We start from the raw sequence: 72,089 nt of genomic DNA on the forward strand, positions 1-72,089 counted from the left end.
GCCTTGGCATCCCCACTAGTCGAAACCTCCTGCTTGGGTGTCATCGGTGGCACCTGCATGATACTCACCAGGACATCTACACCGACTGACAACTCCATCTCGAGACCTCTTGGGGAATGCCCATCGATGTCCATCACCTACTACTCGCCCAGCACTAGAGATGCATTGAAGGAAGAATCGAGAAATAGGCCTTATCCTCTCTGAGATCTATGACTAAGGGATCTTCTGGTGATGATCCCCGTGGACCAATCAGGGTGTGGAGAATGGGCATCATCACCCTTGACAAAGATGCTGACACCTTCGCTTCGGTTGTTGTCTTGAAGTATACGACACGCGTGCAACATTGGTGTTGGGGAAGGGAGCTATCGCCTAGGCATCCTCGAGCGGGGTAGTGACGACGCGAGACTCCCTCTGAGTAGGATCAAGGAAGGCCATCCTAAGTTCCTCCTCCCCCCAGCTAAGTATCTTCTTCAGCCCCATGTTGCCAGGCAAGGTAGATAAAGGGAAGTTGGAAGGGCTGAGAATTGCCCACATGACCCGTGGTAGGTCGTTGGTCCCGGATCATGGGATGACTTGCCTGGGGGAGGCATTATGGAGGGTTCGTTGCTGCTGTCGTTGGAACCCGATATCTTTTGCTCCTCCTCGTCCATAGTGCGAGGCTTCTTCTCTTTCCCTTCCAACGAAGGATTTAAGGGCTTTTTCCAGTCCCAAGAAGAAAATGACCCCCCGGGACTCGTCGCCCACTAAAAAGTGACCGATCTGGAGACACTAAGAACCAATCTATGTTGGTTCTGGTCAGCAGAGTGTTGGTATGGACTTCCTTCTGATGCATCTCCACCCAAGCATAGATTGACACCAACCAGGCTCGCTTCTACCTAGTCAAGTCCAAGCATCCTTGCCGTCCAAAATGACTCCCCAAAAGACACGAACGGGAAACTCGTGATGACCAGCCTTTCCAACGAAAAACTCCCAACCATGACTCGACACAAAGTATAACTGTTTGAACCAGTCCTTCACAAGAGAGAAAAGAGTCTCCAAGCAGGCAACCCTATATCCAGGTTGGCAACAAAAGCTGCACAGGTTGCTGTCAAGCTGCTGCACCCCGTGTGTAAAGAGAAACTCCCTGGCGGTGAGGTCTGGGTAATCATCGCCCTTGTTCCTTAGGACCATGCGCCAAACGGTGTAGTAGAACATCAAAATCCTCCACGCGTTAGGATAGAGATACAATGGAGCCAGCTGAAGTAGTCCAAGACTTCATGAACTGGACAACAAAAGTAAAGCCGTAGTTTGTTGGAGAACATCGAAGGGTACAAATTTGTAGGAAATTTTATTAAATTTTAATTTTGATCTCAACTCATCTCATCTTATCTGCGAAAACAAATGTAATTTGTATGAAATTTTATCGGTAAATTTGGTCATAAAAATTTTGTGCTATAGCTCACTTAAGATTAACCTGAGTATGTGCGCTAGCTTTTTAATGAATAACACGAATAACGTACTGTAAATATAATACCTTTTGATATAAATTATTAAGAAATATGACTACTTGAGAGGTTTTGTGTTTGGATGTTGAAGTGAGTTGAGTTGAGTTGAGTTGAAATGATAAAATATTGTTAGAATATTATTTTTTAATATTATTATTATTTTGAGATTTGAAAAAGTTGAATTGTTTATTATATTTTGTATTGAAATTTGAAAAAGTTGTAATGATGAGTTGAGATGAGTTTGGGATCCAAACGAAGCTATTGAAGAAGTCCTCGATTTCCTTATTGCCAAAGTTTGAATTTTTCTTATATTTTGAAGTCTTCTAATTTGTTTTTTTTTTTGTCATGGGAAGCCGAGACATAACCAACTTTGCAATTCAACGTGGAAACGTTGAAACCTTTGTTCTTTAATTGCCATTTCATCCATGTTGTCGAGTGCATCCAATGCATCCCAAACTAATAGTAGTGAAAAAGTAATGAAAAATTAAATGATGTAATATTGAATAATAGTGAATGGTAGTGAAAAGTATGTGAAAATTAATAATCAAATAATAAATAATCAAATATTCTAAGAGAATACCTGATATATTCTTAACACCCAAACTAGGCCTTGAGGCTTTTGATAATTACTCTATCCTCAACATTATTAGAAAACGAGTGGTCCAAGCATAAACTACCAAGTATTAACCTTAATTTTAAAAAAATTCTTTGAAAGAATAAAAAGTAACCATTTTACATTAAAAAAAATTTATTTAAAAAAAACAAGAAGAAGGCCAACTAGTAGTGACCACCAACCACCCTAGCCACCACAGTCCATGAGGGCGGCACAGTTCTAGTTGTTAAGGTCATAAATCACCCCCAAAAACCAGAATGATGTCCATGAGGGTGGTCTGGACCAATGATGTCCGTACGTACAACCACATAAGCAAATAGAAAATAGATGCATCAAATATAAATAAAGAATGTGACATATAGATTTATGTGGTTCGGCATAGGGCTTGCGTCCAAGGGTCGATTGGGGGCAAATCCACTATAATGAAAGTATTTTACAGTCTCGTACCTCACTGTACAAATGAGGCCAGAACCCTTCCATCAAAAGAAGCTAAAATAGAGTTGTATGGAGGTCAAAAGAAGAAGCCCTCTCTCTCTTCTCGTAATAGTCGCCCTGATTCCCCTATTCTTTAGTTGCTCTGATCCATTTTATTGAGCCATTGTCAGTGATAGGTGAAGAATCCGGTTTTATATCACTTCATCCCTTTTGTCCCTACTAACTTGATTGCTTGTTTGACCATTTTCTCTCTTTTCTCATTTTTCATGTCATTTCTCTCTTGTATGTATGAGTTCCCCTCTTATCTTGTCCCCTCCTTGTCTCTTCCTTTCTTACTTTTTTCCTTCCCTCCCTCTTGTATTCTGATGGTAGTCTTCTAATGGATTGGGCCCTCCATCTTGGGCCTGGTATATTTACCCCTTATAGTATGCCTGCGATTCTTATAAGGCCCATTTGTTCAACAAGAAAGTCTTAAGAATCTTCAAGACAAATCGTGATAGAGATAGCTTGTGGAAACTTATAACAAAATCAATTTTGGAAGTTAGACTTGATTTTCTATTTGTTTGTGTTAAGCGATGAAGGTCTCCGAGCTAGGTGCGAGTGCGGGATTCTACTTTGAGAGATATGCGGGAGATGGCTCAACTGCTCTAGGTGCGAGCATGGAGCTTAGCTTGGAAACTTATGTGGGAGATGTACTTGATCGCGTTAAGTGTGAGCACAAAACTTGGCTTGGAGAGCTAGGCTGGAGATGTACTCGACCGCGCTAGATGTGAGCGCGAAACTCGAGAAGATTGATGAAATTTGTAGTAGGGTCCTTCGAGGACGTAACCATCTGAATGTTTATTGTTAACAAAGAGTGTGCATACTTTTGGGATTGTTTTCGCTATTGTTGGTGGTAGTATATTTCTTGCCCCTGATGCAAATCATTGTTTGATGTTTTCATTTTAGTGTTTATGTTAGAGTTTGCTTGTAGTAACTCACGCTTAAGTGGTTAGGGAATCCGTCGACCCCTAGGTCCATCTTTAGGCAGTTGTCAAGCTCGATGACTCGTTCCTAAAGACAAACTGCGTGAGGCGGTTGTGGAGCTTAGAAGCTAATTTCTGAAGGTAACTCGCTGGCGACAGTTATAGCACAAGTGTCACCGTTCAACATTTGCTAGAGAAGTTGCTTGGCTGGAGATGACTTGACAGCGTTGAGGTAAGGAGAGATAAAACACTTAGGAGAGGTGTTCCCTCCATTGTTCACTGGTGCAAAGGCAGAGCATTGACTTAGATAACCAGGCGAGAGATGTGCTTGACCACGTTGGGTAGCGAGAAGAGATGGGACACTTCAGAAATATGGTCCCTCTATTGTTTGCTGGTGTGAGCGCGAAACATCGGCTTAGATAACCAAGTGGGAAATGTGCTCGAATGCACTGGGTGGCAATGAGAGATGAGACACTTAGGATAGGTGTTCTCTCCTTTGTTTGTCGGGTGTGACCGCGGAGCATCGAATTAGTTGCTTTGGCGAGAGATGTGCTTGACCGCGTTGAGGCAAGGAGGGATGCAACACTTAGGAAAGGTGTCCTCTTTGTTGTTTGTCAGTGTAAGCGCGAAGGAGGGATGAGACACTTAAGAGAGGTGATCCCTCTGTTGTTCTTCGGTGTAAGCACAAAGCATTGATTTAGCTGCTTTGGTGGGAGATATGCTCGATCGCATTGAGGCGAGGAAGGATGGGACACTTAGGATAGGTGTTCCCTCCATTGTTCGCCGGTGCAAGCACTAAACATCAACTTAGCAGCTTGGCGAGAGATGTGCTCGACTGCGCTAGTGGGAAAAGACAAAGCTCAACCACGCTACAAAGATGGATCTCGACCGTGTTGCTGGGGTGGGAGACGAAACTCGGCCGCACTACTGGGACAGGGGATAGAGCTCGATCGAGCTATTGCGATAGGAGACAGAGCTCGATTGCACTGAAGGGGCAGGAGACGAAGCTCGACCATGTTGTTGTGTCAGGAAACAGAGCTCGACCACGCTACGAAGGGAGTTAGAGCTCGACCTCGCTTCTGGGGGTTTCCACAGAAAACCAAACGAGTCAGTGTAGATAATTTGAATTATAAGTTTGAGACTTTGCAAACCTGAGCCATTCGTTTAAGTGTGGTGAAGGTCTGAGGTGCCAACACAGAGCGATTGTTGTTTCCAACTTTTGCTTGACTAAGATTGTCCATTGATGTTCTTTTTTGCTTTATTTACAGCTGTTGTAGGTTCGAGGGGCTCGTGGCCTTCAATAATCACTGTGGGCAAATAAAGATATGGAATGTTGTATGGGACATGCAATGTGTGGCCGAGCACATTCAATACCCTATCGTCGTCATGGTCGAGGATCTCCATTCTGAGCAACTCTATCGGTCGAGCCACTTTCTATATGTGGCCAAGGAACTTGGTTGGTCAAGCTGTGGCTGGAGACTCTTTGTGCCTAGAAGTTGTGTCCGAGTGCATTGTTGCTCTTTGACTGGGGGAGGTGGTGGTCTCGGTGGTGCATGTTGCATGGGCCATGCAACGTGCCATGGAGGTTGCCCACTAGAAAGACTTGTATGGGGAGGTACATGTGTCTTGATGGGACAGGCAAAGACTTACCTATTCATGTATGGATGGTTGCCTGCCTGTGCCTGTTGCTCGGTACTAGTGAGTTGACTTCGTGGGCCAGGAATGCTTGATGTGGTTTTAAAGAAAAGATGGTTCTAGGTGCGCGTTCATGGGGCTTTAGGGTTTATGAGATGGGCTTCTGTCCAGTGTAAAACATATATATAGTTTTGAATAAAGATGACCATTGAATATGGTTGTTTGAAAGTTTCTAAACTTGTATGTCTTTCAATGGTCCTTCCTAAAGTCTAATATGAGAATTGAAGATAATAGTAAACCTCCAAAATAGAGATATAAAAAATTTCTATTCAAGGTAGCTCTCCTCCGTTGCACTAAAATGTCAAAGTATTTTTCAAGAAGACCCACACAAGTTATCGGAAAACTACTAGACATTTTGCGGATGACTTGCTACTCTTATCCTCTCACTACATGTCATATAATTAGAATTGTTTATAATGTAAAAATCAATTTATATTGACATGGCATCCTATGATAAGATGTAAGTAGCACCCAATAATTACTTGACAGCATGATAAGTAGCCAATTATTAATATCCAGTCTAATCAGTTAACCAAGCACAAGTAAATCCAAGACTCTGCATGGCCTTAATCAAAACACCCTATTTATCTAGATCTCTCCATCATTCGTCCATTTGACCTATTGATGAGTAAAGTGAACTGGATTTTTTTCTGTTGTCGGTGCATGCAGGAGGGGAGTGCCTTCAAATAATTTGTCGCAAATAGTTACTGTCATGATCATGAGAAAGTTGCTCCTGATCGCGCGCTACATCATAGTTGAGCTTGAGTGTGTTTGGAGTGGGAGCTTGCCAACTTTCTTGGTTAATGGGACTTTTGATGTCAGTGATCATGATGCAGTTCAAATGTCATTGTAAGTCCTTTTGACATAGTTGATCCATAATCCATTCATTGAAGTCTGGAGGAGTTGGGCTGTCATGTAAACATGCATTCTTTCGGATAAACTAAATCAAGTTCATTGATACAACTGTTAATAGAAGGAACGAGTGAGATTCTTCTAGAGGAATCTTAAGATTGCGATTAGATCCAGTCTGAGATGTGGTTCGTAGAGACAAGCTGAACGTTGAGCAGCTAGCCAATAGGATATTGATTTTCTTCAGAGAATTCGGGCATATATACTAGCAGTCCAGGAATAGGTGTTTGATGATCTCTTCTGCTACCTGATTGCAAAAGGAGCACATGACTGTAGATCAGCCTTCGTCAAATCATCTTCGAATGGTCTCTTCATTTTGACATTTGAAGATCGTACGTAGCATCGTCCATGTTATCTTCCAGATCATGATGAGAAGCTTGGTCTCCTGTGCATATAAATGTTTGATGACAAAAAGTGTTGGCCAATGTTTGGGGATAAGGGCCCATGATTGTTAATCGAGATTGTCGGCCTAATAGGTAGGTTGATTTGATTGTTTAGGTGCCCTAACTATCTTGTTGGTGCATATATGATCCATTAATCATCAAGGTCATTTCATTGAGTAGGCAGGTATTCATAATTAACTTTTTTTTATTATTTATTTGTTTTTAATTATTTCTTATCAAAAAATTTTTTTTTTTATCAAAATGAATATATTTTTCTCAATAAATATTTATTTTTTTTATAAATAACTCGTAATAAATACTTATTTATTTATAGTGTAATCTTCTTATCACTAGCGGCGCCATCAACTATAATCTTAACAACAAATATATCAATTGCAATAAAATGATCTATAATGGCATGATGACGACGATCATCATGTACCATGTAGCTTTGCTTTTAAAGCAATAACATATGGATATCATTATTTGTGAAAAGTTAAAATTAGCCACAACAAACTAAATGATGTTGACAATTAATTTGGTTTCTAGTCCAATTATTACAATTATATATTCACCATTTGCTCACATTTTCATAGGCCATATATATATTATCGGGACTTGTTAGGTATAAGCGATTTGGAGCATCAAATTGTGTATTAACACTCACATAGCTTTTTTTATTACAAAAAAAAAAAAAAATGAGAGAAGAATAAAGTTTTTTATCTTATAAAAATCATTTTTTTCTTCAATTCATATTATTTTATTAAACGAATGTCTTATATTTAATATTTGTGTATGGTTTGATACGCAAAATCACTTGTAAGAAGACTTTTCTTATATTATTTGGTTGTGATTTACATCAAACATGCATTAATGATCATGAGACCTAATAAGCGAAATATATAAACTTTATGGATTAATATTTTCATCCTTAATTTGTAATATCTTATAGATTAATGCTTAAGAAAGATCATTTTCGGGTGGTGGAATCCAAGGTTCACCAACTCTCCTAGAATTAAGCAGTACAACAGCTCCTTTTTGAGTCTTCAGTCAATTAATTACCTTGGGATTTACTTTTATGGTAAGTACTTATCACAGTGGATTGTGCTGTCACTGTTATTACTCCTCGTTCCATAGATGACTGGTGTCATGGTAAGTTGTCTAGGGATACTGGGTTAGGTGGTGGGTAACTCCAACTTAAAAGTGTTCCAAGGGATTGCTAAAGATATTTTGTAGTCTTTCGATGTGACTCCTGACGCAGAATTAGGATCTCTCTATTTTATTTGGTATTAATTGAACCTAATATGAGACATTTTGATAGAAAAATTTTATATATCGTATTATCGTCTCATTAAATTAAATATATCGTATTTATTATTATTGAATGCTAATTTAATGGATGTATTTTTATTATCTAATAATAATAAATATGTTATATCTTACTTAGTAAGATGAAAATATGATGAGAATGTAGTATATAACATTACTCATTTTGATATCTTATATTATGTCGAGGATTGAACTTACTAAAATATCCCATATATTTTACTTGAAATGGAGAGGATCATTTTAATATTTAATATAGTTGGGCATGAGATTTGCTGATCAAGAATATGTAAACATTGAAAGAAGAATTATGCTATTTTCTACACTTTTGTCCCACTCTCATCACACTACATATACATATATATATATATATATATATATATAGATGTAATATTACTTACCAATCATTAGGTCTGTTCTTATTTTTATAAAAATTAAAACTCAAGTGTTAATAGATAATATCACATCAACACAATATAATAAGAATGAAAAGTTGTCTCGTTTGGATTTGAAGATGAGTTTAGATGAATTGTGAATAATAGTGAGATGGATTGTGAATAATAATGAGATTTGTGAGTTAAAATTGATGAATAGTAGTGAATAATATTGAAATGAGTTGAGATGGATTACGAATCTAAACCGGACAAGTTGGTTTGAAACAAATTCAGATCCGAATTTTAATATATAATTCAAACCAAAGTGTTGGAATATATATTATAAGATCAAATCGATCTATCCATCCACCCAAACACACCAAAATAATTCAAGTTCAACAAGAAGCTGTTCATGTTCGTTGGATTACAGCTTGAAGTCTATATATTATATGGAGTCTTCGTGCAATTACTAGCCTAGTCAAGTCATGAATGGAGTAAAGTCAAACCCTTCTTGAAAGACAGCTCATAAGTAAAAGAACTCAGCTTCAATTTCGGTTTTACGTATGAGTAAACGGCCATCAAATTAAAGGAAAGGAATTCGTGTTTTCCAGCTTTTTGGTCTAATATTCCAAAGTCTTTTGACTCTTTTAGTTGAAGTCATGTCGTTTGGTCTTCACCTTTGAGGAGTGTTATTTGGTTGCAATATACGTAAGGTCAGGGACTAAGCCATGTACACGAACGGGTCCAAATATTGGAGAAAAAAAATAGTAACTTCTTTTGCCTCAAACATAAAAAAGAAAAACACTTTGTGTTGGGGGTAAATATAGCAGTATCAAAATATACCAGGCTCAGTACATTGGCTGACTCTCATAAAAATTATGATAAAAAAGAAGGCAAAAGAAGACCCGACAAAGTATCAAAACTCATGAAATGAAGTCAGACACGCAAATGAAGATTATAAAGTGACATAAAATTGATATTCCTCACCGACCACTCTCAATGACTCAATAAAGGGAGCTTTCCTATCCAAAGCCGGGGGATTTGATTTGAGACGCTGCTGGGTGGCTTTGGTTGGATCATTGGGATGACTTCTTCTGTTCTTCAACCTCACTATGAGACTCCAGAATTATTATATTTTCTAGGCTAAAGGGGTCATCGACCCCTATTATACTGTGAGATTCAAGCAACTACGAGAGAGTATAAAATACATCCGTTATAGTGAATTTGTCCTCCAAACATCCAATGGACATAGACTCTATGCCGAAATATATAAACCCGTGTGTCTCTCTTATTTACATTTCATTTACTATTTATTACTATGGATGTACGTATGAACACCATACCGATGCCCAAACCACCACGATGGGCTTTCAACCGCATCATTGTCGCTCAAATAACTTATGGGAGTTGGGATGACTCTTTCTCTCTTTTTGACCTGTGGTGCGATTTTGTGCACTAATAGTACTTTGCATTCTTAAACTATCAAATTTTACACTTTTCGTATTAAATTACTAAAAAACATATTTAGTAACTCCCAAATTGAAGTAGATACTTATTTGGTATGCAAAAAAAAAAAAAAAAAAGGATAATAATCTATATTTAAACATACAGGTACTTGTCATGCATGATCATTTTTATTTTGAAATTATTGTTATTTTGGGGGTCTCTTACCGTAAGCTTATATATATATATATATTGAAGATTGCCGATCATAATTAATTGAAATTTAATTTTAGAAATACTCTATATACGAGAGATCTTTTCTATGTTCCTATTAATGTCACAAAAGGGTTACATAATTTTTGTGAATAATCATATTGATCTGTTTCTACACAAGAATTTGTTACACTTGATTTGATTTGTAGGTGTCAAGTAACCCTTTATGTCATTTTCATTCTATTTAATTAGTGAGATTCGGGATCACAAGATGAACATGATGAGTTGGATTGATCTTTTCACTGATTTGGTAAATTAGGTCATGCCTAGATTTTTCTAGCCTTCTTGATAAATAATTGCTTGAATGATTAGCCTGTCGTAGAACCCACTTAATGTATTTTGGGGACCTCTTCTAGATTTTCGAATTAAGATGGGCTCGCTCCAAGCTGAATACCCTTAAAAACAATACTATTAGCTCTTCAGTCAGGTTTTGTTGCTTTCAATAAAAAAATTTCCAATGATTTCTCATAATTAAACTTTCATTTTAAGGATAAGATGTCATAATTAATTAGCAAGTTTTATCTTTGTATAGAAGTTAGCTACAAGAAAATTATTTATTTGTTTGTAGTTATTTCTAACAAAATGACTATTTCTTACCAAAATGAGTTTATTTTTATCACAAATAATCATTATCGTCACAAATAATTCGTCACAAATATTTATTTTTCTTATAAGTATATATATATATATAGCGCTGCATCAAGCAAAGTTGATTTTATTCTCATTTTAATCTTTAATTTAATAAGTGAAATTTGTCTTAATCCTTGTATATAATCCGTGTGATACAAGGCTAAATGATATTATTATATTAAAGTATCATTTATTTCAAAAGTTTAAGCTAATTAAACTAAATGAATTTATTTATTTAATTTATATCCTAATTTAGAGTACTTCTATCCAATCTTGATTATTGTATGTCTGTTAAAAATACGAGTGTACATCTTTTGAAACCATGAAACCTCTTGGAATAACCTAGTCTAACCATATCAACAGTGTCTTAATGATGTCTTTGTTTACACAAAACTAAATTATCTCATCTCATCTCATATATTAATCATTACAATTTTCTCAAATTCTCACACAAAATATAATAAATAATTCAACTTTTTCAAATCTCATACAAAAAAAAATTATATTATAACAATATTTTATTTAACTTTTAACAAAACATCTCATCTTATCTAAACTGTGTAACCAAACGAGGCCTAAAAGGAAGGGACTTGGTCTGCATCCTATTAAATTTGACCGTTCTACTGTATACATGATGATCCAAACTATCTAGTTGAAAAAAATGAACGAACAAGATTTCTTTGCTTTTAATAGAAAAATAAGTAAATTAGTTTTTCACAAATCTTCTAGTGTTCTATCAATTAATTATTTTTCAAATAGATAAATTCAGGATGCATGAAAGCGAAATTCGAATGCAAAATGCAGCTTCAGCACAAACTGCATATATGGTTGGAGTTCATACAAAAAAAAAAGTGTTCTGATCGTTATCTCCCACTAATTGTTTGTTTTGTAGCAGGAAAAAAAAAGGGGAGGGGGATCTCTGATCATGCTGCATATTCATCCACTTATTGAAATATGGTTGACATTCAAAGGGCCACATTTTGTGATCACTCATGAATATCGCTAGCTTTGTCATCCCTAAAGCATATTTTCTTTTCTTTGTGGTTCAAAAGTTCTCCAGAAAAAGAGAAACCTGTACATTTTGCTTTAGGACCATCATATTCTTTCCCAAAGGTGGATGTTGGATGGTGGCTCGACGTTATCTTTTAAGAAGCTGCAATTAACACAGTACGTACCTTTTCTCCATCATGTGGCACTTATTTTTCATGCAGGTTTTAACTCCAAAATGGAATATTTATATATATAGATGAAAGAGCAAATCTATTCTAGCATCTGTTATGATTCTGAAGGTTAAAAGTTTAATCAAATTAGTATTCAACAGTTTTAAGACTTTTAGATCAATAGTTAAGTCTTTAACAATTAGTATCAGAGCAGAGACCACGTCATGAGTTCAAATTATGGAGAGAGCGACCTATAGGCTGGATTAAAATGTCTTGATACTTTGTATGAGTATAATGTTAAATCATTTAATACTGATAAATGAGTGAAGTCGTCAAAAGGAAAAGGGTTACCACCGAAATAGTGTCGATAGAGTAGGCTGCTGTGGATGTCAAATTCGATAACGTGGTGGAATGTTATGATCCTGAGAATTAAAGGTTTAACCAAATTAGTATCTAACAATATTAAAACCTTGCCATTTTTAATAACATGCGTCGATCATTACAATAATAGATGTGATTGAGATAATAAAATTTTCAAATTAAATTCTGGAACAAATGCCTGTAGTACTACTCGTTTTGAAGCTCAGGCAGAATCGTTCTGATCAAACCTGCATTATGAGCTGTACCAATCGATCGATAGCGCATGAAAAGGGCTCGCTCCAACTTTTGCCGTCCAAAGAGATATACATGTTTGGATCTATTAAGATGTGGTTTAGAAAGTTCCAATGTATTCAATCCCATCATTACAAGATAGACAAATATGGATGCTAAGTGGTGTGACAATCAACCACGCAATTTGCAAGGCCTTCTCACGTCATAGAACTATAGAAGTACACTCATTGTTTGGATGTTGAGCTTGTTTCATCTCATCAAATTTCAATATCTAAACACCACTTAGAGCACTTGGATTGGCTTAGCCAAATGGCTGTGTATCTCTAAAATTTGGCTAAATATCAATAAAATGATTTGTATTGAAGTAGTCAAAATGAGGAAGCTCTACATATGAGCTACCGTTTCACCAAAATTTCCTTCAAATTTGGAGATATTTTGTTCATCTTCAAAAGAATTATTTTATTCTAAAAATATATACCAATTGCACAATATTGGGGCATTGCTCATTTTCTTGCTACTTGTTCGAGCCTTTAACATTGGGATGATGGATAAAATATTGGGTTATTAAATTATTAATTAGTATACAGTTATTAATTAGTGTATGCAAAACATGTACTTTTAGTTAAATGTTGGAGATGACTTTAATGAAACTAATATCAATACTCTCAACGATATATTTTTCAATTTCAAAATTTTCATTTACTAATTACTTAATTATTACAACTTTTTTAAAATTCTAAACAAAAGAGAAAACAATTCAACTTTTTCAAATCTCAAAACAAAAATAATATTAAAGAAATTATATTCTAACAATATTTTTTTAATTTTATAATATTTTTATTTAAAATTTTTTCTCTCCTCTCCCAAAACTCTATAAAATATCATACCTCAAACAATTTCACTACTATTCACATATTTATCACTTCATATAATTCCCCAAATATCCCCTAAGCCTACTCGAATTCAATTTTGGTCCTTGCAATTACACACACATATATAGTCCTAAGATTAATGATTAGCCTCTTTAATTAAACTTAGTTTGGTCGTGAGTGAGATTGATAATGGTTTGCAAATTGCTATGGGATACAGTAGTGGGTCCCAACATATGGAGATTGTCTTGTTATGAATGATGATTGATAAATGCGTAATTAGACTCGAGAGGACTCGCTCCTGCTTGTTGAACACGTTTGCGTGAGATCACCTCTAGTATTCACATTTCACACTGAAGAGAAATGCTAGGTATATAGACCGATTCTCTACCGAGCTTTTGCACCGATGAGTGCATTTTTTTTTTTGTTGTTTTTTTTTTAATGTATTGAATTTACTTCTTTTTTTTTTTTTTTTTTTTTTTTTGTGTTTTCTTAAACATTAGAAAACATTAGAAAAATCATTTCTTAATATTTTAAAAAAAATACTACAATCAATCTCATTTAGATATAGAAACACTTTTAAATCATCTCATCTCATCTCATCTCATTTCATCATTACAAAAGAGTAATGTTAGAGAAAAGTCACTATAGCAGTACACACTTTGCACTCACTGCGTGGTTACTTCTAATTGATTGTTCTCAACACTCATTTGAAGAGATGTGTGATCTAAATAATATCATATCATGTGTATAAAATAAATACTTTTAATAATAATTTTTATCTATATTTATTTATATACAAAGAAGCACGTCATTTTATCTTGGTATACCATCGTTTCCGTAAATGATCCTCACACATAAGCTGGCAACTGTACTACTTTTTGTTCTCCATCATCTCTTGCATGGAAAAGTAAAACCATCGATCCGTCTCCGTGGAAAGATTCTCACACAGAATGCAACTGTACCACTTTTTGTTCTCCATCATCTCTTGCTGCATGGAACGTGCAATTATTTTACACAAAGATACCATTCTTTTCAGTATTTTTTTATAATTATATTTTAATTCGAAGACACTTTAATAAAATAATGATATTTTTATAATTTTATTTTATAAAAATGCTGTTAATTTAAAATAGCTAGAGTTGTAAAAAACGGTTCTCTCTATAATAGCTGGAATTAATTCAGGTTTTAGTTTTACATTTCAACAATATATATATATATATATATATCTATTCTCATTTTATCAACAAATAACTTTGTTTTACGTGTAGATATTTTTATAAATAGTAATATATCCTGCATACTCATATTTAACTTATCTCAATAAATGTGAGATTTTCTTCCCCTTTTTAGATATTTTTTATTTTTTTTATTTTTAAATCAAATGTCGATAGACAATGTCACATTATCATAGTGGGATGGGAATGTAAATATGCATAATTGTCTTTTTATAAAATCATAATAATTCTATAACTGTGTTATAGCTTGCTTTATAAAAAGAAAATTTGTTCTCATATGTTACTATTCACCACTTCACACCCCACATCTTATAAAAAATACGCTCACACCTTATGAAAAACACCTCTACATTTTATGAAAAAATTATAAATATTGGGTGTGAAATGTCTACAATAGTTGATATGTAGAATTACTTTTATAAGAATACCTACAATTTAAAACAATAGTTGGTGGCCTATATATATCATTATTCTTTCATATTCCAACAAACTTTACACAAAAAAGAAGACGGAATCACGAATTAAGGAAAAACACATTAAAAATAGAAAAAAATTAAAATTAAAAATAAAATTTTAGAAAATTTTATGATATTTTTCTTGACATATATATATATATATATATATATATTGTTTATTGACTAGTTAATGACTTTTTGGATATGTTAAAATTGTTAAAATTTCCACTTTTAAGAAAGTTTGTTCCCCTCAATGTGATGTCACTATTGTGCACCTTCCACACTTTTAGATTGACACAAACAAATAGGTGCATATATGCAGCATATATGGGGTCCTCTTCAAAGTTCTAATATCTCCTTCTTGCTTTAATTTTCCTTTTCTTTTCATGCCCGTATCTCTTTATCCTGGTCCAATCTAAGATTCACTGTGATGTCAGTCTCAACTTTGTTGCTTATTTTTAAAACATAATAAACTAAGGACAAATTCAAATGCGTAGGTGGGCGTGCCGGAGTGGTTATCGGGCATGACTAGAAATCATGTGGGCTCTGCCCGCGCAGGTTCGAATCCTGCCGCCCACGTTACATCTTTTGCTTTTTATCTTTCATCTACGACAGGTAATTAAGAACTCATATAATGCGTACGGTCATTTTGAAAAAAATAAAATTTATTATTAAAATATTAATATATTATAAGAAAATTATTTATTTATAATAAGTTAATTTTAATAAAATAATTATTTATAATTAAAATTAGTTATGAATAATTTTTCAATTGTACTAAATTAGTTACAAAAGTCATTTTTTTTTAGTGATATTAATTAATTAATTTTTTTTTATGTAAATCTTATATTTATTATTATTTTTTTTTAAAATAATTGCACGATGCTTTCAATTGGTACAGAACATGCTATAAAATAGTAACAAGAATTTTATAATTAAGTATACTTTTCAATTTCTTTCTAATGGGCGACTGCCACGTAGTGTACTGATGCCACGTGCCATTCAATTAATATGAATCATGTCTTTGATTAGCCGATACTGGACATCAATTTCGTAAAAATCGAAAATTTAAATTCACATAAAAATTTGAACTATGATTTTGTAATTAATCCGAGCTTATATAATAGAAAACTCAAGAAAATTTTACCTTTATCAATTAATGCAAAGTATTATACGTAGCATAGTAGACACTTCTATTTCTTTTGATGCCCATATCAATACTTGGCATCAATTTTGTTACTTTTATCAAGAAGATGTAACTTTTATCAATTTTATCATCTGAGCAATGAAGAGCGCGCGCGCACACGCATATATATAATTTGAAAAATACCGTAGTTATAAAGTGATTATATAAAAATAATCTCATAAATTGACGTGATTTGATATGATTCGTCAGATTGTAAAATTACTTTTACTATAAAATAGATCAAACATATCAGATAAAGTCATGCCAGTTTGTGAGATTGTTCTTATGTAATTTTTTTGTAGATGTAGTAATACTCATATAATATATTTATGGTAGATCCAATAAATTATCTTTGGATACATAAACAGGTATCAAAAGAAATAGAAGTGTTTATTGTGCTACGTACGTATAATACCAAAAACAATATTATAGACTTAACTCAAAATACAAAATATTTGCAACACTGACATATATTATAGTGATAAAATATCACCAATTAGAGATCAACTTATATATATAATATGTTTTATGAATGTTAATTAGAAGAGAAAGTATCAAAAGAAACTAGTGATCAATGAGAAATGAACAAAAGTCATACGCAAAATGATAGGGTTCGTAGAAAAGAATAAATAAAAGTCTGAAGGGAAAATAAGAAGAATATGAATATATATATATATATATATATATATATATATATATCTACTCTATTATAATTAGTGGTTATTTAATTGTGAATAGTAATTTTTATTGTTTTTCAGTTAATTTTTCTTGTTTTTCCGTTAAGTCCTGTTTTATTAAAAGGTCTTTAAAATTCTTGATTATTTGACGTGTAGCTCATTATAGAATTTAATGAATGATTATATTTTACCAAAAAGTCCTTAATAGTCCCGCGATTAGATATTTTGTTGAAATTTAAATTTTTTTTAATCTTAATTTTTTAATTTTTTTTAACTTTGTATTTTCTTTTCTTAGACAAATAAACTACTAATTTTTTCACTTTTTTTTTATTTAAATCATTATGTCAAGTGCACTCTGGGGCTAACGCACCCGGAGCCATTCCCTAGTGTGTGTGTGTGTATATATATATATATATATATATATATATATATATATAGATTTAAAAAAAAAAAAAGTATGACACCAAAATTTCCATTTTTCTAAATAATATTTGGGATTAGATTATATATTTTTTATAATGTTATTCTAGTCAACTGATTTGTGCGTGACAAGCCATTTTTTTAATGTTGTTCCACAATCATCATGCATGGTAGCAATCATCCACAAGAACGGGAAGTAGTAGTGCAGCTAACACAATCTAAAGTATTAGTGCGTTGGTATTCAACTACCTACGTACAACGGATAGTGGTCGGCCCATTTCAGATCATCTTTCATATTTCGCCCAATTTGAAAGTCCTGTTTCGTATTAATATGACTTGGTTAATTCCTTGGATGCTTTTCCTTCCCAAATTGATCTTTTGCTACTTTATATATAATATATCCATTTCTATTCGTTTTTAAGTTTAATTATAGGTACGTTTATTATACCGTACGTAAAGGAGGAAAAAAACAAATTTTATATTTACAGTCATTTTTGTATATTAGTTTTTTGAATACAGTTTATTAATATAATTGATCAAAATAATTATTTTATATTAAAAAAAATTGATGCAGTCAATCACATTAGTAAATACATAAATAATATATAAAAATAATTATATATAAAATTTATATATATATATATATATATTTAAGAATCTTTAGGAAACGCCCACAAAAGGTAGATATATAATAGCGAGAGTAATGCTATATATAATTATAGAGTATGTAAGTGCCGTATATTTATTTTAAAAAAGAATGAGATCTATTATTAAAAAATTAATTTATTTTCATGTAATTCTGTATTTATTTATTTTTTTTAAAATGATTGCACAATATTTATATACTCATGATTGTAAGTATCATTTCTCTAATAACTGTTAGTAATGGTACGTACTTGTGAATTAGCCAACCAACTTGTGTGTGTGTGTGTGTGTGTGTGTGTGTGTGTGGAGGCTGGAGCCAATAATCCACGCACAGACATTTTCCCATATTCATAAGCCAAACACAGAATGCTAGTGATGCCTGCAGACCATGTTAATTCGTAGGAGGATTGGGAAATGGGAACCGAAATATATAACCTCTGAGCAGTACTACAGAGATCAGTCTTAATTATTTGACATTGATCATCTTTCTTTCGCGGCGTCAAGCAAATTCTAATTATGATCAGCAGATCAATTTCAAAACAAAACATCTTTATCTAAGATAATTAAGATGGTGATTTCTTTGCACGAGGGTATGAGTAAGGTGGGCGGGGCCGGTGCTTTCGGTAGGTAGGTCATGCATGTGTCGTTTCCACGTTATTGCCATGTGTTTGCATGTAAATGCTTGATCTTCCTCACAAATACAAGTTACCGACGACTTTTATGGCTCTCTTTTCCATCTCTGAGCGGTATTAAACATCCAGCTCATAAAATTCATAAACAGCTTAGCTTAGAAAATTGCACCAATATTCGTGCGAGAGAGAGAGAGAGAACTGAAGAAGAAGAAGAAGAAGAGGAGAGTAGTGAATGCTCACTCCGGATCCTCCAGAATATTCCGTCTCGGTTGGCCACAAATGCCATATCTACAGCCATATCCATGGCACTCTCGTCTATGTACTTTCAATGCTCTGATCTCTACTCTCTTTCTCTCTCATTGAGCTCGTATCTTCATTTGCTATGGCTCTTTAATTCTTAAGGGTTTTCAAATTATACTAAACAAGAGGAAAAACCCATCTAGTGAGGGTAAATTTACAGAGCTAAGTCCCTTTTCAAAGTGCCAAAAAAGTGAGTGGGCTCAACCACCATTATTATGCTATTTTGATAAGGCTCATATATATATAAATATATATATATATATATATATAAATATATATATATATATTTGGTGTTTAATACTATTGTTTTCTTTTTTTATAGCGGCCCAGTAGTACTACTTTGTATTTTAGCGGTCTCCGGAGAGGCTGACTGCAGATGGGGTGAAGAGGAACATATATAAAAAGGACTCGGGATTGCTCAACAGAAGAGAACCAAACCATTCCAATTCTCTCGCTCTCTCTCTCTCTCTCTCTCTCTGATCTCTCCCTAATGGAGCCCAATATTAACGCCGGTAGCATGGACTCCCACTGCTTGGAAATAAGGATGGAACCACACAAAGTCGTCCCACCGCCCCCTAGGAGCACCTTACAAAAGCTCAAGAGCAGGCTCAAGGAAACCTTCTTCCCCGATGACCCTTTGCGCCAATTCAAAGGACAACCATTGAAGACCAAATTCATTCTTGGAGCACAGTATATCTTTCCTATCCTTAACTGGGGTCCTAATTACAGCCTCAAACTCTTTAAGTCCGACATTGTTTCTGGTCTCACTATTGCAAGCTTAGCGATTCCTCAGGTTAATTACTTGATCATCTCGATCGGTTTCTGTGTGTTCATCTTTTTCTATCTTTTCATTTCATTTCATTCTCTTTTATGTCGTCTAAAGTGAACTAGGCGAATTTGAACCTGTTTTCTTTTGTACTAATATATGTGTTGCTTTTATTGTTTCAGGGTATCAGTTATGCTAACCTTGCCAATCTACCTCCTATTGTGGGTCTCTGTGAGTAGTACTCGTTTTTGGTCATGCCTATAATACTTCTTTACCTTTAAAGCTAGCTAGCACACTGTTTTATTATTCATGATTCTTATTTTCTTTTTCTTTTTCTTTTGCCTGGATTTACATAAAGATTCCAGCTTTGTTCCTCCACTTGTGTATGCTGTTCTTGGAAGTTCTAGGGACCTGGCTGTAGGACCTGTTTCTATTGCTTCTCTTGTACTGGGATCCATGCTTATGCAAGAAGTCTCTCCCAACAACGATCCCGTCTTGTTTCTTCAGCTGGCCTTTACTTCAACCTTCTTTGCTGGTCTCTTCCAAGCTTCTTTAGGATTCTTAAGGTCATGAACTTTTCCTTTTTCTTTAGCTCTTAATCTTCCATATCCCTTTTCTCTCTTCCTTTCCTTCCCTATACTCTGAAGAGTACTGAAAACAATATATATTAGCATATATTTTCTGGGTTAATATATAGAAATTGCAGGCTGAAAATTTTGCTGTTTTGGGATGAATTGCAGGCTTGGATTTATTATTGACTTTCTCTCGAAAGCTACTCTGATTGGGTTCATGGCTGGAGCTGCTATTATAGTCTCTCTGCAACAGCTCAAAGGCCTCCTTGGAATCACCCATTTTACCAAACAAATGGGTTTGGTTCCTGTTTTAAGCTCTGTTTTCCACAACATAAAAGAGGTACGTACGTAATAATCTCTTGATTTAGATCTCATTCGCAGGATTTATGACTGGCGCATTGATCATTAAACAGTCGAAAATTAATCCTACGGTTACAAATAAAGTAACGTAGACCGGAGTATATTTATTGCAAGCTAGTAATTAATTTAAAGCCTTTTTTTTTCTTTTTTTGCTAATAGAAAGAAGCATTAATATATAATACTATATATGAATAACAGTATTAATTAACGTAAAACAATTTCCCTAATAATATTACCTAAGTACTATACGACGTAGATGCAGTACTTTAATTCTACAGATCATTTCTTCTTAAATTTATCATCTTTAATCATATATATTCATACGACGTAGATGCAGTACTTTAAATGATTTCTTATAAAAAGTCATATAAAATACGTCAAAAAAAAAAAAAAAACATGATATGATGCTTGATCGGGTGATACATGATCGTATGTGTAATATGATGTTGGTATTTGTTTTTTCTTTTCCTTGTCGTTAACATGATGTTCATGATCATCGACTTTTATGTGCAGTGGTCATGGCAAACCATAGTGATGGGATTTTGCTTCCTCGTCTTACTCTTGGTGGCAAGACACGTTGTATGTTAATATTCGATCGATCTATCCTTTTACTCTATAATATTAATATATTTTTCTGCAAGCACAGCTAGTGTACGTCACTATTAGAAAAATAAGTATTAATGATGGATTATTTATAACAAAAATATATTTATTTTAACAGAAAATAACTGATCACAAATAAATAATTTTCTTATAGTGCGCAATACCCCCCACACACATACATACATACATATATATATATATATATATATCTGTTTAATTAGTTTCTATATACAGATCCAAGACAATTAATACATGGAAAATTTTATACACTACACCACCATCTTACTTTCATCTCACTATATATGATGTGATATATTTATCACCATTAAATGATCATTTATTACATATTTTTTTATTATCTAATAGTGATGAATGTGCTACATATTATTTAATATGATCAAAATGGAATGAAAATATCGTATATAATATTACTCGTGATAAATATATATATCACACTTTATATAGTGGAATGCAAGTAGGATGATGTTGCATGTGGTGTATAAGATTACTCTTAATACATATATACATATATATATATATATATATATATATATATACTTCCATGACATATATAGTACTTCATGTATTAATTATATATGTATGGACGGTTATGATTCACCAGTAATTCCTCACACATGAGCTTGCCGTGCATGGCGGTTAAATGGATTACAACCGTTCGATACGAGTAAACACACGTGGGGTCAACGACAAATAATTTATATAATTAATGATCACTGTCTCATCATGCGTTAATTAATGCATATATAGTACTTGTGGTATATGGTGATTGGCATTAATATTATTGGATGACCTTAATTCGTACGTATATCGATTGCATGGTTGCCTTATAATATCATATAGTGTATGCTAGCTAGTTATTTCAACTACCACTCGATCGTATTTGAGCTGAAAGTTTTGCATGCAAACACGTGTCACTTGTTGTCATGATTAAAGTTGTCGCTCGTCATATACAAAATTATATCAGATATGTTAAATTATAAAATTATTTTATTATAAAATAAATTTAATATATCATATTTTTATTATTTTTTGTTTTAATAGAGAAAAAAAAAGTTTGTCACATGTTTGGTTTAACAAATTATATTTTCATCTATTTTAAAAAATCAAATCAAATGTTTTAAATCTCAGCTTTTTCTAGATCTATCTATTTCAACTTTTTATTCAATTATTATCTCTTATTATTTAAACACAGCAATCGATATAATTTTTATAATTTTTTTTTTTAAAAAGACTCTTGAAAATTATATTTAAATAATTTCTCAACTCTACCTATATATTTACTTTCTAAAAGTTCAATACAACAATAAATTTAAAAAAGGATATTCAAATTTCTCTGTTTAAATTTGAAAGTCATATCGATATATAAATATTAGATAATTTAAAATAGATTTAATTTGGAATACTTTGGTATTCTAATTTCCTACGCTCTGTATTTTTTTTCTATATATATATATCTAATTTTTTATAATTATTAATCGAAGAAATGCGACATTTAATAAACTCCGGAGTGAAGTTAAAAATTACATAATTAATAATCAATAATGTTCTTGGAATCTTGTGAATAGTTTATATTAATTAGTACCTTGGATGCCTCCTTCATTAAAATTAAATATATATTAACATAGGCGGTTCTCAGCCACTCATGATTACCAAAGCTACTTTTCAATTAAGGCTTGATTTAGATATTGAACTATGTTCAGATAAGATGAGTTTTTTATATATAGTAATGAGTTAAGACAGTAAAATAAATTTTGTAGAAATCATTTAAGATGAATTGTTTAAATGTTAAGATGAATTTAAATGTATTTATAGAAAATTAAAAAAAGTTGTGAGTCCCTCGTATAAAGAAGTATTGATCAATTAAAAAAGATTATGAGTTCTATAAATAAAAAGTCTTGAGTTGAGTGATATTATGTGTTTGAATATTGGGTTAGACTTGAATTTAAACTCTATTAAGATGAAATGAGATGATTACACGTTCTAAACGAGGCCTAAGCAGTTTGTAAAAACACCATAGCAAGTCTAAATGGCGCCACTATAACCACAACTTGTACGTACAGTACCATTTTTGGCCTCGAGGATCGATAACGAGTATTTTACTTCTGACCTCAAAAGAAAAATTAGATGCTAATTGAAGATTTTACCAAAACCGTAGTTTTACTTTTCACTTATATATTTACCATATTGTGAAAAAAGGCTCTTGAACACTACTTCTTAGTTCTTATTCATTATTTTGTATTAGTTTTTCATTCCAATTCAACTTAATTCATTTTCCATTGAATAATAACATTTAATTAGTTGCGTGATGATCTTATATATATATATATATATATATATATATATATATATATAATGCAGAGCATGAGAAAACCAAAGCTGTTCTGGGTTTCAGCTGGAGCCCCTCTTGTGTCTGTGATCCTCTCAACCCTTCTAGTCTTTGCATTCAAGGCTGATCATCATGGCATCAGCGTGGTAAATTATTTGCAAGGCCCTACTACTTCCTATTTGGAGACTGATCAAAAGGTTCACTTCTGGCCGGCCAACGTAACAAAAATCCTCATTACTAATTTTTAAGCTGTTTTGATTTGTAGATTGGAAAACTACAAGAAGGATTGAACCCACCTTCATGGCACATGTTGCATTTTCATGGTATCCACCTAGGACTGGTAATGAAGACAGGGCTGGTCACTGGCATCCTATCCCTCACAGTAAGTAGTACTTTTATTTCCCATCATTCAATATTTGTAATCATGTTTTTCTGGTTTTTATAACCACAAAATGCTCATCGATTTTTGTTTTAATTTTGTTTCAAACAGGAAGGCATTGCTGTGGGAAGGACTTTTGCTGCTCTAAAGGACTACCGAGTAGATGGAAACAAGGAAATGATAGCTATTGGGTTAATGAATATGGTTGGCTCCTCCACTTCTTGCTACGTTACTACAGGTGCATGCACACATGATGTCCCGTCCCACCCGTTTGAGTCTTATTCCTGAACTTTCTTGTGAGAAATGTTGTTATTCTTCATTCTGAATTTTATTAATTACTAACAAAAACTTTGAATAAATTCAGGTGCTTTCTCGAGGTCAGCTGTCAATCACAATGCAGGAGCAAAAACAGCAGCGTCTAACATAGTAATGTCTGTGACAGTCATGGTGACACTCCTCTTCCTCATGCCTCTCTTCCAATACACACCTAATGTTGTATTGGGTGCAATCATAGTCTCGGCAGTGGTTGGCCTCATTGATATCCCGTCTGCATATCACATTTGGAAGATCGATAAGTTCGATTTTCTCGTCACTTTATGTGCATTCTTGGGTGTTATATTCATCTCAGTCCAAGAAGGCCTCGCCATTGCGGTAAGTCATGTATGCATTCTTGGGTGTTATTTTCACTAAAAGCTGGGTGTTTTGTTCCATATGAAATTTTCATATTGTGCATGAAATAGAATATTGATGGTGATCATGTTCTTAATCATGAGCAGGTTGGAATATCTGTTTTCAAGATCCTCCTGCAAATTACAAGGCCAAAAACATTGATGTTGGGGAAAATACCTGGGACGGATATATACCGAAATCTTCATCATTACAGGGAAGCTACGACAGTCCCTGGTTTCCTCATTCTAAGCGTTGAATCTCCCATCAATTTTGCTAACATCACGTACCTTAATGAAAGGTATAAGTTAATTGTTCCTGTTTCTTTTTCTTGTTTTTTTGGCAAATGATGTCAGTTTATGCACTAATTTTGGTCCCTTTTTTTTTTTAATATGTTTTTCTATAAATGGCTTCTATTACGAAGGATTTTGAGATGGATAGAAGAATATGAAGCGGAAGAAGATATTAAAAAACAATCAACCTTCCAATATGTGATTTTGGATTTGTCAGGTAAATTCAATTTTTATTTTTATTTTTTTTAGAATATATACCATTTCATGAACACGTACATGTAACATCAATTATATATACACTTTCAGCTGTGAGTTCCATAGACACAAGTGGAATCGTTCTATTCAAGGATTTGAGGAAAGCAATGGAAAAGAAAGGTGTTGAGGTAATGATATGAACTCTCAGTCGATCTTATGATCCGACGTTCATTATATATACGTTCTAATTAAACCAGTAGTAGTGATTTGTTCACTGGATGTATGTATATGTATATATGTCAAAACTCCAATATATAATATATCTGATCATAGTACTTCAAATTAACGGGGTTTCACATGCAGCTTATCTTGGTGAATCCTCTGGGGGAGGTTATGGACAAACTGCAGAAGGCAGACGAAGCTCGGGATCTCATGAGACCGGATAACCTTTACTTGACAATTGGAGAAGCTGTATCTTCACTTTCATTAACAATATTGAAGGGTCAGTCTTCAACCATGTGTGGTGAAGGGACATAAACAATTACTAGTATATATTGCTCATTATCAATTGCATGCTGCATGCTGCATGTAAATGCAGAAGATCAATAAGATCATTAATGAATATTAATGGGTGTAAAGCAAAGTTTAATTCTAATTTCTACATATCTAATGTGCCTTCCAACTTAACTAAAAAAGCTTGTAAATTTTACTTGAGAAAGTTCAATTCCAATATTGTCTAAGAAGCTAGCTTGTAGCTCCAAAAAGAATCAGAGAAAATGAGGCAAGCTGCCTAGCTGCATCATGTTGTTCAACACCTTTTATATATATATATAGGCATTTCTCTTATGATACATATGGATCATCAACCAAGCTTATATATAATCCGGTAGTCCCAAATGGTAAATGTGTAAATAGATATATAAAGAAATTGAAAAAAAAATTAAAAAATAGATTAAAAAAAATTAGATAAACTTTTGAAAACGTGTACTAAAGGGGAAAGATTGGAAAGGAAAGCTAAGAGGACAAGTACTGTTTAAAAAAGCTTAAAAAATAATTAAGAAAAAATATTAAAAAATGTGAAGAAAAAAAATGAAAATTTAAAATATAAAAATCATTTAAAAAATGAGAAGAAAAAAATCGAAAAAATTTAAAACTGAGGTAGACTAAAATCTAAAGACTGATTTTATAATAAAATATTTTCTTAAAGATTGATTTGCTGCCATTTGGACACACTTGACCTGGGACACGTCGCATTTAATGGGAACAGAAATTGACATGCCACGACAGGGAGTCATGCCGCATTTAATGAATTCTGAGGCTAGGCACGTCACAGCATGCCTCCTGGGTTGTCAGTAGTAGCCATGATCGAGCCTGGTAGGTTTGCTGCGCAATAGGAAGATGACAGTGACACCCCCACCATCTCCTTTCGAGGATCGTCCCGACCAGGTATATATATACCCCTTCCCTCAGCGGTTGGGGGGGGCACTCAGACACTTTGACACTTTAATTCATAATTTTCATAAGGAAATCAAATGTTAACTTTAGCATCAAAGGTGTCCCCCACCACCCTGAAGCCTTCATTTCTCTATAGTAGCAGATTGATGAATTGGGCTCCCCCAGAGTTGCTTGGGCTGCGAAACACGACATTAACAGTGGCCTGTCTATGGGATTCGAACCCACGACCACATGGTTCCCTGGATTTGGGACCTGATCTCCTCCAAATACTTGGCATTGGCCACTTGGCTGGACTCCATGGACAAGATCTATGCGTCTCAAGCCAAGATGGTGTTCGTCGCATTCACCAACTTGACTTCGAAGCTACGGGCCAGAGCCTCATTCCACTACAACCCTACCATCTGATGTCGAACTTCCCAAACAAGCGAGAAGTGCTTGGATAGCAGCTTCGAGCGTCGCCTAGCTGCTAAGGCCTGCTCCCGAGCCATCTGATCCTTCTCTTCCCAAAGAGCTAGAACCCCCTTCCGGGTCGACTGTAACTCTTCCTCCCTCATCTTTAAGTCCCTCTGGGCGTCAGCATGCCCATCCTGGAGATGTCTGCACTCCGAGGAGACCCGGGAGAGCTCCTCCTTGACCCCAGCCAGCTCCCGCTTCAATGTGGTCTTCTTCCCCTTCAACTTTTGGCCCTTCTCTCTCAGAAGCCTATGGTGCTCCTTCAAGGTCGTCTTCTATCAGCCCGTCATGCTCCAAGGAGAGGACCTCAACCTCCTGATTTGCCTTGCGAATCTCTAGGCGGGTAAGGAGAGCCAGGGATCAGTGCGCCCTGTTTTCTTCCTCGAGCTACCCGCACTCTTCAACGATCACGCTCGCCAGTTGATCTGCAACCTGCAGTACGAGGAACAATTAGAAGAAGGAAAAGAAATGATTTGCGAGAAAAGTTAGGTAGAAAAGTCACACCTGGGTAAAGACAGGCCTTAGTTTCTAAGCCTCCCACTCGATCGGCCCAGGCCCTCTCAAAACCCAGGCCAGTGGTTTGGCTCACCACCTCTTCGGCGTGGGAGGAAGCTGCGACACCCATCAACTGTCATGAAGGCCCCAACATGTCTTGGACGGACTCTAAGGAAGGGCCCACACCGGAGGCTTCCTGCACATTAGCCTCCACCTCCTCGAGTTGCACAGGTCCAACAAATACAGCAAGACCCGAAGAGGGTTCCTTAGTCATCATGGGAGAGACCCCTCATCGATCATGAGCATGGCTTCCCCCTCGGTTGAGCCCGACTCGCCCGTCGAAGGATTGTGCTAGGACGCCCCCTCCAGAGAGGTGAGGTAGGAGTCCACCTCCGGCTCCGAGGGGGAACGTATGGAAGGCGACGAGATTGAAACCCGATTGTTGCTTAACTCCATGAATAAGGGGGAGCTCAGGCCCACCTCCTCCCAATCATCGGGCCTCGAGATTGCAGATGAGGAGGGAGCCCTTGCCCCAGTACTTGGAGAGATAGAGGGATCACACCCTCCTAGTCAGCAGTAGGAGGGGCCGGAGACCCCTTTGTGGTCAGTGGGGGGACAGGCGGAGTGGCCTCTCGTGCAAAGGCCTCCTTAAAGGAGACAAGAGACTCCGCAACTGGGGCCCCACGAAGAGCTGGTTCGAAGAAGGCGTTGAAGAAGGCGGCCTAGAAAATGTCGTTATCTTCCTCCTCCTCGACGATGAATTCCGGCAGAATGGGCGATGAGGCGAACGTCGAGCGTTGCACCTACGGGAAAGAAGTAGTCCCCTAGGTGGGGGGAACTAGGATATCTGGGTGTTCGGGCCGCTCGCGTTGGGACCCCCAGGCCTTGCCCCTTGACGTTCTACGGGGAGAAGGGGGTCTGGTCCCCCTGGCTTCACTCTGGGACGTGCCCTCTCTGCTTCGGGATCCCTGGCCACTCTTTAAGGAACCCCACTGACTTCATCCTTACCCACCTTTGGCTGCTTCCCCTTGCTACCAGCCGCAGGAAGATTAGAGTGACGCTTCTGACCCTGAGGTGACAAAGGGTCGCTCAAGAAGTCCCAACCAAGCATTTATGAGTGGTCGGGAACAGTTAGGTAACTCTTAATGTTGACATTAGATAGCACTGCATCAGTCTCCGCTTCGTGAGGGTGGGCCAATACCCAAGATAGCACAGTTGCTAGCCTGGCCTCCTCCTTCTTGGACAAGTTAATGGACAGGCTCTTGGACAGAGGGACATACGACCAAATGGCCCGAACAGGAAACTCCTGGTGGATGTCTTCTCTTTCGGGGTACTCCCAGCCTGAGCCTAAGACGAAAAAAAACTTTCAGGACCAATCATTGATGTGCAAGTGGCGCGATTCCAAGCTGGCGATGTGCCTCTCAGCTGTGTGCACTTGGAAACAACACAAACTCTCGTCGAGGCGTAGCGGGCGATACACCAACAGGAACTCCCAAGCCATCAAGTAGGAGTACTCTTCAAAAATGGCATTAAGCAGCCTCCGAAAGATTATGCAACTGGCCACCAGGAGTCACCAGGCGTTCGGGTGGAGTTGTGCAGGGGCCAACCCCAAGAAGTTGAGAACGTCGCGAAAAGGGTGGCAGAACGGGAGGCGAAGTCCATTCGCGAACATGAAACGGTAGAGCACCATGTAGGCCGCCATACTGTTAGAGTCCATAGTGGGTACTCGGCGCCTTGAGACCTCTAAAATTGCCGATGTAGGGATGTTGTACTTTGCCTTAAACACCCGAAGGTCATTGGGGGAGACTGACGACTACCAACTCCTCCCGGTGAAGAACAGAGTCTTGGTTTTGGAAAAACGTTTTGGGGCCATGGAGACGGCTGAAGACAACGGCGAGAGAGAATAAAAGGGGTACCGAATGCTTAAAGGAACAAAGAGGGATGTGACAGGGGAAAGCTTAGAGAAGAGTGAGGCAACAACGGGGAAAAGTGAAGAAGAGGGGCACCGAAAGCTCAAAGCAGCAAAGAGGGTTGCAACAGAGGAAAGCTCAGAGAAGAGTGAGGCAATAACGGGGAAAAGAGAAGGGAGAAGAGGCCTTATATAGGGTTGCGCATACAACGAGGCAATAAAAACTGAGGCGTTGCTGATGACGCGGGCGAGTGGCCTCAAGAAGCGCAACCGACGTGGGACTGCGTAGACGTGGGAAGCCACATTAGACGCATGTGGTGCACGAGCCAATGCACGGCCCGAGATGTGGGGAAATGCCCCCACCAAACTCAACCGTCGAGAAGCTGGAGAGATCATGAAAACCAAGGCAACGCAAACATTAAATGACGTGGACATGTGGCCTTGTGGAACCCAACAGGCGTGGATCTGTGCAGACGTAGGAAGCCACATCAGGTGCGTGTGATGCACGAGCCAATGCATTGCTTGGGACGTGGGGAAACGCCCCCAACAAATCTAATCGTCAGGAAGTTGGAGAGACAATGGAAGCCAATGTGCCCTCAAGCATTAATGACAGAGAGAACGGCGGCAAAGTATGTGCTCGAGGAAGGCACAACAATGATGTTTTGAATTCCCACCACATGTGTGTACTCGGAATTCGTGAAGTACTATGAGGGGAGTAATCCCTAGAACTGGGTCAAGAGGAGTAGGCCCGGCCCACAAGGCCCGAACAGTTCTAGGACGCTAGGACAAGGGCTGGACCGGGCCAGGTCAGCCCAGGAGGCCTGGGAGGGGAAGCAATCGGGCTACATGCGCTGGCCAGAGGATGGAAGGCAGAATTGTCTAACACTACTGCGGGCCGACATCCAGGGACAATCCCTGTCTCTCGACCCCAGTGTCTTGACAGGCCTAAGGGATGGATGTATCTGACCAAGGGCACGTAGCATTTAATGGAGATGGAAATAGGCACACCACGACAGGAAGTCATGCCACATTTAATGAATCCCGAGGCTGGGCACGCCACAATGTGCATCCTGGGTTGTCAACAGTAGCCACAATTGAGCCTAGCAGGTCTGTTGTGCAACAGGAAGATGGCAAGGACACATGACCCCAGTAAGGAGCGACACCCCTACCATCTCCTTCCTGAGGATCACCCCGACCAGGTATATATATACCCCCTCCCTCAGAAAGATGGGAGGTTCAGACACTTTGATACTTCAATTCATAATCTTCATAAGGGAATCACATACTGACTTTAGTATCGGAGGTGTCCCCCACGACCTCGAAGCCCTCATTTCTCTATAGTAGTAGGTGGACGAACTGGGCTCCCACGTAGTTGCACATGTTGCAAAACACGTCATCAACAGAGATATATTGTTTTGTTTATTGTTGTACGACACTATAACAAAGTTGAGCTTTCGCAACGATCAAACTTTTGGCATTGCAAATAGCTCAATTGCAGTGAAATAGCTCAGGGCAGTTAGGTCCACGTACCAACTTAAGATAAAGTTCACAACTGAAGGCAGAGTGGGGGAAGCACGAGGCGAGCAAACCTTAGCACGGGAGTGTTATGTGTAGGAACTGAGGAACGGGGGAGAAGTATGAATTGGGGAGCGTCACAACGTACCACTTGCTCTTTAGGATCTACAATTCAGATTGAGGTTTCCTCACAAAACAAATTTCCTCTTAAGTTGTATTGACTTGTAATCTAATATGTGAGAGGGTTTGGGTATGTATTTCCTAAGCGTAAAAATATGAAAGACGTTATATATCCTGGATATGGTAGGTGGTGGTGCAAGTCAATATGTAACTAGACCAACTTTTACTAAAATTTGAAATGGTCCTACATAACGAGAACCCAATTTGCCATTTTTATCAAAACTCATAACGCCCTTCATTGGTGCGACTCGCAAAAATACTTTATCTCCAATCTCAAACTCCAAAATCTTTCCTTGTTTATTCACATAACTCTTTTGTATGCTTTAAGTTGTTTACAATATCCTTCGAATTAACTCAATTTTCTCACATATCCATTCTACAATTTCGGATCCCAAAATCTCTCTCTCCGACTTCATTCCAATATAGTGGACATCTACGCCTTCCATATAAAGCCTCGTGACATCCCAGTACTCATCTGATAACTATTATTATAGGCAAACTCCACTAAGGATAAGTTATCAATCCAACTATCCTCAAAGTCCATGATACAAGCTCTCAACCAACCACAAGGGTTTGTGAATACCCATGTAGTGAGGTAAATACCCATTTTTTAAGATGATTTTGAAATCATGCATGAGTACCCCCATCCACTCTTCTTATTCACATTCCTAGGTGTAAAGAAAGCACCTTAAATGTGAGACTGTCTGGGAGGAGTCTAGTATATATTGAAATGACCATTTGGTAGTGGCTCTTACCGCATATTTTCATAATGTGGGCCCTAGTGTAAATGTGGGGCTTTTTATACACAAAATCCACTTAACGGCTTATTACAAAAGGCTGAAAGGTGCCATACGGGTCTTCCATATTTTACAGAGATAATAAAAAGGAAATTGGATCACAGATCTCCCTTGGAAAGTAAAAGAAAATAACTTTAACAAAGAGAAAAAGCACCCCACCCCCAAAAAAAAAAGAAAAAAAAAAAACAGAAACATGTTACTTCACAGACTCCTCTCTATGAAGTCCCAAATCCTCTCTTCCATATAAATTCGATCCCGATGTCGGCGAGGCATGTGGCGTTCGTCTGGAAAAATTAATAATTCATAAGGCTTTCCCGCCATAACAAGTGCATTCACCAGCCTCGCAGTGTGCCTGAAGTGTACATTTTCATCAATCATGCCATGCACAAGTAACAACCTCCCTTTCATCTTGTGCACATGGTGCATTACACAACTGTTCTCATAACCCGATGGATTCTCATAAGGCAATCCCATGTATTTCTCAGTGTAAAATGTATCGTACCCATCCCAGGCCGTTACAGGGGCACCAGACACAGCACAACAGAAGACATCAGGAAACCTGGCCAAGGTCATAGCTGAAAGATATCCACCATAACTCCACCCATACAACCCAATATGGCCAACTTTAGCAAGCCCTCGTTTAATAAGCCATTCAGCTCCAGTCAGCTGATCATCAGCATCAATCTGGCCAGCCTTGTATTTTAAAGAGCCTTCAAACTTAAGCCCACGTCGAGCAGTTCCTCTATTGTCCATCTGTACAAATGGTAAGAAAATATAAAAATTCATGAGCCTTACGCCTATCAATTTTTCAAAATAAGTAGTATGATGTTGGATAAGACCTGCTCAAGAAGCAGGCAGAAGATAGCTTTTATCGATATGTTCAACAAAACGAGTGGAGTATCCACTATCCACTCCAGCCTTATGTTTGACACCTCAAAACATGTGGAGGATCAGGATTCCAGACTTGACCAAAAAAGGGGCTGGATTTGGAGTATTTTTTTTGTAAGTGGGTTAGATTTACAATATCTAAGCAACACATCCAGTTTTGGACAGGGAAAGAAACCAGGAACAAAAAAACCTAGTTAGATGAAAATTCATTCTTCTTAGTCTGCCTCTGCATTTTGTATGTAGATGTAGCTACCATGTCTAACAAGTTACCATGAACCCTAGCTAACAGAGAGTGACAAAAAATTTTGGTCGTAGTTCAATCATGTCTCTTATCTAGAAAATGATCATATGCATTCTTAGTTTTACAGCGTTGAATAATCAGAGTATGTTTAAGTGTTGTGACAGTGAGATCAGAAGTTCAACTCTACTCCGGTCAACTAGATCAAAATTAACAGATGGAGGCTCTATATATTCCTTATAACTAATTGAGACCAGCTACATGTTTCTTTCTTTGCCATTCTATCCCTTTTAAGGTCAACAAACTCCATTAGCTTGAACCTTTTAGAAATTTAATAAATGAAAATCAGGTAAGCAACCATATATTTATGCAGAAAATACTGACCTTCCAGACAAGGATGCCTTGGCTTCGTAGATACTGTGCTCTCATGTCAACTGTATTTGCCCAAGAATCACAAACAAGCTGTACACTTGGACCACCATACACACTGACTAAGGTTTTGTAAGGTGGAGGCCCAAATCTTGTTACATCAGGTTTATATAAAGCCCCATACAATGTAGTTCCATCATTTGCTGGTATTTTAAGTATCTCTGGAGGCTCAAGTGGAAGCCCTTTGAGTCTGGGAATGGTACATGGCTGCTCATACAGAGGCATGATTAAGCTTCCATCTTCCAATGAGCAAATTGAAACCCTAGGGGGAGAATCAAGAGAATCATGAATATCAACAAAAGTTCGCATGTGATGATCAAGCACAACCACATGTTTTCCTTTGCTCTGAGTCAATCTCACTGGGGCCTCCAGGGGTCTGATTCCATCTATGAATAGTTTAGCACAGTAAAGGTTAGATTCCAAAGGCCCATCTAATGTCCCAGTGAAATATACAAGCCCTGCAGCCTCGTTTACACCAGCAATTTGCTCAACCATCCAGTCCCCTTCGGTTATAGGTCCTAAGCAAGTCCCATTTGCATCATGCAGGTATATATGTCTAAATCCGGTTTTTTCACTCGCCCAGATAAATCCCCCAGAAAATCTGGTGACTCCTTTGTCTAGAGGTGTGAAGCAGTCATGTAAATTAACCCACGTACCCTGTTCTTCTATCAATATTATTTCCCTTCGGCCTTTCTTGATATCAAACTTAAGCATCTTTAGTTTAGAGTGCGAACGGTTCAAAACCTGAGCTATGAGAATATTCCCATGCATCCAATGGACTCTAGCCAAATATTCCTCCTCGTTGTTTGCTTGATCTGCTCCTCCACAGAGAAGATCCATCCAAGTAATAGGACCACCAGCAGCAGACACTACCCCAAGGCGAACTTTGACATTTGAAGCTCCAGCAAATGGATAAGCATGGTCCTCCTGTGCCTCTGAACCAACTGAGCTTTTACCTTGGTGCATTATTCTGAAAAGAGGTATCTCTGCAGAATCAACTTGGGTAAATGCGATGAATTTGCTGTCTAATGACCACCAGTACCCATTCTTCCGTTCCATCTCCTCCTGCAATAAGGAACATCTTCAACTTTATTTCAAAAAATAAACAATACGAACAAATAAACTTTTTTTTTTTTGCTTCTGAAAGCAAAATATTTTGACACTTGATCGCTCAGAAGCAGGAACTACTGACAAGAGGGAAACCACATAATTGCCTAGCTTTATATATTATAAAATGCAAAAGAAGATCAAATGAAATTCTCACCTGAGCTATATATTCGGCAAGGCCATGAGTCTGCAATACACAAGGATATAGTGTCATAAGCAACAAGGAAAAAGTTTAACAGAACTTCAAGAGACTAGAAGGTTAACTTGTTCCATCCAACACAATTCCAAGGGAAAGTAAAAGTTATACTCTTATGAGTAAAGCAAACAAATCACTAATATAATAGCCAGAAAGACCACTGCACCATTTTGTCAATCTGATAAGTTGTAGTTTGAAAACCTACAAATCACCTTATTATCGCAACCACAAAATCGAAACAATTTGAAATGAGAAGATAAAATGTCAAAATTATACTTTCAGGCACATGAAAGCGTATTTCTTTGATGAGTTTGGACAGACGAGGTACAGCAGGGCCATGGCCAATTCACAGATGTTTCATTTGTTCCCAACCATAACCATGTTGTCTATATAGGGGATAGATATTGAACAAATAATGAACCTGCCATGACTCCAGCTAAATGGGGCAAGGTGTGAATCCATGTTAGCATTTTACATACCAAAGAACTTCCGTTGGCACCATAAGTCAACTGTTTCGATTCATTGCGCAAGAGATTGAGTACATGCAATTCCCAATCCCTCACATAAGCAACCATTGTGCCATCTGGGGATAGATGTGGATCAACAATAGGTGAACACACTGCACTTGGAATCTTAAGCTCTGGTTTTGAAGAAGAAAAATCCTGGAAATAAATCTGTCCATAACAAAAGAACAAATCATCAGTGTAAACCAAACTATTTCAAGCTCATGGTACTAGCAAGAGTTCAACTAGAACATCTGTAGACAAAATGCCAAGATAATAACGAAAAAGGTGAGCTTGGGTAGTACATGATCATTAAGCACTAACTGCATTGATGGGACAAATAATTGCAATTAGAAGAGAAAATGGATTCCCAATAGGCAGACCATGTTGTCATATTTAACTAATGTATGAAATGTGGGTTGAGCTGAGTGCAGATGTGTTCCAACTCCATCAAATGAAGTCATAAGATGTGTAGAAAAGAAAATCCAGGTTAACATGCATACAACAAATCCATCTGCCATCCACAAATTTGTAACAAATCCTAATAGAGCCCCAGTGCTGAAGGTGTCATAAAGCTGAAGATTTCTATATTAGAGGAACCAATAAAGGAACCAGGATGGTGGTGATGGCGAGAAAGTGGATAACAGCAGAGACCATTCAGGCAATGGTGGATATAATTCCAAGAGCAAAGGCAGTTATGGTAGTGGTGTTGAAGGAGGTCATGATAGAGGAGATATTTGTGTTATAAATGGTATCAGCAATGGCAATATTGGTGGCAGCAACAACATTATAGCACATCAAAGTAATGAAATGATGGAGTCCATGAAACCCCACCCCTTCTCCCCTTGGGGAAAAAAAATACAAAAATTAAGATGCTAGTACACATCGCCTTTAGGAAATCAAAAAAATGAACATGGACTTAAAACACATTTTCTTACCTCCATCTAATTTCCAACTTCATTGTTATAAACCAAGCTTAAAACAAGAGAAATAAACCAAAGGGTTTATCCTCTTGAATTTGTGATATCAAAAGTACAACAAACCCATTGCAGACATATATAATATTATCTAAGAAAAAATATAAAAAGCAAATGCTAGGGGAGAGGCAATGATTCAAAAAGGGGAGAGTAGAACTTATCATATAATCCAATTGTGGCATAATACATAATACCGTTAGTGTAAGGGATAATAAAACAAACCCCAGCTGGCAAAGGCACCATGATTGCTTTCTTTGTTAATCCCATCTTCACCCATTCGTACCGAGTTACTCCTAACCCACGCTCCCTCAGTCTTTCCCTCCTCAACTTCTCTTCTGGTGATATATTACTCTCATCCAGTCCACCATCCGGGGGACTAAAAAACAATTCTTGTTTGCGAGTCTTGAGATCGAAAGCAAAAACCTTCCTATTCAAAGTGTGATCAGGACTAAACAAAAAAGTTATTATACTGTCATCGGGACTGAAACTGATTGCAGAAGGCACACCACAACCAGGCAATGGGGATTGGACAATCTCTTCAACGGGGAAGAGAGTACAGCTGTCAAGAGGTGGTGCGACGTTTGAGTCAGTCAAAGGCATATTGCAAAGAGACGATCTTGAACGCTTCAGATTCTTCTTCTTTTCCTTCTTGTCCCTGTCAACTGATTGCATTAGCGGTGCACTAACAAGTGCCAATCAACCTGAAGCAAAATGTGAAATTATTGAGTGACAAATCAATCGATCAAATGTGCTAATAATACACTTCTGTTTGATTCTTAAGAAAATGTAGTTCAACAAAAAGGACAACACTTGGTAAAAATCAATCGATCAAATGTGCTAATAATACACTTCTGTTTGATTCTTAAGAAAATGTAGTTCAACAAAAAGGACAACACTTGGTAAAACTGATTCTAACCAAATGTGATTATAGCCATCAAGGTTAATGAGAAAAGCAACGAAGTGAAATAAATTGAACCTTATATCTTAGTTTTTAAACTGTAGGACAAAGATTCTTCATTAATAAAGCCCAATAAAAACAAAAGATACAAACAAAAATGTGTACTCAACATAGATCGATAGCTCAGTTCATCATGACTTCTAACAGAAAATTAGAGAGCATAAACAGTATTATCTAAGAGTCCCAAGCTCTCGCAAAAAACTAGAGTCAGAACGCATTAAACAAAGAATCTTATTTTTTTTCTTCGCATTTTCCGAACTTGTTTCGCCAACTAAAACAAAATTTAGCAATTCAACAACAAAACCACTCTCAAAGAAGAACGCGATAATCAAATTCTAGGTCTTAATAATTCTACCAAATCTTCTCAACAAGTGAAAGGAGTTTCAAAAAAGGAAAAAGCAATTCCAAAATCATCACTTAGATACACATTTCAACAATACCAACCTCCTAAGAAACTCCACGAATCAGCTCTCTAACAAAGCTCTCGAAGATCATCAACTGGATCCGATCATAGAATATGAACCTGCACCGAACCATAACTTTTCTCCATAAATACCAAAACAATAAAAACTAAAATGGGCAAAATCGACCCAGTACTTATTTTTCTGTTTGTTCTCAAGAAGAATCTTAGAAATTGACTGAAACCAAAACCTTAGAAAGAGCTGAAAAAGATCGTCCATGAAAGCGAGAAAAAAAAAAAGAGAGAGAGATATGTTATAGGATTCTGGATTCCTCGGAAAAAAACGAATCTCTCTATAAATGAGGAATCGGAATAAGCGGAGGAATCGATTCTCCAAGAATCGGAGTTTGGGCAAGATCTCTCTTTACGGGTCTTCTTGGAGTTTTTAATAGAGAACCTGAAACGCGTTGAATCTGAAGGAACTCTCTGGGATGAACTAATTTTTCGATTTATCCGTTGAATTTTTGTAGTACTGTTCTGCTTATATTTACACGCGGCCACTCGCGTTGATCATCAAATTAATAAGGAAAATACTGTTTCCACAGAAATTTCTACCGAAATCTTGTACCGAATTTTATTTTATTATTTTATTATTTAATGATTAAAAAAATATTTTTAAATGAAATTTCGTCCTTATTCTATTTTCAGTGTCCATTAATATTTGAATTTTTCGTAAAATTAATAAAAATGATCAGTTATTATTATTATTATTATTTGACAAAAAAATGATCAGTTATATAATAAGATGAAAGTGATATAATAATGTAGTTTGTAGCATTAAATATTAAAATTTAAACCTCTTAAAAAAATGCAAAGTTACCTAAATTGAGAAATTCTATTTGTAATCTCTGTTTGGAGATTATATATACAGGTCTTTTATTAAATGAGAAAAAATATCATTTTATAAGTGGTATTTTTATAATTTTAAAAAATTTTAAAGATAAAATTATTTAGACTTACATTGCAGTCTCCAAATGAAAACTATATGTAGCATTGTTTAATCAATATATATCATAGCACACGAAGTGTCTTGATCAAAATTTCCTAATAGTTTCAAATATTGCCAACAATATTAATAAAAAATAATTTTTATGATTAGCCTTTTGGGATTTGGATACATTAGTTACATTTAGATGCTGAGCAGATCTCAAATGATCTGTAAATAATAATAAAAAAAGTAATAAATAATTTATAAATAATAATAAATTATTTATGAATAATAGTAAAGCAGCCTGAGACTATTCACTTACTAAATATAGTATAAATTTTACACTATAATTTAAAGTTTATTACTATCAATATTTATAACTTTAAGCAAATCAGATTCAAGTCAAAATATATATTTCTTTATAGATAAAGAGCGAGTTATGAATCCAACTTACTTTCTCATGTTTAAAGGACCACCTCCAATATTGGATGTATTGCACTTACTTAGTTACTGAGTTGTTGAATTCACCCCTTCCATTAACATATCAGATGCCACTAGTTATGAAGATTGATTAAAGGAATGATCCTAAAGCAAGATATGATCCTGATAGAAGCCTTAATGAGATAGTGGGATAGTTGGGTGATAAAAAGAAGAGGAAAAAGTGAGAGATGATTTTTAAGAGGGAGTTGAATAATGTTATATTATATATATATATATATATATATTTTTTTTTTTTCTACTATAATTAATATTTTTGTCAATATTTCAAATTGATTTTTGGATCCATTTTGAACTTCCGCTACTATGAAATGATTTTAGTTGAATTAAGAAAAGAGTCATTTTTAATTAGGTGGACATGCGTATTTTCGGTGTGTTCGTCCAGGTTGGCGAGCACTCTTTGCTCGCTCTAGTGAAATGTGTTTATACTCGCCCTAGTACGAGCAATGTATGCACAGTGATTCATAAAGTATCTTTATATTTCCTTAAAATTAAAAATAAATTATCTGAAAAATAAATAAAAATTGCAATTATCTTCATCTTACTTAGTACGTGAACATGATATTGATCACCCTCCCAACTATAAGGTCTGCTTGGTAGGGAAGAAGCTGGAAATCTAATTAAGGTACATGTAAATTTTCTTTTATAAAAAATATGACATAACTCCATATATGCAATAAAAAATAAAATAAAATATAACTAATTATGCTAATTGAGCTCATCGAATCTTTCAACAATTTTCTTGTCAATATAGATTGTGAAATAATCTCCAAGAAAGTCATCTCCATCTTGTTTCGAAGCCTTGAATTAATGATTAGTCGTTACAAGAAAATAATTTATTTTTTATCATTTATTTTTTGTCAAAAAAATTATTTTTTATTAAAATAAATCTATTTTTTATCTCAAATAGTCATCATTATCGTAAATAATTTGTAATACCCTATTTTTTCGTAGTGAGTTATGAAGCCAACGACTTGTTTAAACAATCCACGTTGAGATGATGATTACAACTTTTCTTTTATCGTTAAGACTTTGTAAATTGTGGCTATACCGATACACGTATTAACAAATGATTTGAGGTGATCCCACGTAAGGCAAACGATTTCACACAAAATATTATTACGTATAGTCAAAAAAAAATTTTAATCAAAATCTCTTGGGGGGCATGACATCATGCATTCCTCTTTCATTTTTCTTATGGAATAATATTGATAGAATTCACGAGTTATTTAATTTTGACAAAATAGATTCTCTATATTATATATTATAACTATAAGAATTTCACCTTTTCTTAACAAAGGTTTGTGGATGAACTTGGGATGGAAATGAAGGTTACAAGTTACAACAATTTTGAAACTTAGGTCTAGTTTGTTTTTACAGATGAGATGAGATGCGTTGAGATGAAAGTTAAAAATTAAATAAAATCTTGTTAAAATATATTTTTTAATATTATTTTTATTTTGATATTTGAAAAAATGGAATTATTTATTTTATTTTGTGTGAGAATTTAAACAAATTATAATGATTAGATATGATGTGATGAGTTGAGTTGAAAAGTTTTGTGAAAACAAACGAGATCTAGTAAAAAGTTAAAATGGTCACTCTGATCCAGTGAAATAATAATTCTACTTATCATTCTCACACATCACACACTACATCTATTTTTTTCTTACAATAAATATATAGTGTATAGATAATAAGTAGAACAACTTAATTAGTTTAACAAGAATAAAATAATATTATAAAATATAAAATGTATAGTATGGAATAATTAGTAGTACTTAACCATCATTTCATGTGCATGCATGATGATCAAATGGAGAATTAATGCTTTTGAAAGAGAATTCAACTTCACTCTCAATATGTTTTGGAGTGAAAGGTTTCCAATGTAGATAAATTGTGACCTTTCAATTATTATCGACTCTTGTTTAAAGTCTTACAATAGAAGTTAATTATATAAGAGTAATGTTATATACAGTTTTAAGATGTACAAGTCACGCGTACTCATTTTATATATATATATATATATATAAATAGAGTTCATTATTAAAAAATTAATTTTTTCATGTAATTTATATATTTGTATGTCTACTTTTTTAAATGGAGTACACGAAACTTACACATTCTAACTCTGTAAATATCATTTCTTATTATATTAACTTAACAAAATTAAATTGGTAAAAGAAAAACTAAACTAAATTGGTAAGTAATACCGATTACTACAATAATTCTTTTTGTCTAATTATTGATTGCTTATCTCATCATGTTTTGTTTTGTTTTTTTTTTAAGATTTATAGCAATGAAGTATTTGGACTAGTGTTTAATCCACAAATTAGAATTTAGGGAGCAAGTCGCGTGCATCTTGCGCTCCTTAGAGTGTTGGTATTGGTTTATATATATGCATATATAAAATTACCTCTTTTGTATATTCACTTTGTCATTCAAGTAAAACTCTCACATTGACTTATGCATATTTGAGACAAAATAATAATAAAATATTATTATTTTATTATTATTAATTTTTTGCCCAAATACAATTTCATAGCATCCAGTACATGTAGTAATACAATTTCATGCATCCAAATTTAGCAATTTCATATATAATAAAATACATCAAATTTATATACACCAAAAATGAATCTCATGTGCTCATAAACAACACATATTAACATGAATTAATAAAATTTATGTGCTCAAAAATAATTTGTAATATCAACTTAATACAAATTCCATGATTGATACAAGTTTCAAAAAGTTAATTTTAATACAAATTCATTACAATACAAATTTCTCCAAGATCATTACAACACAAATTTTCAACAAGGGTATGGAATGAAAAATTTCTAGCAACACAAATTTTCAGCAATAGCAACCACATCCAGCAACCACCAACAAGTCCTCCAGCAGCTCCACCACCAGCAAGCAGCAACAAAAACCAGCAACCACCAACAATTCCTCCAATGGCTCCACTAGCAAGCAGCAACAAAAACCAAACCCCACCAACAACAAAATTCACCCAATCGATTGGTACCCACCCACCACCAACCACCAACAAAATACAGTTTCATATAGAGATACAAAAAATAATTTACATTTCATAGCAACCCATATGAACATTAGCATCAATATTTAACAATAAGTGGGACAAATCATGAATATAACCCATATGACCATTAGCATCAATATTTAAGACTAAGATTTTTAACTACAACCACAAAAGGAAATATGCTCCAAACACGTTAATTGATAATGGATGCAAACAGAGAAATTTGATTCCCTCGACAAAACACAATTCGAAAATCATTTTTCAGCAAGAACAAAGTATGAGTTCAATGGCTAAAATTTACACGTAAGGGTTTTCTTTATTCTATAACTCATCAAAGAACTAAATGATTGGATAACAGCATCATCGAAACTAGAATCTAAAAGCAAGAATAGAAAATCTAGTCCATCAAAACCCTAATCTAAAACCAAGAACAACAAAACCGTGAAGGAATAGCAGCACATCGAAATAGTGAAGAAACAGAGGGAGAAATATTGTTTTTCAACCTAGCGATTTTATACCTAAAATAAAGAGAGCTAACAGAAAACCCAACCTTGATGAGTCTAGAGCCGTCACAAGCTCCGTCGACAGTCGTCGTGAGAGAGAGGTGCACGGGTTTGATCTTCCATTAGGGTTGTTCGAGTCGAGAGAGGAATGGAGAAGAGGAAAGCGTGTGGGGGAGAAGTGAATACTTTCATGATAAAAATAATCCCATTAGGGGGTGTTGTTGAGAGAGAGTGAAAGAAGAGAGAAATAATGAGTAAAATGTGTTTTGTAGAGTGAATAATAAATCTTCAAATTTACATAAATACTATTCATAACTAACTAAATATTTAGAGATGTATAAGTTCATGTAGAGAAATTTAGGCTCATATTATGCAAATATGACTTTGCTGTATGTGCATATGCAAATGCATAGATCAATATGAATGCTCTTAGGCACGTTCGTTTCATGTCAGGTAATTTACTAATTCGAGACAATGAGGCAGGATTCACCATCCGTACGGCAATTGTCCCAAACAAAGTTACAATCATTGTTCTTGTTCGTAGCTTGATTAAATTAGGCCCATTTGAAACTTAAATTAAAATCAATTTAGTTTAGTCTAATTTTAAGTTGTGTCTGATATTTAAATATATAATTCTCAAATTAATAAATTTATCTCAACTCAAAATCTCTTTATATATGAGAGTGTGAGATTCATAAACATATTTAAATTTATCTTAATATTTATATATATTTAAACTCATATTAAATAAAATTATAAAACTAATTTTCTTATTTTAATTTATTATTATTAATAATTTTTTTTTTATTTATCTCAATTCATCTGAACGTATGAACGGAGCGTTAATGCTAGTAGATTGGAATGAATGTTCTTTAGCTTCCTTAATTCTTAATTAAACGCAAGTATAGGAGCTGCCACTTTGCTTTGTTCCTTTCTTAACAACCAATTAGAAGCTGCCAAGTTTTTTGGTTGTTTCACAATAAATTAGTTATTTCACAATAAATTGGTTTAGAATCCCACGATTTTTTCAAGGGCATAAAACATCAATCGGCGGTGTCATTTAGCTAACAGGCAGATAAGAGAAATGATACTTGCAGTCGTGAGCGTGCAGTCGCCGTGCAGTCGTTTTGAAAAAAGTGAATAAATAAGAGACCCACCTGAAAAGAAATTAATTTTTTAATAATGGACCCCACTCTTTTTCAAAGCGACTGCACGGCGTTTGCGCATTCCACGACTGTATGTAGCATTACTCGGCAGATAATTATGAGGCCACTAGTATGTACGTACTTTGGCTCCTACGTTTCTTTTTTATTTATTTTTTTAAATAATGGTCCATTTGTCAATTCATTCCATGGACAATGTTAAAGCCAACGCTCGAAATTCTCGCCGGAAGCTCCGTTGGTTCTAATGTGTTTTTCAAGTGTTTTTTTAAATTATTTTTTTATAAATTTTTTTAATATTTTTTAATATTTTAAAAAATAAAATAAATTTAAAATATTATTAAAAAACACTTTTTTAATCATAAATTGTACTTTTTAATTAAGGTAGTATTTTTTTAATGATGTTATATTTTTTTATTTTTTTAAAATATTTAAAATTATTAAAAAATCTATATAAAAAAAACACATGCTAGAACCCAGCGGGAGCTCACAGTGGTGGCTCTAGCATTATTCTTTCATTCCATACATTTTTTCCTTGTTTATATATTTTTAAATATTTTTATTCTATATTTTTTGGGATTTCATTTCAATTGTTTGTTGTTTCCCACATTTTTATTTTTTCAAATGATTTATGAATTTTTAAAACTAATTTTTCTTTTTCATTTTTCCCATACCACATGAACGAATATACCTATCTACCCCATTAGATTAGTCAAATGCTAGTGTTTACAAATATTTACTTAATTTATTTTAAAAATACCAATACCTACATTAAATTAGCCAAAGAATAATTTTATGGCTAGCTATGGTAATCTCCTCCCATCCATCATATTTGGCCTTATAATGTAGATAGATTAAGTGCTCGTCAAGTTATACAGTTCAGATAAAATGATATGAGATAATTTTATTTGAAAAAATCCTGTCCAACTATCCGTAAGTTATCTGGCCTCGCACTGTAGATAGGCTTGTAGCTCGAGATGGAGGATCGCAACTCAAAAGAGTATGCTCCCCGTTTGTGTGAAAGGAATGGCCCGGTTGATTTTTATTTATTTATTTATTTTGCTTTAAATTGGACCTGGGTGATATTGGTCATTCTAAAATAATTCAAGTTTCTATTTGAAAATTTTCCATAATATTTGGTTGGTTATTAAGATATTTATATAGAACTTTAGATATGTTTAATAAAAAGTTTTAGTTATTAACGTTAAATGACCATTTAAAATATGATTTTTTAAACAATAATTTAATTAAAATATGATTATTAATTAATATATGATCGGTAGATATGTAAAATATGATAAAAAAATATTAAAAAATATCATATTAATAATATTTATTATTGTATAGAGAGTAGATAGTTAATTTAATGTAGGAATATATTTTGAATGTAATAAGTAAAATACAAAAATGTAAAATTAGCTAAATTTTGACTTTACATTTATCTATTCCAATGCCAATACTCTAAAATATTATCAAACATAATAACAAATGAGTCGTTCCTTTTAAACATGAAACTTAGCGATCAAAGCAAGACTTTTACAAACCAAATGATCATTACATTCTAAGGAAAATGCTACTTAGTCTCCTCAATGTTAATGCTCAAAGTTACTGCTCGAATATTTTAATTTTTTTATTTTACTTAGTGATTAAGAAATTGATTATTAGTGAAATTATATCTTTTTTTAATTTTTTTTAATAATTAAGGATTTAAAAAAATTCACAAAAAAAAAACAAATAAACAAATTATACATTTGTACTGGCAGTACGCCCAACGTTGGGCGGCCCGGTAGAACCACCCTACATCCTAATGTTATTCTCTCTCTATTTTGCTATTATTTTTTTTTTTCTATTCATTCAATATATTTGATTTATTTAAATGCATTTGTATACCTCAAGTTAACTTTTGTTATCACACCTAGAGAACTCTATCGTTTTTAAATCATGGTAGAATTATTATTAGTTTAGACAAGGCTAATTCAAATTATCTCAAGCAGAGCGGAATTTATACAAATCTAGATTTTGTTCATTTTACAGCCCATATCAAATTGTTATGATTGAACCTCTGCGTTACTTAAGAGGTTATTAGAATTTTTCAAATAATTTCACACTTCAAGATTAAGAATCTAATACGGTTGCTCTAAAAATTTTTAGAGAGAAGAGAGATTTTTGTTTGTACAATCATTCACTTCAAAAATAACATACGTAAAACTCCTTTTTAAGAGTTTCCTTATGGGGTGGTTAACTAGGGGTGGTTAACTAACTTCCCTAAAAGTTAATGACGGAGATCAATTGATTAACTGATTGTAACTTCTCTACCCATGCGGATATTACACGGGTCTTAGGGTTACCTATTTATTGACAATTAGAAACATAAAGCAGCATATATATATATAGGGGATGAGGATCCTTAGCAATTTCCTTAAACTAGTTTTTACAATGCTACAAAAGGAAAATAATCTATAAAAAATGGACCAAAAAGGTCTAAATTAACCGGTAATTTCAGAGCCCCAAAGGGACTACCTCGCGAGTGGTTGTGCCAAGAAACAAGAAATAGACTACTTGAAAGTGCAATTATATCCAATGTAGTCTTGTGTTGAATCTCTAAGAAGGGGCAAAAGCATTCAATGAAGTTTTGTGTTGCTGAATTGGTGTAGTGGTGTGGTTATTGGTTAGGGATGGATTTGTTGTGGTTCTTTACTCCCTAGGGGAAGGGAGTATAAAAACTCTTGATTTAAGGGAAGCATCAAAGCTTTGAGCATCAGGCTTTCAGCAGCTCGAAAATACATGGTTACATCATTGGTGTATGGAGCCAACACACCTATAAATATGGGATGGAAAGGGTCAATCAAATTAGGTAGATTAAGAAAGGTTTTATTATCAAGTCGGTGTGTAGAGTACATATAATAAAGTGTATAATTTGATTTGAAAAATAAATTTTTATAAGAAAGGGGCACCATAGTGGGCACTCATTCACCTTTTCTTGAGAGTTATGAAGTGGCTCTTTTGAGGCTTGATGGTTGACCCTTAATGGCTATCCAGGGGGTTACACTAGAGAGGCTATTTACATAGTCTCTCCCCCTCTTTGGATGAGACACTTGGATAAACAAGCTCTCTCTTTCAAATGGTTCTCTCTAATCAGTGCATCTAGGTTGTGGAACGTGTGAGTGTTGTTCTGGTATTACCACGTAGCATACTCTACCATCGATGTGAAGATCGTGGATGAATAACGACGCTGGAGAATCCGTGGAACTACCGTACTAGATCCAAGATATTTTCAACGAGGTAATATCGCTTCCGCTATGCATTCTGATCTAGTTTTTCTAACAGTTTTAAAATTCGAATCTTACAAATCAAATTTTATCATTTAAGTGATATGGAAATTGTATTCTATACACCGATTTAAGAATAAAATAACTCTAATGGCAAAAATTATGCAGATGAAGCACTTGTCGAGTTAGAGTAGCTTGGAATATTAGAACACTAGATGTGGTTCAAGAAAGAAAATGTGAGAGAGGTTTTTTTTTTCTTTGTTTGATTTCTCTTTCGAAAACTATAATCATTTGAACTTACAAGTTCAAGTTTTTAACATATATGATTTTTCTTTTCAATGTCGAGTCTGATCCTTTATACTTGTGGAAGTGTCCCCCTTGTTCACATTTTTGTGTAGTTCTAAACTCCTAAGATTAAGAAGACACCATAAGAGCGGTTGATCAAGAAATAGGGCATACTTAAGGATCAGAATTATGTGAAAAATGCAAAGATGAAAAAACCTGAACCATTTAATTTGAGAAATAATTGAGAATCTCAAAAATCAAACAAAATGGTGTTCTAATTAATGTTCTAAAGGAATCTGTTTACATTAATGATGATGCTTGTATTATATAGCTCACCATGCAAAAGGAGAAGAGACACAGAAACTTTTCATGTGTCATGTGTGCTTCGGGATGGCATAAAGGTAGCCTAACAAATACACAGGGCTCAAGAGGGCGAGAGGATAAAAGGTTGACAAGGAAAAAACATAAAGAGAAGAGCGAACATAAAACAACACGCATCAACTAAAAGATTATACTCCTAGTAAGAGTATTGATATTGGTTTCATTAAATTCATCTTTAAAATTTGATGAAAAGTACATATTTTTCAAAAATCTAAAACTATTCTAACCATAATCCCACATTGGATTAGCTATTGGATTAGCTATTGGATTAGTCAAAATAACAATATAATATATTTTTTTAATAATAATATTTTTAATTTATTTTTTTTTCATATTTTTCAATTACACTAACTATATGTTAATTAATAATTTAATTTGATAATTAAATTCTTATTTCTCAACTTAAATATACTGTGTCTCAAAATTGAAAAGTAATAATTTAAATAAATAAAATAATGATTATAAAGTCTGAACAAGGGGTCATCAAATATGGAGATGAACTTAAATATATCGTAACTTAAAGTTGGAGATTTATGTGTATACCGAATCGAATGCAATAATTTGAAAGACAAACCTTTCAAATTTTGATGAAAAACAGCGTTTGAAGAGACTAATTTCAATGCTCTAAGCGGAACTTTTAACCTCTGATCTTTAACCTCTTATTCATATCAAATATTGTGGATTCTCCTTTCTCTTAAGATCCCTGCATGTAGGTTTTGGTGTCGAACCATGAATATCGTTGAATCTCTCCATCCTTCGTATATTTTGCACTTTATTCACTGTTCACACTGTGGATGAGCCATCCATCCATTATACCTCCCATCAAGCACTACTACCATAAGTCATTTGACCATATTATTAGCATCCGCCATCGATGAACAATACACCAACACTACTCTTCATCTGAAATAATAGGGCTCTTCATCTAGACTAATAGGATTCTTCATGATCTACATGCAAAAAATTAGGATCTAAAAATAATTTGATTGATTTGATAACTAAAGCAAGAATGATTCCTTATTTTGCAAAGAGAAACTGTTTACTGGTGTGACCATACAAAACAAAACAAAAAATGCATCTAACATGTTACATGGTCAATCTTTTTTATGCTTTTCATGTTGAAAGTGCTAGTGCCTGGACCATGCATTTGGAATTCGTGTTGGAAACTGACAACATGGGGCTGCACAGACTACACTTTTGGTCAATATTTCCACGTGAGTTCTTATCTATTTTTGGCTGTCATTCATTTTCACGAGGCACGGATCACCACTGATCAAATCTCGTGGATCAGGCTCTGCATTTTCATGAGGACTGGGGAAAACATAAAAAGTGATGTTAAAACGGGTGGGTGGGGCCGGGTGTGGGTACCCAATCTACATTTTTTTCCACTAATTAACACCATCCTTTTCAATTCAAACGTTCACTCTAAATAATAATAAAAGAGTAATATTATATATAGTTATAAAATGCATAAATACTATATAATCACTTTAAAAAAGAATATGATCTATTATTATTTATTCATTTTTTTCAAAGTGATTACACGACACTTGAGTACTCACAACTGTAACTATCATTTCGCATTATAAAATGCATTGACACATTGCTTTCCCGAATTCATATTAGATTGTAAGAAAGGAATGTTTCCAAATATAGTCACAAGATCTTTATTGTCTCCAGTATCTTGTCACAAAATCTCTCAACACAAACATAGAAAACACGCAATTTACACTATATAATTTGGATTTGAATCCCCTAAAGTTCTGGACTCCCTTTATGTCCATCTCTCCCTCACTCTAGGCACTAGAGTTTGGACAAGAACTCTAGGCACAAGATCTTGGTTCATACAATTTATTGGTATCAACTTTGCATTCGAAAACACAAATAAATTTTCAAAGATAGCAATGAGAATTACAGCTTTGTTGAAAGAGTCCTAGTTGTTGGCTCTTCTTCATGCGATTAACTACTCTTCTTCCAGTTTTTGAACTGGGGTTATAGTCTTAAACATGATTGTGTCCAACGTACGTTCACGTTTCATCAAAATATTTCGCCATCGGACACGAGATTGTTGATTACTCCTTTCTGAAGTTTTAAGCATCATATTTCTGAATCTTCAGCTTCTGAAGTTACCACAAAACTCGGGAAAGTTACGGTTATATCCCTGGAATATGGGGAAAAATGATTGGTGGCATGGAGTTTACATCAGGTGACTAAAGTACATATAACAACTGACATAAGACCAGAAAGAACCTTTCTACTTGCTATAGCCAATTTGGAGGACTTATCTTTCACATCTTTGACATTATAAGGTTTGATTTGAAAGAGAAAATTAAATTCTCTTACAAATCAAATCCTGCCATATCAATGGTGTGGAGGGTGTATCTTCCATACCGGCTTGTAAATTTCACTTTTTGACTAAGAAATATGCACCTGGTGGCCTAGGCGAGCTTGATAATAACTTCATAGTCAAAACAAGAAATCCCGTCCTGGAACGAACTAGATTTGTTTTTGGATAAATTTGGGATTTAGATATTAAGAAATGTTATGTAGGACTTACTTTAAATAGGGGAGAGTCATGTTCTTTATTAGAGACGGATTCTTCAACACAAATTCCTTCCACTCTTCTTGGTCAATTCTTCCATCACCTTTTGCATCTGCTTCACTAAATGTCTGTGGAATTACACAAGAACCGTAAGAGGATTTACTTTCAACGAGGATGAATAAATGGAGCTGAAGAGGTAGTAATCTGCACCTTATGCACGATTATTTCAATAACATCATCTGAAAGTACCAAATCTGATTCTTGCAAAAGCGCCACAACCATGTCCTTCAACTGTCAGATAATGCAAGATATTGTAAACTTAGTTTGCTCAAGGTAGGTTTAAAGCACATCTTGACCACTATCACCTTCAAATTTTCATTACCACATTCCTTGGCCCATGACACTCAGAAGGTAAGAATCACTAACAACAGCCAGAGACTGCTAAACACTGAGGTTTGTTTGCAATAGAACTTCTTTTAAATAAGAATTTCTTCTTTTAGAATACTGAAATTTCTTCTATAATGTGATGAGAAGGAATTTGCAATACTCACCTCCTCTCTTTCAATATACCCAGTTTGCCTCAGGTCATATAATTTGAAAGTAACTGAAAAATGATTCCACCATTATAGTAGATGATAATGTGCTTATTAGATCCACTGGAGAGTATTCATGTAAAATATAACTTATTAGGAATAACTATTCCAGTTTCACTAGGCAGAAATTTGAAAATTGAAAACATGAATCAAATATCGAAATGAAAAATAAGACCTACATGCGATTTTGTCTTCTGTAGGTGTATTTGGATGAAAGACACCCAATGATCGAACAAATTCTCCAAACTCAATAACCCCATTGCGCTTCACATCAAATACATCGAAAACCTAAAAGAAAACACCAAGTTGATATGGTTAGAAAGCAGAAAAGAACAAGTATAGAATTTCACATTCTATTTTGTCCAAAAAGAAATTGATCCTCAGATACAAGAAAACAAAAAAAAGGTGAAGAGGCTAGAACTTTATAGCATCAATAGAAATTTGGAATCTCAATAATATCAGCCATTGATGCTTCCTTGGTTGTGAAGTCAATATCTACCTAGCAATGCCATGTTATTTTTTAAGTCATTCAGCACAGATAAATATAATTTCAGGATTGCTTCGTGTAACTGCAGCAGAGCGGTGAAATAAAAAAATATCACAAAACTAGGGACGAGTGAGCATCGCATACCCTGTCTGCAAAGAGATTTCTTTTATTCCTATTCCTGAAGAGTGCAAGCTGGAATTCTTCCTGCCGACAAGAAAGCATATATAGAAGTTATTAATATGAACGAAAGTAAACAGACAAAAGCCATCATATACAAATCTGATGGAGCTATAACATTATATACCATACAAAAACTAGATTGTTACAAGAGCCAACAGCATTGTTATAATGAAACTTCACAAAACTAGCAAACTTACCTTGTGAATGAGCCCATCATCAATAATTGAACTGCTCAATTTCTTAAAAAGCTCATGTAAGGCCTCCACTTCATTGACAGTAACTACAAAGAAAGAAGACAACCCAGCAATCCAAATATAAATTTCATGATATGTAAACCATGACAGTAAGGAGTCAGCAGGCATGTCATATATTTAGCAGTGTGCATAATGGAAATTATCTGGCAAAAACCAGACCAGTAAATCCGTTAGCAACATTGCAGGAAAAATGACCAGGATGGTTCATAACTGAAGGTAAGTAGATGGAAAGAGAAAGTTGCAGGTGTATAATAGGATCAAGGTGCATACTCACAGGGTGTTTCAGCAGAAAGAATTGAAGGATCCTCGTAACCTGGTGATTTAGCTTTCTTTGACTGATAGCAGCCCATCAAGCAAACTAATCCAGTCCACTAGAAAATATCTTGCAAATCAGCAGGACTCATGCCCACAGACCACAAGAAAAAAGCCCTACCTGCTATCATCCAAAAGAGAGTCAACTATAAACCATCACATAAATCAGTGAGTCGAAATGCTATTGAGAATTTTGATGACATCTTCTGAGAAGTACTAAATAATATCATTAGTGGCCCCCTGGCACCAAATCATAATGGGCCAGGGCTGTCACTGCCATTACCATGATGGCACAAAACTACTAATTGAAACCCAAACCATCAGTAATAAGGCAGACCCATCTGGCTTTGACCAAGAAGAATGTATGCATAAAATGCTTCAAGCATGGCTCAATTCTGGCGATAGTGCATCCTTGACATATCCTAATAACAGCCAGCACAATTCTGGTAATCCTCTATGGCCAACACATGATGAGCCCTTCATTTTCTGATTCGGTATAAAGTCATAAGTAGATCCATCAAGCCCAACTAAATCCTTATGACATCATGAAGTATGCACAATTATATTATCAATTATAATACCAAGTAGTAAGCACTTTCAGACATGATTTGCATATACTCATCTTGATATATAAACAAAGGCCAGTGAGTATATGCTCATACTTAGAAAGGTTTTATTGCTAATATCTTCAATAGTTTATCCTTACAAACTAAATTGCCTATACAGCGAAGTTGAAATAGAATTAGCTAAGTTCCTCAGGAACAAAAATAACAAAAGCGAGTCTCCTAGATTTGGTGAAACGACTTAATACAGCAACATATGTAAGCTGCAATAAACCAATGTACGCAATTACTCAGAAGCAGTAAATCCATTGATCATCAGTGCACAACCTAATTAATGATTGTGTCAAATGAGTCAACAGCTTGCAGGTTCATGCTGGGAGAGAGAGGGAAAGAGAGCGAGAGAGGTATAAAGGCATTTTCTGAGTGGTTTAAAAGCCATAATAAACACCATACTTATGACAGCATGATATCAACAACAACAACTGCAGATTTTTTTTAAAAGAAAAAAAACTCCAGTATCTAACTATATAGTGGGTGAGAACAAACAAAGATTACTGAATTGATTCAAATGTGAAAGAAAGAATAATCATAGAAATCAAAGACCTAGGCAACAAACTGGAGCACCTTTTGTGGCCCCATTAAATCATGAAAACGATACGTGACTAATATATGTTCTCAAGTTAAGCCACACATCCACAGGGGACCAAGTAACAACCACTATGAATTGCATTTGATATTTATGGTAAGCACACAGATGTGGTGGAATTTTCAAAACCTTGGAATTTTCCAAAAACACAAGAATTTCCCACAAGTAATTAAACCCGTAAAAAAACCAGCAGATCATGTGTGCACAGATCTGACCTCCCCTATGAACCTTGGGACATATTAGAGATGTCCAAGGAAGCTTGTCAATCATGCCCCCACCCCCACACACACACACACACACACACACACACACACACACACGATATACCCACATAGAAAGGAAATATATATATATATATATATGAGTAATGCTACATGCAGTGGTGGAGTACGCAAGTCCAATGTAATCACTTTAAAAAAGAGTGGGGTCCACTATTAAAAAATTAATTTTTTCATGTGAGTCCTGTATATATTCATTTTTTGTAAAGTGATTGCGCGGCAATTAGACACTCATGACTGCAACTATCATTTCTCTATAAATAAACCTTAAAATTTCAAATGTGCAAAATACTTTGTACCTTAGACATCAAAATTCCAAAATGAGACCCTTTAAGTTTTAATGAACATTAAGGGTTGCATTTGAATATTGAGCTGAGTTTAATTCTTTATAAGTAGTAGTGAATTGATTAATAGAGAGAGTTATGTAGAGCCCATCTAAACTGAGTTTAAAGTGTGTTTGGATGTTAAGATAAGTTTAGTACTTTTTATAAGAAGTTGAAAAAGGTTGTGAGTCCCACGTATAACGAGGTTTTGAGTTGAGATGAGTTTAGTAATTTGAGAGTTGGGTATTTAGATGTTAGACTCAGTTTAAAATTAGACTAACCTCAACTGAGCTCAGCTGAGTCTTACAACCAAACGCAGCCTAAGAATCACAATAGTTTATGCTAGAAATAAAAATACATAGGCAGCAAAGCTCAGTTCTCTAATGCTATCGTTTGTTCTTGCGATAAAATAAGAAAAAAAAAATTAGAGAATAGGAATTATATCTGCGAAAAGATAATAAAAACTATTATGTCAAAAACTTGAATATATATATATATATATCCATGTTTTCTATTTTCCACTTTCTTTCTCATTTCTTTTTTTGTAGCAACCAAAACAGATAAAACTATATTAAAATGTGGCCGATATATACTTCACAAACCCGTTTGAATGATGAATTAACAGGTGCAAGTGTTAGAAACAGAAAACTAATTTTATTCTTCAAAAGCATTATTAAAAGTTAAAACTAGAATAAGAAATTGCTGAGGATCATGTACTCAGAAGTACCATTGAGAACCCGATCGAGACTTGCTCATCCAGAAGAAAGACTAAATGGCAACGATTTTTAAGTGGTTTGACTTCGGAAACAATCTTGAAACCCAGAAACCAGAACGAAATTAAAATATTTCAAATTTCCACCAACAAAACTGAAAATGGAACAGAAGCCGGAAAAATAAACAGAGGATGAGAAAAGAGAGCCCCAGCCAAACTCCATTAACCATATAAATGCCTTAAGCGCACTAAAAACATATCTACACCGTCAAACATATATGTGCATATAGAGAGAGAGAGAGAGAGAGAGCGCTTATACCTGTGAGCGATGTATGAGTGTAGGGAAGCCTGAGCAGGTTTAAATTTTAATACTCGTGATTGCCGAACATTTCATTTTTATATAGATATAATACGTTTTCGCCGGAAGGTGAAGGTTTCTCGCTGTATCTTCGGCTATTCCCCCAGGCTGCCGCAAGAAGTGTCCAGTTGGCACTTGCACGTTGTAATTAGTGAATATAATATTAATTTCTTATATTTATTTGAATGTATTCAGTTTTTTTTTTAATTTTATTTTGAATTAAAAAATGATAATATTCAACTAAAATTTTGTGTAAATAATTGATAAATTCTTCAGTCGAATTTTTTTTTTATAAAATTAAATTCATAAATTAATATGACTTTATATATATATATATATATATATATTTATATTTGCAGCATATATTTCATATTTCTATGCTTTGTATTAGACAGTACGTTTTGGTAGCTCATTGATTAGACCAAGAAATACAATAGATTTCAATATTCAATATTCAAGAAATACTATTTCACTATATTATTATTCTTAAATGATAATTAGTTTTCCTTTGAATGTTAAGAGTATCTCGTATTATTTATAAATAGAGGTAAAATAATAATAAATAATTTGAATATATTAGCAAATTATTTATAAATAATAATAAAATAATCCGAGAATAGAACATTTGTGTTCACCCAATATCATGGATTCATATCATTCACTTTCAATTTATGTTATTATTAAATGAGAAATTTAATAACTTTGTATCATTATAGTGCAAATTAAATTTCTTAAATGGAAAATAATATAAGTTGATTAAATTAAAAAAAAAAGTTATGTAAAATTAGTAGCTTGCGTTTTTTTTTTTTTTTTTTTGAGGTTTCTGATCACCAACTTAGAAATAAGAGTGAGTAAGGGGAATGAGCATAGATCAAGTTGCTCGATGAAAATGTTAACATTAACACTCTTTTAAAGATTATATTTATTGGATATTTTTCATAGTTCACGATCAAGACTAGTTTAAGCTAGAAATTCATCCACCGTCGGATGGCTAATGGCCATACACGTTGTCACACATGTATTATTTTATTTATCAATCTCTGTCTTGTAGCTCCTCACTTACATAATTTAATTAATTCTTATTAGCGTGTCTTGTAAAGAGGAAGAATTAAAATTTGACTGCTGCTGGGCGTGTCTCAGGCAAAATTCTCTTTTTAATTTTTTTAATTTATATTTTTTTAAAATTTTTTAAACTTTTTTAAAAATATAAAAAATAATAATAATATATTAATAATCATTTTCTTAATTAATAATTATAAAAAATATAAAAAAAATTAAATATATAAACCGTCGAAATAAGAGGACAAAATAAAACTGAATACTAGCATTATTCTTATATTAACATTATTCTTAATTTTTTTGCTGAAAAGGACAATAAAATAAGTGGTCAAAATAAGAGAAGTACGCCATAAATGGATCCATGTTAATTGGCTGGCATGTTGCTGGAAGAATATTTGCATGTACCTAAATACAAGATGCGGTAGTTGACTCTTTTGGAAAAATTTAAAAATGATTTCTATTTGTAATATTGCTAAGATAAATATAAATAATTAAAATTTATCTTTTTATATAAATTTAAATTTAAATTTTTAAAATAAGTGGTGATTTTATATGATTACATAAGATTACATTTTTACCCCTATTTAATTTACATATTAGACTCATTCATTAAGAGAAAGTTTGGTTCATATGTAAAGGAGAGTGTTAATATAAATATAAATGATTAAATTTATTTAATATCGTTAATTTTTTAGATAAATAATGATTTGATAAATATATAAATAATTGAGAAGGATTAAAAGAAGAAGAAGAAGAAGAAGAAGATAATTCACAAGCGAAGGCAATTTGCTATCCTTTATGTATGTACATGCAAGCTGCACAAGTCCCCCCTCATGCAGTAGCTCTCACCTGGTCCCCCAAAACACTCGATCCCTCTCTCGGCTCTCTGCATGATCCCTTTGGAGCTCTGGGGAAAGGGAGAGGAACCCCACTCGACCGACGGTCTAAGGAGGAGGTGGAGCCTTCGACTTATTTTCTAAAATTGAGTTTTTTTTTTTTAAATGGAATTAATTGAGACATATAATTCTAAAATCATCATCCGTCTAAAAATACAAGACAATATGTAAATTTAGTCATTTCAAGATATTTATAAAAGAAAAAGAAAAAAGATATTTATCAATATTCTCTAGGCCATTAATTCTGACATGATCTGAGTGATCATCAGGATCAAAAGACACTTTACCGATCTGATTCAACTCATTTCAAAACCGAGTAATGTTATGCACCACACTTTCCATAAGTGCGATCGAATCCAACTTGAACTCGAACTTGTTGGCACCCTCTCCCAAATCTCTCTATAAATATATTCCATTCCACGTGTTATTTGAAAAAAAACCATAAACATCCATAAGTGCAATGGCCAAATCCAAGATACCCAGTCTAGCATTGTAATTGATTTTATGTCGAAAATTTTAGAAAATAACACTATAAAGTAAGTAGCTTGATCATAAATTAGGATTAGCATACGTTAACTAGTTATAATATATTATTATTAAAGACAGTTATTTGGAAATCAGTGTTTACGTACCACACATGTCATGATTTTTGCAAGCACATCATTCATCATGTTTCATTCTGCATTTTATAGTTATGTATATATTATGTGTCTCATGTATCTCATATTGCATAAGACACGTAAGCTTTTATAAGATCAAGTGTAATATAAGCTCATAGCAATTAATAAGATGGTCATTAGAAGCATGGTACCAATGTGATTTATAGGTGGACGTGCAAGCTACGAACATAAGGTATCCTAGAATACTATTAGCGGCTCCCCTTACGACTGCAGGATGTGGGGTCGATGCACATCATTGCATACATGGTTAAGTGTATATGCCAGTATGATAAGTAAGACAAGTCATACATGTCACAGTATATCTATGAACAATTATGATTTTAAGTTCTCAGAATGAAATATTTTAAGAAAAACATTATGTTAAGTATGTTTATGTTATGATGGATTTCTTACCGCGTCATCAACTCATTTTAGTTTGGTTTTATGTTTTTAAACCACCCCTGATCAAAATATTTATGAATGTACTATACTTGTAGGATGAGACTTAGTCCAGAGAGACATGAAGTGGCCTAGATCATGTTCAGAGATTTTAAGTTTAGATTTTGAGAAATTTTAATAAATGTTTTTGCGCAGTCTCATTTATGATTTTAGTATTTTTAATTCAAAATGACTCTATTTATTATAAGAAATCTTTGTATCTGGCACAAGTATAAGAAAATATTTTTTTTAGTCAAGTTCAGTAATAACAGTCCTGCTTTTCTGATAATTTCTAAAAGTGATTTTATTTTTAAAGTTGGGAGCGGGGTATTTCTTGCAACGTCTTACATAATAAAATGAAAGTAAGATAGTAGTGTGGTATAGAGGTGCTACCCGCATGGTGCGGGGTGGGGTGTACCCTTCCCTGCACCCCGCCCCGCACTATGCTGGGGAAAGGGTTTGCACCCCCGCACCTCGCCCATGGGAGGCAGGGGCAGGGGCCTCCCGCTCGGGTTCCGGGGAACAAGGTCGAACACCTCATCCACCCCGCCCCTCGCCCACTCCTAGCCCAATTGGGCTAAAAAATTATTCTTGGGTCCAAAAATTATCAAAAAGATATTTTTGGACCGAAATTATAAATTTATATTCGTAAATATGATTATAATTTAAAACTAATAATAATTTTAAATTTGCTAGTACATATTTGTGTGCAAGTTATAGTGTAGTCTAATGATCTTTATATAGAAGGTCAATGCAATATAAGTCTCACACACTTGAGCAATAAGGGACTCGTGTATTGCGTGAAGCATTAAGTAAAAACTATACTTGCTTAGAAAAAAAAAATTAAAAATTAAAAATTATACTTAATACATATTACTATATTTATTTATTGTAAAAGTACAAATATTTATAAATATGTATGTATATATATATATAAAATAAATAATTATGAGGGGCGGGGGACGAGGGCAGGGCCTCGTTGGGGCTAGACCGACCACCCCTCTCCCGCCCCGCGCCCTGGTAGTTTTCCTTGTGGGGCGAGGCGGACAAGGGCTGGGCAACGAGGTGCGGAATCCTGCTGCCCACCCCTAGTGTAGTGTATAGAATTTTCCTTCGAAACTAGTTCAGAATTGGAATGGATCATCGAGTTAGAACACGTGTTTTTCCTTTCAATAAATAAAAGCAATATCTATTTTTTCATTATTTTTAACTAAAAGTGATCTTTGGGGCCGAGTTCCGATCGAAATACTAAACTTTGAAAAATTCAAATCTGATTAGACGAAAAATTTGCGTAGCCCTAACTGAACCAAAGTAATCCTTGAAGGCCCTTTTAAGTCTTGTTTGGTTTTACAAACCTTTCAAACCAGCTTATTCTATTTTATTTCATATCATCTCATCTCAATATCTAAATATCATTCAAATATAAATATTTTTTAATTTCAAATTTTATCTAAACATTACCTAATAATTATATTTTTTCTAAACTTTCAAACAAAAAACAAAAAATAATTTAATTTTTTCAAATTTCAAAACAAAAATAATATTAAAAAAATTATATTCTAATCCTATTTTAAATTTATAATTTTTTTATTCAATTTTTCTCCATTATTGTTCAAAATCTTATAAAAATCTTAATTCAAACTATATCATTACTATTTATAAATTACTTCATTATAATTAATAAATTTTTCATCTTATCTTTATCACATCTGCAAAACGTCTATTTTGAGTTTCATGTTAAATGATGGCATTAAAGTGCTTCTTGTCTCTTGCTTTAAGGCCCTTTTATTTATTTATTTTTTATTAAAAAAAGGTCCTTTTACTTTATTTATATGTGGATGTCATGCATGGGTCTTACCTTATTTATATGTGGATGTCATGGGTTTCACAACGTGTAATAATTGATGACAACTCCTTGCTGATTGGGACTTCTGTAGTTGACTCGGTTCAAAGCCCAGATGGCAAAACAAAACAAAAAAAAAAAAAAAAGGTGAAAAAAATCCCATGCATTTATGTCGCATTTACAAAGAATAAATAACAGTCGTAGCTAGATTACAAGGAATTATATTTTAAAAATAAAGGGGTGAATTGGATAGTAATTAGTATAAGTTTAATTAATCATATCCATCAATGATCTTATAATTTGACGATATTTATCTTTTTATGTCATTAGAAATATCTAAAAATCGTGTACTTTGTATGTATTGAGTTTCTGTATAAATCATAAGAAATGTGCACCCATAGTGGACACTCATTTCTCTTTTCTTAGGGATTATGAAAGAGTCACTTCATGAGTCTTAATGGGTGGCTCTTAATGGCTAGCCATGAGTTACACTTAGCCTTCCCTCCTTTGATGAGACACTTGGATCACAAATGATCTATTTATCAAAAGTATTATCTCTAGTCACGACATCTAGGCTGTAAAATTTGTGAGTGTTGTTCTAGTATTATCACGTAGCACACTCCACCATCGACATGAAGATTGTGGACGAACAACGATGCTTGAGAATTCGTGGAATAACTGCACTAGACCTACAGTTTATCAATGAGATAATATCGTTTATACTGTATACTTTGATATAGTATTTCTAATATAAATAAAACTGTTATCTTTTTTTTATAAGAAACAAAGCAAAATATGCAAAAAAATGTTTTAATTTGATATTTTAATAATTCTCTCTTTTTTGTGACAGCATGTTTTGATATCATATGTTGGGATGTCGGTATTACAAAATGAAATTGAAATTAATTTGGAGTTGATCTCCACTTTGGTCAATTACTTGGAGGATAAGGGTAATTGACTTTAGGTATATATTGAGAGTGAAGGTGTTAATTTGATTGATAGGTTGACATAGAAAAGACAATAAAGGAGAAAATGAAAGATTTAACATGTTTTCTTTATTGAATTAATATGATCTTTGACCTTTCAATAAGTGGTAGATCACATGGCCCCGCTTGGATTCATGCAATCTTGATCCTAATTCATCCAAATAGTTTGTATAGGAGGGCTCTATGAGAGAAATGCCGACCCCACCTCTTATACATCCTTTTACACAAATTGTCTTTATCATTCAAGTAAGAAATTTTAGAGAAAATGTAAATAGAATTTCTGTCTAAGAAGAATACCTCTATCCTAAGAAAGATTTTATTCATCATCCTCATATTATTTACCATAAATAATTTTTTAATTTTTAATTTTTTTTCTTACTAAATATGTAGTGTATGAATGATGAGTAAATGAATTCAATTAATTTAGGAAGAATATAATCAAAATAAAATAAAAATAAGTGGGATGTGTAGTGTATGAGGATATTGAGTAGCAAAATTATTTTACAAATTAAATTATATCATGTGGATAGTATGTGATGTAGGGGCCTTAAAATAGCATTTCTCTTGTTTTAAAAAACTACAAATTTTAGTATTGTTATTTGGTGGAGAAAAGGGAGGGTCTTTATTCCTACTGTTAATGCCAAAAATTGCATAACATACCAGAAGGAAGGAAAGAATCATCATCGACCCACGAGATGATTCGAACTTCGATACGGTACTCTTCGCGTTCATCCATGAAATAAATAATAAATAAGTAAATAAAAATAAATAAATGGAGACACATAAATTTACATGATTTGGCATAAAAGCCTACGTCCACGGGTTGTTGAGGCAAAATCTACTATATCAAGTGATGATTTTACAATGTCTCTTTGCCTAACATATCGCTCAATACAATGGGAGAATTTAGTCTCAGAAGAGTCCCTCTAGAGAATTGGTAGAGAGTGCATGGAGAGAGTCTATCAGATTTGTGGGGGGAGTTGCTCCTTATATGGAGGTTATTTCCTTGGAGTGATAGAGTCCAACTTGACTTGTGATACCTTTTCACTTTAAGAGTCTGAGCCAACTTCTTTACCTTATCTATTTCCTATCTTATCTCTTGGCTTTATCTCTTCCCTTAGTGATAGATTTCTAGAGGGTTTGACCCAGTCAATTTAATCACTAACAGATGCCTTTGATTCTTAAGGTCAACTTGTTTATAAAAAAGACTTTTAGAATCTTCAAGTCAACCGTGGTGGAGGAAATGTGCAGAAAAAGAAATTCTGGTAGCTGGTTCGTAGTTTTTCATTGTTATGCAATGGAGATCTCCATGAGTGGTCCTCAAGAAGAAATTGTAAAATTTGTAGTAAGGGCATTCGAGGATGGGCATTTGTGAAGTTTGTTTATAAGAACGTTTGCGTAGTAATTGTATGCGAATGTTTATCATTAGTAAAGTGCGTATATTTCTGTACTCGGCAATCTTTTTGGGTTTTCAGTGGCCTAAGTGGATTTTGCCCCGTGTTGTGATTTTTTGTTAGCATTTTTCTGTTTTGATGTGAATGTAAGAGTTTATTTGTAGTAACCAACGCTTAAGTGGTCAACGTGATCGTCGACCCCATAGATCCATCTTAGGCAGTTGCTGAGCCCATCGACTCGTTCCCGAAGGACACCCGCATAAGGCTGTTATAGAGCTTAGAGGCTCATTCCAGAAGGTAACCCTCTGGCACTGGTTGTAGCGAGCGGAGACACTTGGATGTGAGTGTAGCGAGAGAGTGCCTCGACCGAGTAACTCTGGCGATGAGAGTGTAATGGGAGAATGTCTCGATCGCGTAACTCTGAGAGATGGGCGTAACGAGAGATGCTCTTCCCGTGTAGTTGTGGCGAATAGGTGTATCGGGAGATGCCCTCGACCACGTAACCTTGGCGAGTGGAGTGTAGCAGGAGATGCCTCGACCAAGTAATTCTGGCGATGGGAGTGTAACGAGAGAGTGTCTTGACCGCACGTAACTCTGAGAGATGGGCATAAAGGGGGATGCTCTTCCAGTGTAGCCGTGGTGCATAGGTGGAGCGGGAGATGCCCTCGATCGCATAACCTTGGTAAACGGACTGTAGCGAGAGATACCCTCGACCGCGTAACTCTTGGCAATGGGCTTAATGGGAAAGATGCTCGACCGTATAGCCTTGGCGAATAGGTGTAGCGGGAGATGCCCTCGACCTCGTAACTCTTGGCGATAAGCGTAACAGGAGAGATACTCGACCGTGTAGGCTTGGCGAATAGGTGTAGCAGAAGATGCCCTCGACCACGTAACCTTGGAGAGTGGAGTGTAACGGGAGATGCCCTCGATTGTGTAACTCTTGGCGATAGGCGTAATGGGAGAGATGCTCGACCGCATAACCTTGGAGAGTGGAGTGTAGCGGGAGATTCTTTCGACTGCATAACTCTTGGCGATAGGTGTAACGAGAGAGATGCTCGACCGCGTAGCCTTGGTGAATAGGTGTAGCAGGAAATGTCCTCGACCACGTAACCTTGGAGAGTGGAGTGTAGCGGGAGATGCCCTAGACCGCGTAACCATGGAGAGTGAAGTGTAGCGGGAGATGCCCTCGACCGCGTAACTCTTGGCGATAGGCGAAACGGGAAAATGCTCGACCGTGTAGCCTTGGCGAATAGGTGTAGAGGGAGATGCCCTCGACTGCGTAACCTTGGAGAATGGAGTGTAGCGGGAGATGCCCTCGACCACGTAACTCTTGGCGATAGGCGTAACCGGAAAGATGCTCGACCGTGTAACCTTAGTGAATAGGTGTAGCAGGAAATTCCCTTAACCGCGTAACCTTGGAGAGTGGAGTATAGCAGGAGATGCCCTCGACCGCATAACTCTTGGTGATAGGTGTAACAGGAGAGATGCTTGACCATGTAGCCTTGGCGAATAGGCGTAGCAGGAGATGCCCTCGACCGCGTAACCTTGGAGAGTGGAGTGTAACGGGAGATGCCCTCGACTTTGTAACTCCTGGTGGTAGGCATAACGGGAGAGATGCTCGATTGTGTAGCCTTGGCAAAGAAAGCATGGCGGGAGTATGACTTTACGGCGTTGATGTTAAAGTTGAGCTCAACTACTTCCTTATAGTAGTAGACAAAATTTGACCGCACTTTGTGGTGGGAGCTAGAGCTCGCCTTTTACCAAAATAAAAACCAAACAAGTTAGATTAAACAATCCAAATCAAAAGTTTGAGGTTTACAAACCTTGGTAATCTTACTTGAGTATGATGAAAGCTGGTGATACATGGGCGATGCCCGCCGGCAGCCATGCTCTAACATTGATGAAGGACTGGGATGCCCGCGATACCAGCAAAAAGGCCTGGGATGCCCGCGATATCGAACGACCTATTTTGTTGAAGATGATTTGAGATATACAAGTGGAGCTCGAGATGGGCTTCATAGTTGATATTTCGCGCCATGCAAGTGATTTCCAGTGAGGTATATTCCCAAAACATGTACCTACTAGGTTTTTCGTAAAACCTCGAGGAGCTTTGCGAGAAAAGATCCTCCAAAAATTCAACTTTGTTAGTAAAAATAAAATAGCATGTTTGAAAAGCCAAACCAGAGTAATTTCGTTGTTGTGCTCGACTATTCCTTTGTTGTCTTATTCTTCTTCTTTTTTTTTTTCAAGTTCGGTTGATCGCGATATCGATTGCTCTTGATTTGAGCTCTTTCTCTTCGAGGTTGGTTGCTCGCCACTTTTGCTCGTCATTTGCATGGTCTTGCTTGTAAGTTGTTGCTCGCCTAGATCAGGAGTTGGTCTGGTTTTCCCAAGGCGTTGGTCTGGTTGCTCGCCCAAGGTGCTAGTCTTGTTGCTCACCCAAGGCATTGGTGTGGTTGCTCGCCCAATGAGCTAGTCTTGTCACTCTCCAAGGTGCTACCCTTCATGTACGCAGCTAACCTTCGGGATATATGATCTGTATTTGTGCAAATCTATACGTTGTTGTAAATCAATTGCCACCATGCAATGTTGCTCTCCGTGTGAGCTGCTCAGGATTGCCACCGTGGTGGGGCAATCCCGAGCACTGGTGGCTAGGAAGTCCCCAAGGCGAGCATTGGCACTTCGGTGGCAGAGAATAGAGCTAGTTCCCTTCCTGTGCTCGCCATCGTGTTCCCTATGTTCGCACAACATTCATAATGTGCTGCTACGACAAGGATAAGTTGAGAGAAAAAACCGTTGTGGTCGGGTATCGTCGCTCTTGTGACAGACGACACTGGCAAGCTTGACGGTGGTCGGTGACAGGCTCACTTGCACATGGATGCATGGCTTTGCTGGTTCTTCGTCCACTTGCCTCCTCTTCTTGCACTTTGGCCAGCAGTAGCGGCACCCATGGTGAAGGAACTACCCCGCCGACAACAGAAAACTCTGGTAGTTCTGGTGGCTATTGGTGGTGCACCTGCCAATTCACGGATGCAATGTGTGGGTCTCCAGCTGCTTGTTTCTCTTTGCCCGCACTGTGCACGGCGCTCCAATCTGGTAAGTTATCGGAGGAAGTCGCCGCCTCTATTGTATCTCTGCCGCCTGCATCACCAATAGGTTACCAGCGAGTCACTGATGGCTACAGGTTCTGCCTGGCGGGTGAAGAAACCAGGTGCACAACGTGCAGTACCCTTACGTGCGCTATGCATGGCACATATGCAGTGCAAGCTACACGTGTGCCCCTTACGTACGCTATGCATGGCACATGCGCAATGCCGTGCAATCTGCTTCTAGTTTTTCTTCAATTAATATTATTATTATTATTATTTTTTATCTGTAACGTTAAGAGAAGAAATAATAGGAAATAACCAAGTTGAGAAGATCTTATCTATTTTTTGAAGGTGATCTCGTGAGCCAAGGAATTTGAACTTTTGTAGATGATCTTCCCAGTCGTGAGTCAGAGAATATCATTCTTCCAATTCCGGTATAGAGAATTAGTCGATCACATAGACAATGCCAACTGTTTATGCCAAAAATTGTACAACAGATCGGAAGGGAGAAAAGAGTTATCCCCAATCCACGATGATTCGAACTTCGATACGGTACTCTTCGCGTTCATCCATGAAATAAATAATAAATAAGTAAATAAAAATAAATAAAGGGAGACAGGAATTTACGTTGTTTGGCATAAAAGCCTACGTCCACGGGTTGTTGGGGGCAAAATCCACTATATCATGTGATGATTTTACAATGTCTCATGGCCTCACATATTGCTCAATACAATGAGAGAATTTAGTCTTAAGAAAATCCCTATAGAGAATTGGTGGAGAGTGCATGGAAAGAGCCTGTCAGATTTGTGGGGGAGTAGCTCCTTATATAGAGGTTATTTCTTTAGAGTGATAGAGTCAAACTTGATTTGTGACACCTCTTTCCTTTTAGGAGTCTCAGCCAACTTCTTTGTTTTATCTCTTTTCTGCCTTATTTCTTGCTTTATGTATTCCCTTAGTGATAGATTTCTATAGGGTTTGACCCAATCAATTTAATCCCTAACACTTACTTTTGGAAACACTTCATTATAATTTACAAACTATTTATTACTTTTTTACTATTATCCTCAAATCAACTGAGATCACCTCAGAATCTAAGCGTAACCAATTGAAAGGGGATGTGTTGGAGATAGTTAATGCACTATAAAAATTAGAAGGACAAAGTTGGTGTCTAAATGCACTTTAGGGCATGCTTGAGGAGTGACTAGATGATATGAGAATTTTGTGAATATTAGTGAGATAGTTTATAAATAATAGTAAGATAGTTTGAGTAATTTTTTATGGGATTTTGGAAAAAGAGAATGAAAAAATTAAATAAAAAATATTAAAAAGTTAAAAATATTGTAATTAGAATATAATTTTTTAATCTTATTTTTATTTGAGGATTTGAAAAAGTTGAATTATTTTTTTATTTTTTATTTGAAAGTTTAGGGAAATTGTAATGATTAATTTGAAAGTATTTGTGTTTGAGTTATATTTAAGAATGAGATAAGATGAAATGATATGAGAATTTTGGAATGTAAGTTTTTTCCAAACTAGCCCCTTAGCCGGAGATGATTGTGCTAAACATTTTGTAACGATGGTGCCTGTTAATACAAAAATGAATGCAAATAAAACCGAGTTAGGATTTCTTATAATTCTTCGAGATAATTGTACTTGAATTTTCCCTTTTTATAATTTGAGACATTAATTTTCAATTTTCACAAAATTGATACATGAATTTCAAGAATCTCATAATTATGTATATTATCACTTTCCCGTTAGATAACATGTGGACTGGTCGGTCTTTAATTGGTGGACACATGTCATCAGTATGTCACTTTAGTCAATTAAAAGTTGACATGTGGCATAATGATGCCACGTTGTCATTAATTTCTTAACGAAAGATTAACACATATACCTTATTACCTAGCTGTGAGTTTCTTGAAGTTTAAATTTTAAAAAAGTTAAAAATTAAGGTCTCGAATTTTAAAAATGTGAAAGCCTAAATATTGATTCTACAATTAACCCTAATTTTTCTTTTTATCTAAAGGCTTTATAAGATTTAGAAAGATACATATGCAATCTATAAATATGATTGTATATATAAATATTGGAATGCACGTATATTAATGTACAAAAAATAATATTATCAAAAATTCTACGTGTAATCACTTTTGTATATTTTTTGTACACTCTATTAATATGATTAGTTACGTTATTTTTTTAATATAAAATAATTATTTTGATCAGTCATATCGATGAAATATATAAAAAAATACGTAAAAGTGATTGTATATAACAAAACTCGTTCTCACGGCGTAAAAAAAGAGGATATTGAGGTGAAATATTATTAAAAAAATCGAATAGGATATATATTGAGGTGAGACAATGGGTTTCACTTGCGTGGACATTGAAATAAGTATTCTTAAAGACTTTGAAAACTACAGGTTTGAATATGAATATGATGTACGTCATGCATGGCATACGAAACTTGGCCAAATGCTTATATATATATATATATATATATATATATATATATATATAATGTTAAAGCCATGGGTAAACATATGGGATGAAAAAACGGGTGAATCAAAGATACCTTATATAGGTAGCTGCCGGGCACCCAACGACTCCTCTCTGTCCATCGATCAGCCATGATCTCACAACTAGAAAGGATTTCAAAATAAGCTCTATTTTATTCAAATAGAGCAAAAAGATTATCGAACTTGATCAACATCTTTTGAGGTTTTTGTTCCAACTTTAAAATGAAAGAAAAATAGGTAAAATGGATTTAGATAGCGTGCAATATGTATTATATAGAACATGAATAATGCTATTATTTTCCTTAATTTATTTATACAACTCATTTTATCCCCTTGGCACCGCGTGTCTTATCAAAAAATTTAAAATATATATTTTAAAAATAAAATGGCATCCGAAAATATAAAAAGAAGATGATTAAAACCCTAAATTCTTCTTATCCTTTTATGTTTGCATTTTTAATCTTTGTAATAAGTCACGTGACACCATTATATATTGTCACTATAAGAAAAACGGATTTTTATGATTAATTTATTGTAATTAAAAGATTATTTATAATTAATTTTAATTGTAAATAATTATTTTATTAGAATTAACTGATCGTAAATAAATAATTTTTTTATAGTAGTACTATATTAAAAGAACAAAATAAGCGGTATAAATTAAGAATCATAATAACAATTCTACGTAGAACATATTATCTTTCCGTCAATATCTCTCTTCTAGCTATTAATTTTAAAGTACTTGCAAAATCTATAAAGAATCTAAATGCTAGAGTAGTTGACAGTGAAACTTAACAGAAGGTGAAATCAATATCCTATATAATATATATCTCGCTTTCGTCTGGCTTTTCACTTGCATTATTTAATTAAATTTTAATGTTTCACTTAATGAGGACAAACTGAAAGTTTTCCGGGATAAAATTTTTTAATAACTTCTTAAGATAAAGTTGAAGTTTGAGTCTTTGACTTTCATTTCTTTTTTAAGCAAAAGAAAATGGCTTACATCACGTACATCTTCTTCAATTTGTTTGAAATGGATATGCATGACATAATTGCTTTCATAAGTGATTTAGAATCAGTTTCCCTCCTTTTCAAAGTTTTGAAAAATTATCCATTTTGACTTTTGTATAATTTGAGAGGGCTTGGAGGTGGTAGGAAAAAAAATATCGAATAAGGGGAGCGTATTCAAAGTTTCTTAAAGAAAAATGTTCTATACCATCATAATTAGTGGAATTACACTATGATAAAGTAAGATGAAAATAAAGACTTGCTCGTAGGTCTAAATATTTGGTGGATATATGTCAAGCATCTATGAAGAAAAAAGAAAAATGAGTTGAAATGAATTTTACCTATCACAATGATCTAAAAGATCACCTAACTTATTTTGATAATTCAAATATGATAGTCCTATCTCATCTTGATATTTCTGACTTCTTTATAGATCCAAACAGAGATAATAATATTTTAATTAGTGATGCACATGATCATAACAATTAATTTTATTTCTTTATTATAATTACATTATGTTTGAATAGTTATCTTTTAATACATCTTGTTAAACTTTCTTTTGTATTAATAAAGTTTTATACATATATTTTTGTTTATAAGGACACATGAATTTTATTGATGCACTGATCAATTTCAAGATGATTGAAACTAACAGCTTTCTTTTCTAGATTATATTATACAACATTGAAAACAATTAAATTACATGTTGTAATGCACCAGAAATGCTCTGGTCCAAAAATCTTTATACTTTGGCATGATCGTTTTTACCATCCGGAATCAATCATATTGTGTCAAATAATTGAGAATTCATATGGACATCACTTAAAGAACCAGAAGATTCTTTCACCAAGTGATTATCAACATGTTTCAAAGGAAAGTTAATTATCAAACCATCCCATTCCAAGATAATTATTGAATATTCATAATTTTTACAAAGAATGCATAGAGATATATGTGGACTTATATATCTACCATGTGGGTCATTTAGATATTTTACGATTTTAATATATGCATCAACTAGATGATTACATGTTTGTCTACTTTCTACTTGAAATGTTGCGTTTGCTAGACTTCTTGCACAAATTATTAGATTATGGACTCAGTTTCTTGATTATAGACTGAATTGAATAATGCAGTAGAATCTCATTTAAAAATTTTCATAATTATTACATGTCAGTTGAGATTAATGTTGAACATCATGTTGCCCATACACATACTTATAATGGTTTAGCTGAGTCATTTATTAAACGTCTGTAATTAATTGCTCGACCATTACTTCTGAAAACAAAACTATCTATTTCTAATTGGAGACATGCAATTTTGCATGTTGCATCATTGATTCAAATAAGACCAATTGCTTATAATAAATATTCTCCATTGCAACTTGCATTTGGTCAACCACTAAATATTTTTCATCTTTGTACTTTTAGTTGTGCTGTGTATGTTCCAATTGCACCTCTACAACTTGAAATTTATATTGATTTTGATTTTCCCTCCATCATGAAATACCTCGAGCCTTTAACTGGAGATGTTTTTAACACTTTTTTTGAAGATTATTATTTTGATGAAATAGTCTTCCTACCATTAAGGGAGAAAGTTGTAAAAAATACAAAAGAAAATAAAATAGAACACTTTGAAGTTATCTCATCTTAATCCTCGTACAAATAAATGTAAATTAGAAGTTCAAAACATCATTCATTTGCAAATTATTGCAAATCAATTACCGAATGCGTTTATTGACAATAAGAAAATAGTGAAGTCTCAAATTCCAGTTGTTAATACTCCAGCAAAGATCAATGTCCTGGTAGGATAATCAAATAACGCAACAGTTAATGAGTCTAAAACACGCCTGAAACGTGGAAGAACATAAAACGTTTGGGTAATGCGAATATTTGAAAAGTGTTAAGAATATTTGTGAATAGTAGTAAAAAAGTAATAATAGAATATTGAATAGTAGTAAAAAGTATGTGAAAAGTAATGAATAGTAGAAAAATATGTGAAAAGTAATAATAAAGTAAATAATTGTAGTGAGAGTGTTTGTTCTTAAAATGTATGTGGTACAATCGTCTAAGTGAATGTTTAATAAATGAATTATTTCAGAATAATTCAATTTGCCCACGTGTATTCATAAAAAAAGTCAAATTCTAGATTTACTATTATTACGGTATATGTAGATGATTTAAATCTTGTTAGAACTCGAAAAGAGCTTATAAAACCCACAAATTATTTAAAAAATGAGTTTAAAATGAAAGACCTTGGAAAAATAAAAGTTTGTCTTGATTTGCAAATTAAACACTTTTCAAATGGAATTCTTGTCCATCAGTCAACATATACAGAAAAAGTCATGAAGTACTTTACATGGGCAATGCTCATCGTTTAAGTACTCAAATGATTATTCGATCACTTAATATGAAGAATGATTAATTTCACTCTCAAGAAGATGGTGAAGAAATTTTTGTTCTTGAAATACCATCTCTAAGTGCAATCGGTGCTTTGAGGTATCTTACAAGTTGCATACGAGTAGATATTGTATTTTCAATTAACTTATTAGTAAGATACAATTATGCACAACCTAGAAGGCATTGAAATGAGGTCAAACATATTTTACGCTACCTTCGTCAGACGATTGACATGTAATTGTTTTATCCAAAAGGATCTATAGATGCAAGACTTTCTTCAAGTTGACTTTGTCACCAATCCGCCAAAGGGGGAGATTGTAGATGTAAAAGTTTGGTTAGGATATGATAACTTTGTATAGAATTAGGTGACTAAAATGATAGAATTTATCCTATCATTAAGTTGGTAATTTTGGATGAATGTAAATTATTTATTGACTTTATCTATAACAATATTAAGTTTATCTAAGAGGTATTAGAGGATGTTTAAATAAGTCATAAGTGGGAAAATCAAGTCCTAAAGAATCTGCACTTATCTAGAGAAGAGGCTGATCTGAAATATGTTATTGTAGTGAAGAGTTATCATAAGTGCCAGCATTCCGTCAAGGAAAATCTTCGTGACAGACTCGCCTCGTCAGCAGAGTTCTATTGACTAAAACTGCTTTCAAATTGTTTATTTAAAGGATTATACTACTTAGGATCTGTATAGATTCAGATCTAGATATTTTCTAGAGCACTTTCAAGTGCATATTTTAATGAGAAAATTTCTTAGAGAATTTTCATATTGTTTCTCTAAAAAAGTGTGATTGTGCTCCATGTTGAAGAATTGATTGGTTGAGTTTCAACCACTGGAGTTTTCTATGAGAAAAGCTAATGCTTGAAAATCTTCAGAAGTTCTGGCTGTTACTGAGGTAGAAGACAAATGGGTCATTTGTCTGATCAAGTAAGAGTGTCAATTGATAACAGTTTTGTAATTGAGCTTTACATGTAATTTATTTTCAAATAATAAAATTGAC

The 72,089-nt window shown here is 34.6% G+C and overlaps 3 protein-coding genes and 1 non-coding gene across 8 annotated transcripts; 2 read left to right on the plus strand and 2 right to left on the minus strand.

The window, feature by feature from the left end:
* Nucleotides 1–15,361: 15,361 nt before the first annotated feature.
* TRNAS-AGA lies at nt 15,362–15,443 on the plus strand. Its single transcript has one exon. It is a non-coding gene; the product is annotated as a tRNA-Ser (tRNA).
* A 3,128-nt stretch (nt 15,444–18,571) lies between these two features.
* Nucleotides 18,572–25,704, plus strand: LOC108994091 (probable sulfate transporter 3.3). Its single transcript, XM_035684906.1, has 14 exons — nt 18,572–18,743; nt 19,047–19,517; nt 19,673–19,721; nt 19,849–20,056; nt 20,231–20,402; nt 20,936–21,001; nt 23,405–23,518; nt 23,638–23,754; nt 23,863–23,989; nt 24,116–24,402; nt 24,528–24,718; nt 24,842–24,927; nt 25,017–25,093; nt 25,269–25,704. The coding sequence occupies exons 2-14, from the start codon at nt 19,215–19,217 to the stop codon at nt 25,440–25,442; spliced, it is 1,971 nt and encodes a 656-aa protein (XP_035540799.1). The 5' UTR covers nt 18,572–18,743; nt 19,047–19,214; the 3' UTR covers nt 25,443–25,704.
* A 5,969-nt stretch (nt 25,705–31,673) lies between these two features.
* Nucleotides 31,674–37,922, minus strand: LOC108994054 (dipeptidyl aminopeptidase 4). Its single transcript, XM_018969126.2, has 7 exons — nt 37,657–37,922; nt 37,450–37,528; nt 36,270–36,748; nt 35,047–35,241; nt 34,529–34,558; nt 33,220–34,329; nt 31,674–32,462 (listed from the first exon to the last, which is right to left on the minus strand). The coding sequence occupies exons 3-7, from the start codon at nt 36,717–36,719 to the stop codon at nt 31,911–31,913; spliced, it is 2,337 nt and encodes a 778-aa protein (XP_018824671.1). The 5' UTR covers nt 36,720–36,748; nt 37,450–37,528; nt 37,657–37,922; the 3' UTR covers nt 31,674–31,910.
* An 11,220-nt stretch (nt 37,923–49,142) lies between these two features.
* LOC109004447 (calcineurin B-like protein 4) lies at nt 49,143–54,892 on the minus strand. 5 transcript variants are annotated; one of them, XM_035684031.1, is made up of 9 exons: nt 54,745–54,892; nt 51,866–52,024; nt 51,535–51,617; nt 51,302–51,361; nt 50,850–50,958; nt 50,629–50,681; nt 50,288–50,368; nt 50,093–50,205; nt 49,143–49,696 (listed from the first exon to the last, which is right to left on the minus strand). In XM_035684031.1, the coding sequence occupies exons 2-9, from the start codon at nt 51,939–51,941 to the stop codon at nt 49,633–49,635; spliced, it is 639 nt and encodes a 212-aa protein (XP_035539924.1). In that variant the 5' UTR covers nt 51,942–52,024; nt 54,745–54,892; the 3' UTR covers nt 49,143–49,632. The 5 variants fall into 5 exon arrangements, with proteins under 5 accessions (XP_035539924.1, XP_035539928.1, XP_035539926.1 ...); XM_035684035.1 differs by having other exon boundaries at nt 49,152–49,655; XM_035684033.1 differs by having other exon boundaries at nt 49,152–49,696; nt 51,866–52,027.
* Between the last annotated feature and the right edge of the window lie 17,197 nt (nt 54,893–72,089).

This window comes from Juglans regia, chromosome 13 (genome assembly GCF_001411555.2).
Source record: "Juglans regia cultivar Chandler chromosome 13, Walnut 2.0, whole genome shotgun sequence".
NCBI classification, from domain to species: Eukaryota; Viridiplantae; Streptophyta; class Magnoliopsida; order Fagales; family Juglandaceae; genus Juglans; species Juglans regia.

Bases quoted from the DNA above. Each gene is read 5' to 3' on its own strand.
- LOC108994091 (XM_035684906.1), top strand. From the start codon at position 19,215: ATGGAGCCCAATATTAACGCCGGTAGCATGGACTCCCACTGCTTGGAA. The intron at 20,057-20,230 runs GTCATGAACTTT...GATGAATTGCAG, and splicing joins GCTTCTTTAGGATTCTTAAG to GCTTGGATTTATTATTGACT. The intron at 23,990-24,115 runs GTGCATGCACAC...GAATAAATTCAG, and splicing joins TTCTTGCTACGTTACTACAG to GTGCTTTCTCGAGGTCAGCT.
- LOC108994054 (XM_018969126.2), bottom strand. From the start codon at position 36,719: ATGCAATCAGTTGACAGGGACAAGAAGGAAAAGAAGAAGAATCTGAAG. The intron at 35,242-36,269 runs GTTTGTTTTATT...TGTTATGGACAG, and splicing joins TGGTGCCTTTGCCAGCTGGG to ATTTATTTCCAGGATTTTTC. The intron at 32,463-33,219 runs GTCAGTATTTTC...CCATTTGTACAG, and splicing joins AAGGCATCCTTGTCTGGAAG to ATGGACAATAGAGGAACTGC.
- LOC109004447 (XM_035684031.1), bottom strand. From the start codon at position 51,941: ATGGGCTGCTATCAGTCAAAGAAAGCTAAATCACCAGGTTACGAGGAT. The intron at 51,618-51,865 runs GTGAGTATGCAC...CTTTCTTTGTAG, and splicing joins TCTTTCTGCTGAAACACCCT to TTACTGTCAATGAAGTGGAG. The intron at 51,362-51,534 runs GTAAGTTTGCTA...TCTTGTCGGCAG, and splicing joins ATGATGGGCTCATTCACAAG to GAAGAATTCCAGCTTGCACT.